This window comes from Asparagus officinalis, chromosome 4, assembly GCF_001876935.1.
Source record: "Asparagus officinalis chromosome 4, Aspof.V1, whole genome shotgun sequence".
Lineage (NCBI taxonomy): Eukaryota > Viridiplantae > Streptophyta > Magnoliopsida > Asparagales > Asparagaceae > Asparagus > Asparagus officinalis.
Window position 1 is genome coordinate 87,096,832 of NC_033797.1, and position 70,502 is coordinate 87,167,333.

Consider the following 70,502-nt stretch of genomic DNA (forward strand, 5'->3'; position numbering starts at 1 on the left):
TGATGGTATATTTCTTGAAGTTTCCATTATCCATCTTGTTGCCATTCTTCACCTCCTCCACTAAAAGCCGTAGTAGTTCTCTATTCTCTTGCTCTGACCATACTACATAGTCACACCTAGCCTTTTTTGCCCTCTCACCATCTTGAGAGTACTCTTCCCCATTTTGAGTTTCCGAAGCAAAAATCATCCTACAACGCAATTATCAATAATGAGTTTCCATATATATATCTTGAACAATGTCACTTTAGTTTTGTAACCAGTTTTCCCATTATATATATCTTGAACAAATGAGAAACTGAAGATGTCATCAAAGATTTTCTACCTATAGATTTGCTATAATTCATGTAACTGCTACAAAACATGAAACAAGAGGGAGTCTTTCTATATTCAGTTTTTCCTGTCACGCTAAGAATAAATTAATCATGCAATAGAAACCTAAGTCGTAGTAACTAGTTTCACATGAATGTCATACTTATATGTGTGTTTTAGATCTAACAGTATTAGGGGGGGTTATCCTCACATGAATGAAATCTTTCTAGCTCTACTGCAGGAAGTGATATAGAAGCTACCGTGTTGTACTTGAGAACATAATTTGAAGTATGGTTGTGCTCAAAGCAAAATATAACAAGTAGGTGCAGCCTCTTATAGAGCCTCCCTCATTCCTCTCCAGTCTCCAATGAATTGAGTGCATCCTCCTCGAATGCCTTCACACAGCTATCTGACTCCTTCCATGTGTAATTGTTTGTATGATTATTGCAATATGGAAATCCAAATCCTATAATTTTTGAATTGAGTGTCATTCTCTTGAGTATCAAAATAGTACCTCAAGAATAAAACAACCACCATTTTCCATTGCGTAAAAGATAATACAACACAAAACTAATCACCTTGGAAATTTATGAAAATAGTACCTCAAGAACAAAACAACCACCAAGTATATTTCTAAACAGAATGATCATTCTCAACGATTGTCAAAGTACTAACTTGTGGGGTACAAATTCATGTGTCATCACCTCATATCCAAGAAATGCTTAAATAGGTGAAAGGGATTCACCAAAACTCTACAGAACCTAATGCAATGTCACTCAACTCTTGTTAGCATTGATGAGGATATTAGTAGCTGGTGAGTTTTCCAGCAGCAAATTTGACTTGCTAGCATTGATGAGGAGATTAGTAGAAAAAAATAAAATGTCACTCAATACCTATAGACCAAATGCAATGTCAATCAACTCTTGTTCGTAATACATCAGTTCAGTAAAAACCTTTCAATTTGTTTTCCTAATCTGTTAAAACATTCATTTTGTTTCCATAGGCATGCTATTCAATTTGTTCACTATAAAATTCAGTTTTGACATCGGTGCCTTATGGAACCAGAGATTGTACCTGGGTTGGGAGGCGGTGCCGCGGAGGAGGCCGCGGAGGTGATGGTGGCGGCGACCGAGCCCGAGAACGGCGGCGGCGAAGCGGGCGTTCGAGCTCGAGAACGACGTACGAGCTCGAGGCGGCGAACGACGTACGACCTCGAGGCGGAGAGAGGAGGCGAAGGAGGCGGACGTCGACCTAGAGACCGCGCCGCTCGAACTCGAGGCGGAGAGACGAGGTTGGATCTGGGGGCGTCGGGTCTCCAGCTGGGTTTTTTGGCTCCAGCGAAAGAATTGGGGCAAAGTTTGGGGGTTGGACTGAACTTTGCTTTTATAGGTGGGATAAATTGGGGGAAAGTGGGGAAGTTGTCCCAGAATTACCCCAACAAACCAATAACACCATAAAGATTACCCCAGTTCCAATTACCCCAATGAATAACACCAAACATTGTTGTTCCAAAAATTATCCCATTATCCCCAAAATTACACCAATGAATAACCCCCCTAAGTTAAGAAATCAGGCAAACTTGGAAGTTCAGGCGAAGCTCGAAGCTGAGTTTAGGCAAACCTACAGTTCAGACGAGCTTTGAAAGTTCAGGCGAACTTGGAAGATCAGGCGAGCTTTGGAGGTTCAGGCGAACTCCAAGTGCAGGCGAGCTCCGAGTGTAGGCGAAGCAGTTCAGGCGAGCTCCAAGTGCAGGTGAGCTCCAAGTGTAGGCGAAGTAGTTCAAGCAAGCTTGATTATGTTCAGGCGAACATAAGTCATACTAGTAAGCTTCATAATCAGGCGAGCCTTCGCAGCCAGGTGAACTCGTAGAAAAAGACATATTGGAATCTGCCTTTTTTGACTTAGGGTTTCTCTATAAATAGGGAACCCTGGTCGCGATCTTCAGCGGAGAATTTTTCTGGCGACTCCTGTAGCGAGTTTTTTCCAGAGAGAATTCTCCTAAGCATTTTTGAAGGCATTTTCAGAACGCGTTTTTGAGAGCTCGTTCCTATAGCAAATTTGAGCAGTGATTTTTCACAAGAAAAATCCAGCGTCTTTGAAAAGACAGATTGCTCTTCTTTGTAAGCTTTGTAATCTTCTTTAATATTCAAAAGAAATTTTTTGTGTGGCTCTCAAGAACGTAGACAAGTTGCCGAACCTCGTTAAAATTTTGGTGTTCTCTCTTCTATTTTTTTCTTGCAAAATTTTCTTTTATTTGCTATGATTTCTTCTTGCCTTCTTTCAACACAAGATCCGGAGGGCACATTCCGCAAGAGGGTTCATTTGACAGGTTATCAATAGGACGAATCCTTCCCAACAACTAGTATCAGAGCTTCGTTCGGATTATATCTGTGTGAGAGCTATGGCAAAAGAAGGCAAATTAAAGATTGAGAAGTTTGACGGATCAGACTTCGCCTACTGAAAGTCGCAGATGGAGGACTATCTGTACCAGAAGGATCTTTACCATCCATTGATGGGTAAAGCAAAAGGAAAGAAGGATGAGACCGATGAGAACTGGGCAATATTGGATTGGAAGGCTCTAGGGCAGATCCGATTGTCGCTCGCAAAAACAGTCATTCATAATATATTAAAGGAGAAGACGACGGTGGGGCTTATGGAAGCACACGCAAAGATGTAGGAGAAACCGTCAGCTGCAAACAAGGTGCATCTCGTCAAAACGTTCTTCAACCTCAAGATGGCAGAAGCATGTTCCTTCATGATGCATCTCAGCGGATTCAACATGATTGTTGATTAACTTATCTTCGTCGACATCACGTTTAATGACGAAGTGCAAGCCCTATTGATATTATCGTAGTTGCCGGATAGTTAGGCAGGTTACGTGACCACAATCAGTAACTCGGTAGGGAAGGAGAAGTTAAAGCTGAACGAGATTGTCAGCATAATTCTATCCGATGAGGTTAGAAGAAAATTACATAAATCAGAAGGTTAAGGTTCAGCCCTAACTCGAGCAGAGAGGCCGAAGCCGTAATAAGGGTAACTAGAATAGGAATCGATCAAAGTCAAAGAAGAAGAGGTCAAACTCGAAGGTGAGGCCTATCAGAGGGAAGTGTTGGAACTGTGGCCAGGAGGGCCATATGTCTTCAGTCTGTGAAGTACCAAAGAATGATGCAAGTGAGCAGGAGGCTCATCTTGTGCAAGATGTCTTGATCCTTGCTATGGATAGTGATTCCAATTAATGGGTTATTGATTCAGGTGCCTCATTCCACGCCACTGCTAATAGGAAGCTTCTTCATAACTATGTAGTAGAGGACTTTGGGAAAGTATACTTGGGGGACAACGACCCTTGTAGTATTGTTAGAAGAGGTGACGTGCAGATACAGATGAAGGGCTCCAAGTGGAATCTAAAGAATGTCAGACATGTACCGAAGCTGAAGAGGAATCTTGTTTCAGTTGGTCAGCTTGGAGAAGAAGGCTATGTTATGATATTTACCGAGGATTCGTGAAAAATCTCTAACAATAGTATAGTGGTTGCCCATGGCAATAAGACCGGAACACTCTACCCAACTTCACATGCGAGTGACACCCTCGCAATTGCAGCTAGCAAGGAGAGTGCAGATCTATAGCACAATAGATTGGGATAGATGAGAGAGAAGGGTATGAAGATCCTACACTCTCAAGGAAAGGTAATCGGCATCAATTCAATTGAAGTTGGTGTTTGCGAAGACTGCATCTACGGGAAGAAGAAGAGGGTCATCTTTCAGAAGAGTGAAAGACCACCTAAAGCTCACAAGCTAGAGCTTGTTCATACAAATGTATGGGGTCCAGCTAGAGTGTCTTCTTTTGGTGGTTCGATGTACTATGTCATATTTATTGACGATCACTCGAGGAAGGTGAGGGTATACTTCATGAAGCACAAGTCAGAGGTGTTTGGAATCTTCAAGAAGTGGAAAGCCATGGTGGAGAACGAGCTGGAGGAGTTCAAGAAGTTCTGTGCTCTGAATGTGATTCGTTTTGAGATCTAAAGTGAAGTATCTGAGATCAGATAATGGTGGAGAATACGACCTGAAGGAGTTCAAGAAGTTCTGTGCTCTGAATGTGATTCGTTTTGAGAGGACTACTTCAGGAACACCATAACAGAATGGCGTTACAGAGAGAATGAACAGAACATTAATATATCATGCGAGGAGCATGTGTCTACATGCAGGTCTATCAAAAATATTTTAGGCGGACGCGGTGCATACAACATATTAATTAATCATGGGCCTTCAGTCCCACTAGACTTTGGGATTCCAGAAGAGGTTTGGAGTAGAAAGAAAGTTAATCTCTCATACTTGAGAGTCTTTGGTTGCGTGACATATGTTCATATCAGTGATCATGTCAGAGAAAAGCTAGAAGCTAAGTCACAGAAGTGTACATTCATCGGATACGACATTGATAAGTTCGGATATCGTCTTTGGGATGAGAAGAACAGGAAAATCATCAGGAGCTGAGACGTCATGTTCTATGAAGAGGTAATGTACAAGGACAGGAACAATGCAAAGGATAACAAAGCAGTGAAGCAGCACTAAGGATGCAGGTGCATCCGAGTATATAGATTTAGAGGAACTTCCAGATGGGTGAGACAATGTTAATTCTGACTGAAGAACGAAAGAGACTCTAGGTGCAGAGATGACTATCCAGGGCGAGGAGATTAGGAGGTCATCCAGAGTACCCAAACCGAATCCCAAATATCTCTCATCACTAGATTATTTACTTTTGATGGATAGTAGAGAACCGAAGTGCTATGAGGAGGCTATGCAAGTGAGTGAATCTTAGTAGTGGGAGCATGTGATGCAAAAAAAGATGGATTCTCTCCACTCGAATGAGATATGGGAGTTAGCCCAGCTACCTGCACAGAAGAAAGCTTTACATAACAAGTGGGTTTACCGGGTCAAGCAGGAGAGTGATGGAAACAAGAGATACAAGGTTAGATTAGTTTTAAAAGAGTTCCAACAGAGAGAATGAGTGGATTATATAGATATATTTTCCCCTGTAGTGAAGCTCGCAAGTATTAGGGTGGTGTTAAGCTTAGTAGCTACTAAAAATCTCTACCTTGAGCAGTTGGATATGAAGACTGTCTTTCTTCATAGTGACTTGGATGAAAAAATCTACATGAAGCAACATCTTAGCTTCATTGAGGATAGAAAGGAAGAAATGGTGTGTATGCTTAAGAAAAGCTTATACGGTTTGAAACAGGCTCCAAGACAATGGTACAAGAAGTTCGATAACTTCAGCAAAACAATGGTTATGGGAGATGCAATTCAGATCATTGCTGCTACTTCAAGAGATTCTAGTCCAGCTATATCGTGTTACTATTATATGTTGATGACATGTTAGTTACAGGACCGTGTTTAGAGGAGATGAACAAATTGAAGAAGCAATTGGCAAAGGAGTTTGCTATGAAGGATATGTGTGCAATGAAGTAAATTCTTGGGATGCGAATCAGTCGGGATGTGACTGAAGGGACGTTGTGGTTGAGTCAGGCTGAATACATCGAGAATGCACTTCAGAGATTCAACATGGAGAATGCTAAGCCCGTTGACACGCCCCTTGGAAGTCAGTTCAGGTTATCTGAGAAGCAATCACCCAAGACAGATGTAGAAAAGGAGCACATGTGAAGAGTGTTATATTCATTAGCCATTGGTAGTCTAATGTACGTGATGGTTTGCACGATGCCGCATATCGCCTATGCAGTAAAAGTTGTGAGCAGGTTTACAAGCAATCCAGGGAAGCAGTATTAGGAGGTCGTGAAGTGGATATTGCACTATTTGAGAGAGACTATGGATATACCATTGTGTTTTGAGAGAAAGTAGTTGGTACTGCAGGGATACGTGGATGAAAATTTCGTCAGTGATCATGATACGAGCGAAGCACCACGGGATATGTTTATAACTTAGGGTCGACAGCAGTGAGCTGGGTCTTACGTTTGCAGAAGATAGTGACTTTGTCCACGACTGAGGTAGAGTATGTCGCAATGACTGAAGCTAGTAAAGAGATGATTTGGTTAACCGGGGTGTCTAGAAGAGTTGGGTTTGAAGCGGGGGAACATAGTTCTTTATTGTGATAGCAAGAGGGCTATATACCTTACCAAGAACCTAGTATATCATGCCAGAACGAAGCACATCGACGTACATTACCATTTCATATGCTCGCTGATAGAGGATGGGAAGTTACTATTAGAGAAGATTTTGATGAGCCAAAATCCTACAGATATGTTGACTAAGGCAGTGACCATTGAGAAACTAGAGTTGTGTATAACTTCAGTTGGCCTTCATGCACAGAAGATGAGGGCGGAGCCAAACTATGATAAAGATATTAAATTGAAGAAAGAGATTCTCCGGGTAGGAGAAGGTGCTTGCCAAGTTGAAGAGAGCTTGTTGACGGAGGTTTGGTCTCCAAGTGGGAGATTGTTAGTTTCGGGTGTAGACCCAAACCTTAAAACAAGCATGCAAAGCAAAGATTTCTCTAAGTTAAGAAATCAGGCGAACTTGATAGTTCAGGCGAACTTGGAAGTTCAGGCAAAGCTCGAAGCTGAGTTCAACCAAACCTGCAGTTCAGGCGAGCTTTGGAAGTTCAAGCAAACTTGGAAGATCAAGCGAGCTTTGGAGGTTCAACCGAGCTCCAAGTGCAGGTGAGCTCCAAGTGCAAGCAAAGCAGTTCAGGCAAGCTCCAAGTGCAAGCGAAGCAGTTCAAGCGAGCTTGACTATGTTCAGGCGAACATAAGTCATACTGGCGAGCTTCGCAGTCAGGCAAGCCTTCGTAGTGAGGCGACATTCATAGTCAGACGAACTCGCAGAAAAAGATAGATTGGAATCTGCCTTTTTTGACCTAGGGTTTCCCTATAAATAGGGAACCCTGGTCGCGATCTTCAGTAGAGAATTTTTTCCGCCGACTCCTGTAGTGAGTTTTTTCCAAAGAGAATTCTCCCGAGTGTTTTTAAAGCATTTTCAGAACGCGTTTTTGAGAGCTCGTTCCTGTAGCGAATTTGAGCAGTAATTTTTTTGTGTGGCTTCTACGGATGTAAATATATGAGCAATTTGAAGATTTTTTTTAACAGTTAGGGGGTATTAAACAACTGGATTTTTGTCCAAATGATAAAAAATTAACATCGTTACAAGGATTCTAATAGTGGATATCTTGTGGTACTTTTTTGCCACAAAATAAAAAATTATGGTATTTAAGTGCTAGGTCAGGCAAACGTTATGATATTTAAGTGCCATTTATCCTTTTTTATTAGGAAAAATGTGTCAATGCCCCAAAAAAATAAAGGGGATGTGATCAGGGCCCTCTTTTTTTTTTGTGAGCCAAATCCCCAACCCAAGAAGTAGTTATGTTTCAGCTCCTTTTTACATTTTCAAGACAGCACATGGAGAAAGTATATGCCAAATCCCTAAAATGCCCTTAACCATTTTCCCCCCAAAACTTATCTGCCCTCTCTCTCTCTCTCTCTTCTCTCTTCTCACGCTCAAAGCAGATCGCCATAGAGACGCGTTCCTACCCTCATAGACGAGAGCGGCGGCGAAGCTCTTGGCATGCTGCAACTGGGGGAAGGAGGGGGGCTTCGAGTCAACCTCGAGGAGGAGGACGTTGCAGCTGGGGTGGACGAGGGCGACGGAGCTAGGGTGGAGGGAGTCCTCCCCGTCGGTGCGGCCGTAGAGGAAAAAACAGATGCGGGAGCCGTGGCGAAGCTCTTGGCGTGCTGCAGCTGGGGGGAGGAGGAGAAGGAGGAGGAGGAGGGGGATGGGGGCTTCGAGTCGAGTTTTGTTCATGAGGTTTAGAGTGTGAGTATTACACTTTTATAACTAATGAAAATCCTCATGTAAGCAATCTTGGATTTATTATTATTATTTGCTCAAGTGGCTGTGATTTATGGTTCATGATTTAACTTGTTTTTGTTTTTGTTTTTGTGCATAATTTCAGAATGATGGTTGTAGATTTCAGGAGTGGTTTGACAACCCCGTATATAGTGTGGGAACTCAGTTATTTCCACTTATGAGAGAAGAACTCACTAACTTTAGGAGAAGCTTGAATTTGAAGGATAAATTGATTGAAAAGTACTATGAGACTGAGATGTCATGAGGTAATTTCCAAACTCAAACAAGAGTTTAAGTTGTACTATGAGACTGAGATGTCATGAGGTAATTTCCAAACTCAAACAAGAGTTTAAGTTGAATAAACAAGAACATGAAGCTTGGTAATTTCCAAACTCAAACAAGAGTTTAAGTTGAATAAACAAGAACATGAAGCTTGTTATTGCTTGGATCAAAATTTAATAAAATATATTGTGACTGTCATGTGAATATGTACAAGTTCATTCAAATAAAACTTGATGTGCATATGAAACTGAAAATTATATATAAATTATGTGTATCAAAACCTGAATATTATGATACATAATATGTACATAATCTTGAGGTTATTGTGTACATAATATATACAGATTATGTATATAATCTTCAAGTTACGCTACCCTATTAAATCTCATACACTTATACATAATCTGTACATATCCTTCAAGCAATATCAACTGTCAAATCCCATGATCAGTAAGAACATGACATGTTTCATATGTTAACTTTAACTATTACATGTTAACTTTCATCATTATATGTTTAACTCTCCTCATAACATGTTAACTTTTTAGCTAAATATGTTAACATTCATCATAATATGTTAACTTTCATTGTTACATGTTAACTTTCATAATAACATGTTAACTTTCAACTGAATATGTTAACGTTCACCATAATAAAATTCTTACATTCTTACAACTAATATTGTTTGAATATACGATATGATTAGACTTATAATCTAGGATAAGATAAAAGAATTGGTCATAGTTTTTTTAAAACGCTTCTACGAAATAAAGCAGTGAAAGTTAACAGGTTTGGATGAAAGTTAACATGAAGCGGCGAAAGTTAACATTCGGCATGAAAAGTTAACAGACTAAGAGGAAAGTTAACACGTTCAGTTAAAAGTCAACATATAACTATTATAGTTAACATGTTCTCGTAAAAGTTAACATATAGCTATGATACTTAACACTATTTCGATTATACCCTACTGTGCACTTCAAATCATCTTCACTATCAACAGAAATACTCAGATTCGGGTCTCTCAAATTTATATATCAATGATAAATCATATTGAGAGACTTTCAGTCTTTCAAACACATCAAATTTTAGTTCAAAAATTTACGTACATTGTCAAAGATCTACGTATCAATTAAATTCTTTCTCAACAAAGAATCACAAAAACACCAGTATTAAGGAGCCGTCGCCGCAGGAATCCCCCACTCCTCCCTCATCCTCATGCTCTCTCCGTCGTCAATATCGAAGCTCGACCAGATCGGCGTCGCCTCTACCGCCGCCTTCTTCCTCATCGCGATGATCCGCCGCCTCCGCCTCTTCATGTGCGCTTGCTGACAGATCGCCACCGGCAGCTTCACCACCGAGTAGATGACAAGGTTGATGATGTCGCAGGGGACGCAGCTGCCACGGTGCCCCTAGCGATCTCTCTGATTCGCGCGTTGGAACGCGTCGAGGCGGTTAGGGTCACGGACCGCCGACGGTAATGGGCGATCGAGACAATTCTACTCGTCGATCTTGAGACCGCCGTCAACGGCGATGCAAAGAGGAGAGAAGAGCAGGATAAATGAACAGTTAGGGGAGAGGAGGAGAAAAAAACAAAGAAGAAGAAGAAGAGAAGGGGAAGGGGTATTTTCGGAACAATTTTGGATTGATTTATGGGAGAGTGTGAAAAAGGGTCAGATCACATTTTTTTGGGTTTTTAGGATTAAAGAACATGGGGAAAACATTGAGGGGCTGGGTCACATCCCCTTTATTTTTTGGGGGCCTAGACACATTTTTCCCTTTTTCATTTGAGGGTAGAAGGGAACTGTAAATTATTTTTATTCTGATAATTATGAACATGGACAATTGTCACATAATATACAATTTGCACTAATTAAATCTATTATTTGCCCCTCCGCTTTAATCGGGAAGTTACAACAAGCAGTGACAATAATTTTAAAAAAAAAATCATTTCATCACTTATTTATTCTATAGCAGCGCGTATATATGTTCTATATGAATACATAAACACAGTTTCCTGTGATCAGAATGCTGCAGCTCAGCTTTGCAACATGCACTTTGAAGTTACTCTATCAGGCCAGCCAATGTACAAATCCGTCTCAACGTCCGTGTGCTCGTTAGTGTCGTCACTAGAACCTGCTTCCTTCGAAGCAGATGCATTTAAAAGAGGCTCTCCCAGCTATTCCAAACAAATATATGTAATTAGTCGCATAATTTAGTATTTATTGTTTTCGCTAATGGAGGACAATAATTATTTTTTAGAGAAAAAGGATAGGGCTCCAAACTATGAAACCCCAGCCACTGCCACTACCACTACCAGATGACAGTAGAGTTTGTTTAAGGGTTGATTTTAGAAAATCCCCTCTATCATGGGGCTTATCTTAGAAAACCCCCATCAACTATTTTATCTTCGGAAATACACCCTCAAATTTGATGGTATTGTAGATGACCACCCTCAACTTTCATAATATGACTAAACCCCCTTAAATATGGGCGTATCACAAAACCCCCTTTATCTTTCTAATTTTTTTCAAATAAACCCCCTAATATTATTAATTTGAAATATGCATGACTAAAATACTCTTGGTTGAAAAAAACTCATGTGAATTTAAAAATCCAAGCCAATCAAAATATTAGACTTTGGTTTGGTGGGTTTTGATGAGGAAACTAAACTTCAAAAGATATTTAAAATTTTTAATTGTTTCAAACATTACAAGCATGGATAAGCAGAAAACTAAAAAATTTAACGTTTTAAAAGAGAAGGAGAAAATTAAATTTGCACGTAAACTCAGCAATGAAGATGGAGGAATAAGATGAGGGGGTAAATAAAATGAAAGTTTTTTTAATTAAAAAAAGTTAAGAAGGAACAATATGGTCAAAAAAACTAATGTCTTAGGGATAGTATGGTCATTTTAAATCATTTACTCATTTAGATTTAAATTATATTAGTTTAGGGGGTTAATTGAGAAAAGTTGAGAGGCAATAAATAATATTTTGAACATTGAGGGGGATTATCTACAACAACTTCATAATTGAAGGGGGTTTTCTAGAGTTAAAATAGCTGAGGGGGGTTTTCTAAAACAACCCTTTGTTAAAGGCTTAATTTTAAAAACTAACATTATAAACTTATTTATTAGAGAAAACTATCATGAACGCTCAAAACAACAGAAATTACCAGCCGTTGAAAAGTGTGACTAATAGCAGTAATGGTTTGAATAAAAAGTCCAAAGTACAGCTAAAGACAAAACTGTTCAGAGGGAAAGCACATAACAATCTACCATGTCGTCAAACAGATCAAGTAGTTTAGTGGGGAAAAAATTCATGGTAAAAGAATGTATGGCAGTTTTGTACAAAAACTCCTAAAAATCATGGAAAATTTACCCTTGAATAATAATGATAGTGTACATCCCAAAAATCACGGAAAATTTACCCTTGAATAATAATAATGATAGTGTACCTGTTGGCGCAATGCAGCGTTCTCCTCTAATAAAATTCTTTCCTGGATTGAGTTAACAAATTATAATATACAACAATTATTAGTAGCACATGCAAATCTATGTATCTCTACCGAACTGTTTAAGTCTCTTACCTGTTCTTTAAGTTTCGAAATATGCTCCTCTAGCAGGTAATTCTTGACAAAGATAAATGAGAAAGCAGTGTCAGGATGTTAATATCACGTTGCTTCCGATTCAATTTGCTACTTTTATGTACCTTCCTTCCTCTGATGTTCCTAATACTTCTCTCTAGCTGATTCTCTAACTCATGTAGTTCCTCAATTGAACATGATGGCAGGTTTTCCCCCATGAGCTTCCTGTAGCATTAACGCAGTAATCAAAAACATGTAGATTGATGCTAACTGAAGTAGAAACCTTTGCATGTACTGCATGGGGAAAAAAAAGGAGCAGAAGAAAAGTTACCACCTTTTTGAAGACTCAAGAAGTTCAATCTTCTTTGCCATGCTAGTAGCTTCTTGCTTCCTTTGCTGTGCTTTGTAAATTGTTTTCACAACATTAGAAAGCACTAGAGAGAAATTGAGATGTATTACAATATCTAGATTTTATTACTCCAGCAAATGTATTGTTTTTCACTGGAATAAGATGAATAAAAGTAAGTATAGTGTAGCTACTGTTAAACTTACTAAAGGTGCTATGATATCAGTATGTGAATGCATCAAATGTTGGAACGCAAAATGAATGGATAAAATATTTGTCAGGTGAGGACTTCATAGCTTGATCTGTTTTATCCAAGCGATTTTGGGTCTATATATGTTTGAAGTCTGTGTTGCTCCACACTGAAGCACTATTTCTTGCCATCAATAGGTTTTCCTCAAAAAGTTTAATATGTGAGCAGCCAGTACATATCCTTTACAAGAATGATGCTATCAACTCATGTTGATCGTGCTAGATTTATTGAAGATGCTATGGGTAGCACAGTCGTAATTATAGCCTGCATCCAAGACAATAGATACTGCTTTGGGTAACTAAACAAAATATTGTTTCTTATCAACCTCTTTAACGTCTAAAGAATTCAATAATCAAAGTGCCAAACCAGGAAAAATGAACAGCGCTGGTACTGTGCAGATCTATAAAGGTTTACAGCGCTGGTACTGTGCAGATCTATAAAGGTTTACATCCTGGAAGAGGCATGAAAGTGCACCTATTTTAGAGAAAAATATAGTCAAATTTTCTTAAACAATGGTATATCGAAAATGATTGTAATTACATCTTTCCTACCATTGAGTATGTTTCCAAGAATTTTGTATTTCTGCTTCGTGTTAGTATCAGTACACAAATAAGCGGAAGTAGCCAAAAACAGCATATCTCAATAACCAAGACTACAATATAGTATCAGTTCTACTACAAGGATAGATAGCAACTGTAAGCACTCCACCTGAATGTCATGTTCTGCGGCTGCGGTGTTGTTGCTATTGTCTTCAACATGCAGCTTGTAACGTTCAATTGTCTTTTGCATGCTGAAGGATTTCAGAGGAAAAGAAATATATATCAGATGATAAAGACGACATCAGAATCTGAATATTAAAGTAAAATCAGGCAATAGTAGAAGACTACATTTCGAAGAAACAGAAAAATACTTCCGTTAGAAATTAATGCCAGTAAACCTCTTCTCAATTTCCTGATTTAAGATGTTAATAAACTCAAGAAATCTGAGTCAATGGAATCTCACTTTCACATCAAATAGAAAAACTTGGTTGACTGCCTGTTATGAAGGAGAAACAATAAATCCCCCAGCCCAATTATTCAGCTGAGTTACGTTATTTGTTTTGCGTGTCAACTACTAAAAAACTCATTCCTCACTTCATTCAACTTTATTGAGAGCACATCTAGTAAAAAGGCATTTAAACAAAACCTACCAGGAGTTCATGATTTAGCAGCCTGCTGCTTCAAACTTTAGTGCAAAAGAATTGTAAATTTTAGGTTTGCCTCTAACAAGAACTTCGAGATTTAGATCAAGTGGTAGCTTTAAGAAAATAAAAGATAGTAATTAAATAGCATGTTGAACAAATTCATCCCAAAAATAAATTGCAATTCCAATTCTTCTAGAAAATGTAAATGTGTGATCCAAAACTTTTATTGCACAAGCACCTTGTCGACAATTCCTTTGGAAGGGATCACCTCTCCGATTGCAGAAAAGATTCGTCATGCAAAAACACAATTTTTTTTCCTTTCTGTTTTTTCCCCAACTAAAACTTCTATACAGCCATGGTCACCCCTTTAAATATAAGATACTTAAAAAGATTATAAACCTTGAAGAGGATATAGGGTTCGTCATTACCACATACCAAAGAGGGACGACTTCCTTGTCTTTATAAGCATTGGAAAAGATAAGGCGGAGTTCCTTAAAAGCCAAATTCCTAATCCAAGTAAAGAACCCCTACACGTTGTACTCAATTTTTAACTCTGATTCCTCGAAGGGATGATAGAAAATCACTACAAGTACTCTTAATTTAAACCTAACTTAAAAATTATTATTGGAATAATTATCTTCAATCACGTCAAATCACTACGAGGATAGAAAATCACTACAAGTACTCTTAACTTAAACCTAACTTAAAATTATTATTTGAGTAATTGCCTTCAATCACATCAAAATTACCGTGTTTAAGCTAGAAAAATGCAAAATTTTCTTACACCAACTATGCACTACATGCTTATCTGGCCCACATCTTCACTCATCGAGTGGGCGCTATGCCCATTAATTTTCTGCTACATCACTAATACCAGCTTTATAACATCATTGTAGCTCTTGGGTATCTTAATGCCAATAATGAAATAAATCACCATTTGTTCATGATCGTCTATATGTTTAACCACTATTTTAACACCCCTCAATTGCCTAGTCCCACATCGAGGGAATAATAGGGCTTGAATGGGGTCGTGTTGAGAATCTCAGGAATCAAGTGCAACTAGTGCTAACATATTCGGTGAAGGATTGAGCCAAACAACGTGTTGCACTCAGTGGGTCTTAGGACTTACACTGCATTGACAGGCTCATAACTCCGAGATATGTCCTATGGTATCAAAGTAGCTAGCTAGCTGGAAGTGTGGATACTATATGGCAAAAAGTGTTATTGTGCATGAGAAAGGGAAAAGCCCCCTCTAGATCCCATAGGAGCCAACTCTCCACATACATGAGAACCACTTCTAAAACCCATAAGATTCATATCTAGAATCACACACACACAAGAGCCACCTCCAGAATTCATGAGAGTCGCATCTAGAATCACATCACATAATGGTGATATTAGGATGATATAAGCATATTTGAAGTGAAGTGATTGCAATACCCCTCACTTACTTAGTCCCATATAACGGAGATAATAAAGTTAGTATGAATTTATATCGAGAGTCTTGAGAGTCAAGTACAATTAATGTTAGCATGCTTGGTGATGGATCAAGCCAAACTATGGTCTTACACCAGACCAACAGGCTCACGCCTCCGATCTATTCTTCTATGTGAGATGATCTAACCTTAATTTTTATCACCTACACATGACCACGGATGGTTCAGCCAATGTACAAAATTCTCTCTAAAGTAACAATAACCTATTCCAAGCTTACAATGTGATAGTAAATCTGTTGATATGCATTCTTCATTACAAGAATAGATATTGCTTGACAGGTGTCCTTGCTGGAAATGGAATAGATCAGGAAAAGGGCTTAAACAACATAAATCTTACAAGAAGTGAAAATATGATGGAAAGGACATATCACATTGTTTGTAAAGATAACATGAACTCTGACAACTAATCCATTTGCTAAATATCTTATTTACAAACATTGTTTGTATAAACTGTGGCATTTAATCCATTTGTCAAATATCTTATTTACAGATAACCTAGAATGTATCTAATTGGATGTGAGGAAAAATAAGCGACTGTTAGAAGTTCTCTTAGTATCTTTACACGCAAATTTTTTTCTATATTAGCGGATATTAAAGTGATTTTCACATTATTAGACTATGCAATTAAAATCAGAGACATTGTTTGTAAAGATAACATAAACTCTGACATTTAATCCATTTGCTAAATATCTTATCTACAAAGAATATAGAATGTATCTAATTGGATGTGAGGGAAATGAGATACTGTTAGAAGTTCTCTGAGTATCTTTACACGCAAAATATTTTTCTATACTAGCGGATATTAAAGTGATTTTCATATTATTAGACTGTGCAATTAAAATTGGATATGCGCATGATAGTAGATGTAATATAATCTTGAAAACCAAGTATTAAGCTACACAATTGTTTAGATCACGTACAGAAAATGAGATTTAGAACACAAATATGATCATGTACTACACACGTCTATAGGCTAAATTACCACTTTGGTATATTTTGTTGACCCTAAGTATCAACTTAGTATATTTTTTTCCTCCAACAACGATAGGATATATAAAATGGGGCCACAGTGACGAGACCTATTTTTTAGCAAGAGCACAAATTTTAACGATTAAATATCATGTGATATGCTAATGTGGCCTCTTATGTGACAAGTAGTTGGGCTCATTCATTTGAGCTGAAATGAGTTTTTTATTTCATATTAGAATTCAAAAGGATGGGGATTAAATTGGGTATTCTTCTTCCTCCAAGGGTTAAAATTGGGTTCGGGAAAATTAGAATTAGGCTAGTGAATCTCTGCAATTTAGGGAGGCTCTCTTCCTTATGTGAATAGAAATAGAAGGAAATGAGAGAAGGGGGAATGTTTGAGGAGCTTTTAATAACGATTACTTAAAAATTCTACTTAACCCTTGCCACATAAACCTAATTAAGCTACGTAAGACGCATATGACAAGTTACGTGAGGTGGTCTTGTCAGAAATTTTACTTTGGCCAAAAAAATCTTGTTGTCATCGTGTCGCACTTTATTGATCTTATCGTCACCGGAGTAAACTAAATATCAAGTTGGTACTTAAAAGTCAACAAAATTTATTAATATGATATTTTAGCCGATATCTATATATGTGCTCATGACTTAATATATATGGGAATATATGTCCTCGTGATTAAGGCATATCAAAACAATTTATATGTCAGTGTAATACATGATGTGTTTGTTTGGGTATGAGGTTGCGACTCATTTAGAAAATGAGCAAATGAAGTGGTGGTGAGGCTCTTACCATTTGATGTGACAAATAAGGTAGGCCTCACCACATGTACATCTCTTAATAGCTCTTTTTACAAATTAAGCCATCACTTCATCTTTATTTTTTTCCATACATGATAATATATTACAACTCAGTATCCTAGCTAGGTTCAAGTGAATCACCAACTTAAGAATTCCATGCAGTATGTCATAATAAAAGGATTCGATGAGCAACACGGGCTGCTATTTAGATCTGAGTAAGAGAAAGAATGGAGAAAATCAGAAGAAAGACTGTGTCATATATCCCCCAAGCCCCAACTAATGAACTGATGAATACATCACCATTACATATCAATAACTCATGTCTAACCCAATAAAGCAATAGAAAAGTTAAAATTATAACTCGATTTGATTCAATTCATAAACAAGCAATTAACTCTAGTTCCAACTACTAAGTATTAAATAACAAAACAAATAATAGTTTTGACTTGCTAAAGCACGCTTGTGTGCTCCCTCCAATCTTGGAAAATTTTTAATTCGTGTCAATCAAAACTTCTTGCATCTTTCTTTCCTTCTTTCTTACTGAGAACATCAAAATTTTGATTACACTCGAACAAGTTGATCAACATATATAGTAACACATTGTATGTTGAATAGGTTGCTAGGAAGAAAGGTCAAATTTACATGCTCAAGAAAAATTGGCTTGAGCAAGTAAATCAATATCACTTTTGGTTTCACTCACTGGCTCGAGTATTTGCTTAAGCAGTAAGATACGATAATGAGTCTTTTCTCCCATTCTTGACTGCCAATCAATTTTCTTGCCCTTGGCATCATGTTGTGATGATCATTTCATGACAAACTCTACTATGTGAAGTCATGATGTCACATAGATTTTACTCCTTGATCCCAACTTATAAGAAAAGGGCACTTTTAATACTCTTTTATCATTGTCTAATATATTTTAGGCACCCAACATTCAATGGACAAGCAACAAACACTGTGTCAAATATATCTGATTGTGTACAACCAAAACATTTTCTTTTTGGGGTTTAAAACGTAGGAAGATACTTTGTCTAACTGGGTTATAAAATCAAAACTAGTTTAAATTAATTGTAACCTATTTATTTAATACAATACGTTTCAAACTCAAGGAGAGATGACTTAACTATCACTGCAACTGATCGGACAAAACAACTTCAGTATAAGTATATTTAAATAATTAGATGTTCTTTCCTATTCAAATTATATCACCAATTATCATATTCATTTCTGTGCATGTCTCAGTCTAGCGACAGTAGAGAAATAGAAAAGGAAAAGTTCTTATTTCATATAACTAGGCCTGTCCATCCGGGCCAGCCTGGCCCGGCCCGGTCCGGAAAACCGGGCAAGGACCGGGCAAAACTGGAGCCCGGACCCGGTTGTCCCGGGCCGAGCCCGGGCCCGGGCCTGAGCGGGCCAGGCTCCAGGCCGGCCTGGGTTTTTTTTATTTTTAACTTTTTTAAATTTTTCAAGAAAACAAAGCAAAAATAAACACATTTTTGATAAAAAAAAATTATATTATTAATCATTTGTAATTATGTCATTTACAAATATAAAAAATTATAGAAATTAAAATGATAAAATGATAAAAAATAATTATTGATTTTATAGAAACAAACAAAATTAAAAATACTTATAGAAATTACATAAACAAATTGTATTATACATAAACATATATATATATATATATATATATATATATATATATATATATATATATATATATATATATATATATATATATATATATATATATATATATATATATATATATTACATAATAAAAAATATAAAAAAAAAAAAACAAAAAAATTTACTATTCCGGACGGAGCCGAGCTCCGGGCCCGGGCCGGTCGACGTACGGCTGGTCCCGGACCCGTTCGCCTGGGTTCCGGCCCAGCCGCCCCCCGGCCAGGCCGGGGGCTTTTTGGACAGCCTACATCTTAACCGCTCATAACTCTAAAAAAGGAAGAAAGTATCGGTGCAAACGTTTTTCCAGCATAGGCATGCCTACATGGGCATCCACCTATCCTGACCGCCACATGATTCACTAAATCATGAAGGCTACCATACTCATTAAAACAAAATCATGCTTACTCTGAAATAACAGAAATCAAAGTAAATTAATAAAATCTAAAAATTAATCAATTGACTAATCTCTTTCACCTTTTCTTATCATCTCGTTCTTTCTGTCTTTGCCTTTTTTCTTCCTTTCGCTGTTTGAGCATCATTGAACTCTAAAAAAACAAAAAAAAAAAGAAAATTGGATTATATCTTCTTCAGGTTTGCTATCTCTTTTGTATATTCTCTCTTCATATTATTATATTTCAGTCTTTTATTTGCTTAAGCTTTTATTGATACTCTTTCCATTCAACAAAAAAGAGACATAATAATTTAATATAGAAGAATCACATTAACGCTAATGATAGTAAAAGTATTGCATCTAGGGAAAAACTGCAGATGCACATAAAAAATGCAAGTAGGTTTCGGGAAAGAGGAGCAACTGGCTTAATGTTAATTTTCGAGGACATTCGAGAGTGCAATGTGGTAAAATTAATCTATCAAGGAAATTAACATTAGAGAAAGCAACTATATGAAATTCTTCTCTAACATATTTGTTTTGTGTATTTATTTCTAGATAAATTTAGTAAATGGAGAATTCAGAAGACAACCAACAAAATCATGATATGAGTGGTAAGGGGAAAATTTTTCATGTGGTTCCTCGTGTAGAAATTGAAGATGATGGTATTCCAAGAATTGGAAGGAAGGTTCATATCGAGGAAGAAGCTTAGAGCCTCTACAATAGTTATGCCACTGGAATTGGTTTTAGTATTCGTAAAGCAAATCTATGAAAAACTACAAATGGATTTATACGACAACATGCTTATGTATGTTCAAATGTAGGTTGAAAATTAGATGATGAACCATATAGAGTGAGAAAAGTTCATATATTAGAAGACAAGAACCAATTGTAAAGCAAGCATCTATTTCACAGTGACTGATAGCATATGGGAAATCACGAATTTCAATCTACATCATAACCATGATCTTGCTGAAGCTGAATAGAGGAAGTTCTTGAGATCAAATAGGAAAATACCAAAAATAATAATGCAAATATCACCTCTATGGTTAACACAGGGATAAAGCCCATGAAAGCATATACTTTTGTAGCAAGAGGACTTGGTGGCCTTGATAATTCTAAGATGATACCACGAGATTGTCACAATTTACTTTGTATAGAGATGCAAAACATGATCCAAGTAGGTGATGCTCAAACTGTCATCAACAATTTTAAGCACAAAAAGGCATCTGATCCTATGTTCTTGTACCCGGTGCAAATAGACGATAAAGATCGGATGACAATTTTTTTTTGGAGAGATGGCAAGTCCAGAATAGACTATGTTTCTTTTGGAGATGTGGTAATATTTGATACTACTTTTAGAGCTAACAAATATAATTTGGTATGTGTTCCATTCATTGGAATCAGTCATCATCAAAAAAATGTATTGTTTGCTTGAGCATTTTGATCAGATGAAACTATACTTCATTTATTTGGTTATTTGAGACATTTCCAGAAGCAATGGGACATCGACAACCAACAACTATTTTCACCGATCACTGTCCTGCAATGGCCAATGCTATTAAGGAGATGTTTTCCACTACATGCCATCGTTTGTGCACATGGCACCACTGTTTTAAAAAACCTTCGCCTAGTCTGCTTAGGCGTACGCTTAGGCCTAGACGGTACCTAGGCCGCCTAACTAGCGCCTAGCGTCTAGGCGGTATTTAGGCTGCCCACCTAGATTTTACGTGCGTTTAGGGGAGCATTGTCTGTTTACGTGGATTACACCCTGTAGGTCTTTATTGTGATTTTATGTGTCGTAGCCTACACGTCCTCCAAACTCCATTAACCTCCAAATATGAACACCTCCACTACCCCCTCCGACCTTCAGCAAAACCTCATCGACCACCACTTAAATGAAGAAAGAAAAAAAACACCTAGAAACCGCTTAGACGTCCGCCTAAGCGACTAAGCGCTGTGCGCCAAGTCCGACGCCTAGAAGCGCCTAGCGTGTAATATAACATTGCATGGCACATCTCTATTAATGCTACTAAAACATATCTTTTCTCTGTGCCAATTCGGTTTTCAAGTCATTGTTTAATAAATGTTAGTATAACTGCCAATCAGAAGCAGAATTTGAAACTACCTGGGATAAAATGATTAAAGACTTCAACCTTGAGAATAATCAATGGCTAGATAGGCTATATCTACTTCGAGAAAAATGGTGTCAACTGTTTAGTATGGATACATTCACCGCCGATGTGAGATCTACTCAAAGGAGCGAGTCCACAAATAACGTGTTTCGCCTAATGACATCCAAAACAATAAACCTCACTCGATTTGTTCATCAATTTGAAGATCCAGCCGAAAGGTCACGACTAACTGAGTAATACAAGAGCTTTCGTTGTGTAAAACCCCGTAATTTTGGATATATTATGATAAATATTAATAAATGAGTAATATTGTGATAAATATTATTTTTTTGATGATTGAATATGCTAGGAATCGACTTGAGATCGATTAAATACATATAACTGTGTATATAAGAGTACAGGAGCGAATCATGCACAAACGTGCACAGGTTCAGTCGGCTGGGAACAGTCTCTGGAGGTCGACAGATGCTTAGGCATCAGTCGATCGATGACTGTTGGCTGGTCGACCGATGACTAAGCATCAGTCGACCGACGGGTTCAAGCTGCGTGTACAGGTTTGTTTTTGGGTCAATTTTCGTTTGGCTTCGGCCTAATTTTATACGAGAGTATATATACTCGTTTTAAACCCCTTTTCCCCATCTTTTCACGTGTTTTATCAGTAGCAACCTTCCCTCTCTAACTCTAACCCTAATCTGTGAGTTTTTGGGAGATTTCTTAAGACGGTTATCGAGAGGAAGGCGGGATTTACGAGCTTGGTGAAGAAGAATCTTGCACACACATCTTCAAGAGTTCATGTAAAACCCCGTAGAATTTGATTAATGAGTTTTTTTTATTATGAAATATATGTTCATATCATAGATGAGTATGATAACAAATGTTTGGGGATCAAACAAGTATATTTATGTGAGAGGAATCGAGTGTCAAGACCAGCACACACACAACATGCACAAACAGGAGAAAACCTACACGATCGACCGTGGCGGTCGACCGCAGCGCGCAGTTGTGGCAGGAGGCCTCTGCATCTTGCGCGGTCGACCGTGACGGTCGACCGCTGGGAGTTTTGCCAGTTTTCCTGTTTTGGGTTAGTTCATCACCTCTCAGACGGGTTTCATCTTGCCCAACCCTATACCCATATTTTTTTAGATGTTTTAATAATGTTTTTCATGTGTTTTGTGAGCCTAACATGCTAGATTTTGTATAAAATAGATCAATATGTTGTATTTTGCAAAGAGAACGAGTTTTTCAGTTAATAAAGCTCACCCACGAAATTCTTAATACAGATCTAGATCTGAGTTTATGTCTAACAAGAGTTTTGCAAGAAAGATTTTTGTTTTCGAAGTTTTCGATACGAAATTTACATGTTTAAAATTTGATTCGTTCTATCGATAATGATAAGACTGAAATTTTCACATGTTCTGGTTATGCTAAATCACTTATGAAGGATTAATAATGTATATAATCATCGCACGAAAGATTTTGGATCAAACCACGTAGAACAGAAACCTAAACTAGGGTTTCTGCTTTTACGCGGTCAACCGTGTGTCGTGCACAGAAGCAGTAAGCTTCTGCTCCAGTCGCGGTCGACCACTAGGGATTTTTCTGCTTTTGTCCTGTTGTGCTTAGAGCTATGTGACTGGCATAATGTCTATGTTATATGGGTTTGATATACCCTAAGAATCATGTACATGAGTTGACTACAGACATGGGTCTTAGATTTATTCACCGGGGTATGAGGGTGAACAGTATATATGTTGGTTTGACATCATTCACATACTACAGTCCTCATGTTGGACTATAAGTTATGAGAGTCCTTGTGTCGGACTATAAGCTATTGAAATCCTTGTGAGGGACTATGAGCTACTGAAGTCCTCGTGTTGGACTGTGAGCTATTGAAGTCCTTGTGAGGGACTATAAACTATTTAAGTCCTCGTGTTGGACTATAATCCACTATAGTCCTCGTGTTGGACTATAATCTACTACAGTCCTCGTGTTGGACCTTAAGCTATTTTAGGATTTTATATTTGACGTATAACAGATTATTTATGGTATGGTTAGAGATGGAGTCATTACTCTACGTTGTAGTTTGGATTTGATAGTTAGCTATTTATAATATGAGCTTAAGGGATTGTGAGTTACCCACGCACATGTTGTAAATTCCTAAATATCAAACTTCTATTTTATTTTAGAGTTTATGATTGACTATTTATATGTATTAACAGTTATTTTCTATCCAACTAGCACTTCCCCTTAGGGTTGGTTGAGATGTTACTCGCTATAGCGCTTTGACGCTCGTTGTTTCCCTACTTTCAGGTAACGAGCCAGGTACACGGAGAGCCATAGCTTGATGGACTTATTTTAGCAACTTTTTATAGATATTATTAGCACTTTATTGTTAGGACTTCACGATGATTTTGTTTTTGAACATTAAGAAGTTATTTTTAGTTTTGTAAAGGCGCGGTGCCTAAATGTCATTTTATTTGTTTTTTATGTCGAGACATTTGTATTCAGTTCAGATATTACCTTTTTAGAGGCTTATCCATTTATATTAGTGGTAGTGATTATTCTTCTGAGTATCTGTCGTTTAGTTTCCATTCTGTATACCCTCTTTTGCTTGTTTTGTACCTACACCTGTTGTTGATTTCACTAGATAGATATTTATTGTGATGGTGAAACATGTTATTGTACGGTGTAGTGCATGACAGGTTTGACATTCTTGGTTTTACCTCGGAGTGCAGCCTTGTTGAAACCAGGGACGTCACAGTTGGTATCAGAGCTCTAGTTCCAGTATCATTAGGATCATCTTATGTCGAGTCGTGAAGTTAGAATAGAGTTTTATAGGATTCATGTATAGAGTCTGCTAAGAATTTCTAGTACGAGTGAGGACGTTATATACGCATATTCAAAAATTACGAATATTTTTTTTCTGATATTAAAAGTATTTGTGTGAATAATATATGACGTGAAATCGTTATATGTTTTGTTTGAGGGCTCATAAACCTTCTTCTATATGCTCAGATGGCAGGACGCGGTAGACCTCGTCACCTCGCACTCGGAGAGCTGGTCAGGCAGAACCACAGCAGGCTCCACCAGCACAGCAACAGACTTCACCAGAACCGCAGCAGGCTCCCTAATACCTGATAGATCTGATGGCTCTCATAGCTGCTAGGATGGCAGCTTTTGAGGAGCTTGTGACGAGTCACATCACCCCACCACCACCAGTAGTTCCACCACCAGTTGTATCAGCTTTTCCAGTTGCGGAGGGTTTACAGGGGAACACACCAGCACCTACCCCGCAGGTAGTTATGGATAGAGCAGCAAAGCAGGAGACTTTGCTTCGTCTGGTGGAGAGATACCAGAAGATGAGAGCACCGGAGTTTCAGGGATCATCAGATTCACTGGCAGCGCATAAGTGGAAGAAGGATGTGAGCAACATTCTTGAGATACTGAATGTGACATCGGTTCAGAAGCAGAGGCTGGCATCTTACAGTCTCAAGGGAGATGCAGGGAGATGGTATCGGTTGCAGTTCACTCCAGATCAGAGGATGACACTCACCTGGGAGGACTTCACTTATTTCTTTGATGAGCAGTTTATCTGGATGACACTCACCTGGGAGGACTTCACTTATTTCTTTGATGAGCAGTTTATCTCTTCCGCGACACGGGTCGAGAAAGAGCTTGAGTTATCCAGATTGACTCAATTAGACATCAGTAGCGGATTTTGAAAGCAGATTTATAAGTCTACTTCATTTCACGGGCATGTGGCAGACCGGAAAGCGTCAGGCTCAGATGTTTCTAGCAGGACTTCGCCCCAGCCTTCATCGATACCTCGCTTCTGGGAGGTTTTATTCAGTTCGAGAGGTAGCGAATGTTGCCATCTCTCAGGAGAACGAGTCAGCCATGTTCCAGAAGGACAAGAAGGGGAACAACAAGGAAAAGGGCAAGAATAAGAGGCCTTTTTCAGGACCCCAGCAAGCAGCAGCAAGGCTCTCATAGGAGACGATCCCAGAATGAGCAGAGAACGCCTCAGCAGCGTAAGTTCCAGGGCATTTGTTTTAAGTGTCACAAGATTGGCCACAAAGCATCAGAGTGTCGCAGTGCACCAGCAGGAGCCCAGCAAGGGAGAGGGCAGAATCAGCAGGAGTGCAGATTCCAGTGCCGAGGTCAGGATCAGCAGGCGAGACTTGAGGCACAGTCAGTAGTTCCTATGATTGAGGGGTAGGTTCGTGCAGTTCAGAAGGTCCTTCAGGGGCAGGTAGTCTAGTATACCCCACCTCTAGCAGCAGAGCAGCTTCCAGCCACAGGCAGAGTGTATGCAGTAGTTCCTCGTGATCATGGTGCGAGCGGGGCTGTAGTGGAGAGTACGTTCTCAGTGAACTCCTTTCCAGCCCGTATTCTTTTCGATTCGGGAGCTTCTTGTTAGATATAGGTGCCCTGCAGGTAATTATTGTATATTGTAATAGGACCTATATGTATATAACATCCTTGTTCAAAATGATAGTATGCTATTTTGGTCAGATTTATCTGATGTTCTAAAAATACAGATAATGTCCTTAGAATAAATACTAGACTATCAGACATTTCGGATAGTGATCGTAATGAAGAGATCTGATTAGTCGGTAACGTATATTCTAAAATGTTCCTAGTTGATGAAGTGTTGAGATAGGACATCATCACTTTGGTTTAGACTAGTGTATGCTTTATTTCTCCTTTTGAAGGAGATGATCAATCTCTTAGATCATTGATGTGAGACATCAAGATACAGTATACAGGTGACTCATTAGTGAATGAGTTGACTGAACGACTCGCCGAGAACATCTAGTTGGTAATATACTTAACTGTCAAATAGAAGTTCTCAAGTGATATAGTACATAGTAGTCTCTTGACCTGAGGCATGAGTGCAATATCTTATATGTCAGTAAAGATGTATTTAGACTTTTACCTAACCACAGTTCTTATTGAATTGTGCATAACGGTTCTTGTTGGGTACATCCCGAGACATAAGTAGATATTGAGATGCCAAGAAGGGATTCGTCTCTCCCAGTATAGGGGTTGATGTCATAAGATTGTTTGATATAACTATAGCCTGGAAATCCTTGGCCAAGGTGAATAAGATAAACTGAGTGTCAGTTTGATCTTATAGGTTATGAGTTTAATATCAATAAACACTAATCAAGCTATTAGGGTTTGACAGTTTGCCATACCCTAGGCTCAATAGTTTGACATGGTTTGACGAAGAGACCGGACTGTACGGTATTATCATTGAGTGGTCCTGATAAAATTGGATAAGCATCTTGCAGACCTTTATCACAACTTATACCCGGGTGGTCTTCATGTGTAGCTAGCACCTCTGTTGTACTTATGGATATGATCCACTACCGAGTTTTTTAAGTTGGGCCCTAGAGTCACACCAAGCGCGTACTTGAATCCTATGAAACACAATTTATGGAGTGATGCGTATGATTGATACACATATATGATTTCTTCCGGATACACATAAACGGTTATGTATATCGGTAAAATCGGAATGCTATGTGCTTAGGAAATGAATTCCAGTATTTTTCCCATAAAGTTAACTTTTAGTCAACTAGTTGACTTTTTGGTCAACAGTTGACTTTTGGTCAACTCTTGATTTATTTGGTCATATAATGACTAATTAGTTAAAGATTGGAATAATATTATATACCGTATTTATGAATTACTGTATTAGTGATAATAATTTGGTATTCTTATTTATGAAATACACATACCATGTATAATGAGTCATGAGATGAGTCACTTAGTGGTATGGTTTGAGCACATGGTTTATTAGCACATGGTTTTGAAATGTAATGAATAAAATGATTCATTGCATGACTCACTTGATTAATCATTAATTTTTGATGATTCATTGCATGACTCATAGGATGAGTCATTCATATCATGAACACATTTCACTCTATAAATATGAGCTCTTTTTCTTATGGAAAGGTTAATGAAAAATTGGCTAAGTGTTTTTTTCCATAAGAGAATAAAAGAGAGCTCTCCTCTTACTAAACTTTAGCAATCTTTGAGCAAGAGGAAGTAGTAGGATTTTAAGAACCCCGGGGTGGATATCTTGCCTTGTGTCTTAAGAAGACTCTCATTTTATCAAGCCCACTTGAAGACTTGGAGATCCACTACGAGGAGATTTTCTGCTACAAGGAGCAAGAGCTATGGGTTATTCGATCTTCCATCGAATCACGCTACAAAAGTATGACTTTATAACTCTTGTATGCTCACTTAATAATAAGGATCATGTTAGATTTAATTAGACGATCCATATGAATATTTTATGCTCTCTACATGCTTAGTATTTTTGTACATACATGTCTTCCGCTGTGTATTATGCATGTAGACATAGCACGATTTCCTTCATGGTATCAGAGCTATGGTTCCATCTAATTGAATCTTAACATGTACATCTAACTCATAGAGGACCTTGTTCTTGCTTCTAATTTCTAGTTTAGATGAAACTAGTTAATTAATTCAAGTTATTTTTGTAAAATAATTAATTACAACTAGTGTAGTTGTTTGTTAGAAGCTTGTTAGTCTTTTTTGAGTTTGGATAATCCTTATGCTATCTAGTTTCCAATATGTTGCATAACTAGATAGATGCATATTTCTTAATGTTGATTAAGTTATATGATTTATCATCTTGCATGGATGTTATGTTTATGGATGGTAGTGGACAACTATTCTCTTGCATGTTTTGTATTGATGTAATAAAGTTAAAAATGTAATAATTATTTACGACCTCTTCCCTCCCCGAGCATGGGCTACGCCTACGAGTTTAGGCACTTGCTCACCGATCATGGGCTACGCCTACGGGTATAGGCCCTTGTTCGGGTGTGGGGGGGTATGGTTGCTTAGTTTAGTTATTTTATTTATAGCTTTTGCTTTACATTTAATGCAATATTATTACCCATCCTACGAGATGGTTTTTCCATTATAAATGGGGCTTGCACGTCCTATGTTTATATGATTGTAATAATACAGAGTTTGCAAGGGAACAAGCACCGCAAGGAGTTGCATATGGCTTGCTAAAATGTAATTAGTGTAGTTGCATTTTATTTTCTTTAGTTGTCCACTACCATTCTATATAAATTTTACATTACATATGTTGATATGTTGGTTGTGCCCCAAATTGTAGATGTCAATACAATTGGGTGCTTTTTTTTTGCAAAGTTTATATCTCTATCTCACTAGAGAATAATTTTTATTATAAAAACTTATTTTTTAAACTTTGTGAGACATGGCAATAAGAGTTTATTGACCATAGAGTGGTGAGGTCGACATTTACATCGCGTTAGTGTGAAAAATAAATAAATCTCAAAAAGTTAAAAGAGATGTATTTAGAACCAACTTTTAGCTAGTGTCTAAGGAAAGTGATTATGAGGTATAGCTAATGGGGTGATACCCAACTTAAGATTAGGGGTGATGCCCAATCTTTTGCGCTATAATATTAAAGAGAAGTGGTTACTTAATTAAGGTCCGATAAATATTCCCGGTGAATAGCTCGGAACCCTCCCACCAATCTTGCGCTTTTCTGGCTAGTTTAATTGTTGCAAGTATAAATATAGAGCATCTTTAAATTATATCAAGTTCGATTACGGTAAAAGATTTGAGAAATCGTCCGTAGCCCTCCATTATTTTAGTTAAATACTATTAAGCTTATAAATACTATGTTTGTTGGCATACGTCAAGGCATAACTATTCATGGCTAAATAGTATTCATCTGTATATAAGATATAAGGATAGCTTAAGTTGGTTATGCAACTTTGTTGGCATACGTCAAGAGTTTGCATAAGTTAAATTTAAGCCAGTCAAGAAATGATGGGTACAAACTTGACTAGCATTTTATGATTTGTTGGCATACGTCAAGGTCATAAAAGACTAGGAGTAAAATCATATCAAGAATTACAAGAGTGTAAAAGACAAAAGTTATCTACCAATTATTGAATGTGTCAATTTGTTGACATACGCCAAGGTTGATGCATTCAATGATAATTACATCTTGATCCCACTTGAAAACAATGAGTTGTTTTCTGATCACCTCTTATAAGGTTTTGAGGGACTCGAAAAATAGTGGGAGGCATAACTTAGATAAAAATAAACCAAATCTATTTTATGTATTGAACATCTGCTAAAATACTTTTTCTCTCTCTTTCAGGCCATTATGTTTGGTTTAAAACTCATATTGGAACAGAACAAGTTAACCGGTCCTAATTACAAAGACAGGTTGAGGAATGTTAAAATTGCCCTAACTTATGACAAAGTAGCATATGTCCTCACTGCGCCCGAACCTGTTCTAGGCCTAGAACCCACTATAGCGGAAACTGAAATCCGTAATACATGGGATAAAGATTGTTCACTTGCTCAATGCCTCACCATTGCCTCTATGGATTTGGTCCATCAGAGACAACATGAGAATATGGATATCAGATCCATATTTCGTAATACAGAAGAACTGTATGGCGAGCAACCGCGACAAATGAAGTACGCGGCGTCTAGGAATCTGTTCCAGACGAAAATGACTGTGGGATCTTCTGTTGGGGATCATGTCCTCAAAATGATCGCCTATGTCAATGAGCTTGAACTTTTGAACGTAGGCCTAGATGCAGATAGATATACAGATATCATTCTGCAGTCCTTGACACCAGCATACTCCCGATTCATATCACAGTTTTTGATGATGGATCTGGAGCCCACTCTTCCTGCCTTGCTTAATTTGTTAAGACAGGAAGAAAGTTCTTTGAAAAAGGGACAAACACCAGTCTTGGCTATAGGGAAATCTTCTTCCTCTTCTGGCAAATTGGCTGCTAAGAAAAAAGGAATGAAGAAAACTACTAAACCAAGGAAATGTGTTAAGAAGGCTATCAAGAAGGATAAAGGAAAGGCAAAAATGATGACAGCAGAATGCTTCCATTGTCATAAGTCAGGACATTGGAAAAGGAACTGCCCAGAATACCTAGCCTCACTCACCAAGAATAAGCAAGTTGTTGCTTCATCTACAGGTGTGTTTGTTACTCAGAATTGTTTTTCTATAAATCATACATCCTGGGTATTAGATACCGGATCAGGATCTCACATCTGTAATTTGTTACAGGGACTTAAAAGTTATAGAAAACTTGGAGCTGAAGAGATGACCATGCAAGTTGGTAATGGTGCAATAGTTGCAGCACTTGCATTAGGGGATTTTCATCTAGCTTTACCAAATGGAAAAGTTTTGATTTTAAATAGCTGTTATTTTGTACCAACTATGATGTGTAATATAATATCCATATCTTTATTAGATAAAGATGGATATGTATTTAAATTGGAGAACAATGTTATGAATATCATATTTAATCAAAAGTTAATTGCTTATGGAACATTGTGCAATGGCATCTATATTCTTAATCAAAACACAATTCTGAACACTCATCACACTAATAAAAGAAAGCACTCAGTTATGAATGATGCTTTCTTATGGCATTGCAGACTTGGTCACATTAATAAAGAAAGACTTGGCGAGCTTCATAAGCATGGATATTTAGATCCATTTGACTTTGAGTCTTATGAGACTTGCAAGTCTTGTCTTAAAGGTAAAATGACCAAGACTCCATTTACAGGAACTGGAGTAAGAGTTACAGAACTCTTAGGACTGATACATAGTGATGTATGTGGTCCTATGTCTACAATGACCAGAGGTGGCTACTCCTACTTTATTACTTTTACTGATGAATTTTCAAGATTTGGACATGTGTTTTTGATGAAACACAAATCTGAAGCACTTGAGAAATTTATCGAGTACAAAAATGAAGTAGAGAACCAAACGGGCAAGAAAGTTAAAATTCTTCGATCGGATCGAGGAGGTGAATACTTGAGCTCGGAATTCTTAGGTATTTTAAAAGAGAATGGGATTCTCTCTCAGGTTACTCCACCCTTTACACCACAGCTTAACGGCGTGTCAGAAAGAAGGAATTGTACCCTATTAGATATGGTACGTTCCATGATGAGTAACATTGAGTTACCTTTTTCATTCTGGGGTATGCATTAGAAACAGCAACACACTTACTGAATAGGGTTCCAACTAAAGCAGTGCCTAAACCTCCATATGAGATATGGAGTGGGAAGAAACCACATCTTAATTATATTAAGATTTGGGGATGTCATGTTTATGTAAAGAAGCAAGATCCCAAAAAGTTAGAGGCACGCTCAGTATTATGCAAATTTGTAGGATATCCAAGGAATTCCATTGGATATCAATTCTACCACATCGATGAACAAAAGATAATTGTTTCTCGGCATGCCACCTTCTTAGAGAAGGAATTTCTTAAAAAAAAAAAATTAGTGGGAGCATGGTAGAACTGGAAGAAATTTTAGAGATACAAAATATTACTGATAAATTAGTGGAACAAGCCAATTCAGTTATACCAGAAGAACCTCAACCACTCCACAGATATCCAAGGCGATCTCATGCACCTAAAACACAACATAATTTTTTAGTTGAAGGTGGCATGTTAGATCACGTCATAGATGATGACGAACCTTTAAATTATCAGCAAGCCTCTGAGAGTAGGGACTCTGTTGCTTGGCATGATGCAATGAAATCTGAAATAGACTCTATGTACACCAACAAAGTATGGATATTAGACAATGCTCCTAAATGGGTGATACCCATAGGTTATAAATGGTTGTTTAAGAAAAAGTTGGGTGTAGATGGAAAAGTAGAGACTTTTAAAGCTAGACTGGTAGCTAAAGGTTTTCATCAAAGACCTGGTTTGGACTACGATGAAACTTTTTCTCCAGTGGCTATGCTCAAGTCTATTCGGATCCTACTTGCTATAGCTGCTCACTATGACTATGAGATCTGGCAAATGGACGTTAAAACTGCATTTCTAAATGGTGATTTAGAAGAGTGCATATATATGACGCAACCAGAGGGTTTTGTAGTCAGTGGGAGCAGTGAAAAAGCATGTAGATTGCTTAAATCTATTTATGGACTGAAGCAAGCATCGCGGAGATGGAATATCTGTTTTGATGATGCTATCAAAGAGTTTGGTTTCATCAAAAATCCAGATGAACCATGTGTGTATAAAAGGATAATTGGGAGTATTATATCGTTTCTTATTTTATATGTAGACGATATACTCTTAATCGGTAATGACATACCGTCATTACAAGCGGTTAAAATTTGGCTATCAAAAATATTTTTCATGAAAGATTTAGGTGAAGCATCCTGTGTACTGGGTATTCAGATCTATAGAGATAGATCTAAAAGGATGTTAGGATTATCGCAATCTAGATACATTAGCAAAGTGCTAAAACAGTTTAGCATGGAAAATTCCAAGAAATGTTTTGTACATGCATCTTCTGGAATCTCCCTCTCTAAAAAGATGTATCCCCGGACTGATAAAGAGAGGAAACGCATGAGTCTAATTCCTTATGCCTCGGCAGTAGGATCGATCATGTATGCCATGTTATGTACTAGACCAGATATCGCTTATTCACTCAGTTTGGTAAGTAGATACCAATCTGATCATGGAGAAGAGCACTGGAAAGCGGTCAAGAATATACTTAAGTACCTTAAAAGGACTAAAGAGTTATTTTTGATATACGGTAAAAGTGACCTCCGAATGGAGGCTTTTTCCGACTCAAGCTTTCAGAGCGATATCGATGATAGTAAGTCTGTATCAGGATATGTTTTCACCCTCAATAGAGGAGCTGTCAGCTGGAAAAGTTCCAAGCAGGATACAGTAGCAGACTCGACTATGGAAGCTGAATACATTGCAGCTAATGATGCAGCTAAAGAAGCTGTCTGGATGAGGAAGTTCCTTTTAGAGCTGAAAGTTGTTCCCACCATTAAAGATCCAGTACCTTTATACTGTGATAATAATGCTGTAATAGCTCTGACAAAGGAACCCCGATCTCACCATAAGTCCAGACACATTCTGAGAAAGTATCACTTGATCAGGGAGATAGTTGATCGCTGGGAGATCAAGATTGAAAGAGTAGACACAAAAGATAATATAGCAGATCCATTTACAAAGGTAATTGCTCGTTCACAATTTGAGAAACTTGTTGAGCTATTGGGTATTAGATACTATAATAATTGGCCTTAGTGCAAGTAAGAGTTTGTTAGATATAGGTGCCCTACAGGCAATTATTGTATATTGTAACAGGACCTATATGTATATAACATCCTTGTTCAAAATGATAGTATGCTATTTTGGTCAGATTTATCTAATGTTCTAAAAATATAGATAATGTCCTTAGAATAAATACTAGACTATTAGACATTTCGGATAGTGATCGTAATGAAGAGATCTGATTAGTCGGTAACGTATATTCTAAAATGTTCCTAGTTGATGAAGTGTTGAGATAGGACATCATCACTTTGGTTTAGACTAGTGTATGCTTTATTTCTCCTTTTGAAGGAGATGATCAATCTCTTAGATCATTGATGTGAGACATCAAGATACAGTATACAGGTGACTCATTAGTGAATGAGTTGACTGAACGACTCGCCGAGAACATCTAGTTGGTAATATACTTAACTGTCAAATAGAAGTTCTCAAGTGATATAGTACATAGTAGTCTCTTGACCTGAGGCATGAGTGCAATATCTTATATGTCAGTAAAGATGTATTTAGACTTTTACCTAACCACAGTTCTTATTGAATTGTGCATAACGGTTCTTGTTGGGTACATCCCGAGACATAAGTAGATATTGAGATGCCAAGAAGGGATTCGTCTCTCCCAGTATAGGGGTTGATGTCATAAGATTGTTTGATATAACTATAGCCTGGAAATCCTTGGCCAAGGTGAATAAGATAAACTGAGTGTCAGTTTGATCTTATAGGTTATGAGTTTAATATCAATAAACACTAATCAAGCTATTAGGGTTTGACAGTTTGTCATACCCTAGGCTCAACAGTTTGACATGGTTTGACGAAGAGACCGGACTGTACGGTATTATCATTGAGTGGTCCTGATAAAAATTGGATAAGCATCTGGCAGACCTTTATCACAACTTATACCCGGGTGGTCTTCATGTGTAGCTAGCACCTCTGTTGTACTTATGGATATGATCCACTACCGAGTTTTTTAAGTTGGGTCCTAGAGTCACACCAAGTGCGTACTTGAATCCTATGAAACACAATTTATGGAGTGATGCGTATGATTGATACGCATATATGATTTCTTCCGGATACACATAAACGGTTATGTATATCGGTAAAATCGGAATGCTATGTGCTTAGAAAATAAATTCCAGTATTTTTCCCATAAAGTTAACTTTTAGTCAACTAGCTGACTTTTTGGTCAACAGTTGACTTTTGGTCAACTCTTGATTTATTTGGTCATATAGTGACTAATTAGTTAAAGATTAAAATAATACTATATACCGTATTTATGAAATACTGTATTAGTGATAATAATTTGGTATTCTCATTTATGAAATACACATACCATGTATAATGAGTCATGAGATGAGTCACTTAGTGGTATGGTTTGAGCACATGGTTTATTAGCACATGGTTTTGAAATGTAATGATTTATTATTTGATTCATTGCATGACTCACTTGATTAATCATTAATTTTTGATGATTCATTACATGACTCATAGGATGAGTCATTCATATCATGAACTCATCACTCTATAAATATGAGCTCTTTTACTTATGGAAAGGTTAATGAAAAATTAGCTAAGTGTTTTTTTCATAAGAGAATAAAAGAGAGCTCTCCTCTTACTAAACTTTAATAATCTTTGAGCAAGAGGAAGTAGTAGGATTTTAAGAACCCCGGGGTGGATATCTTGCCTTGTGTCTTAAGAAGACTCCCATTTTATCAAGCCCACTTGAAGACTTGGAGATCCACTACGAGAAGATTTTCTACTACAAGGAGTAAGAGCTAGGGGTTATTCGATCTTCCATCGAATCACGCTACGAAAGTATGACTTTCTAACTCTTGTATGTTCACTTAATAATAAGGATCATGTTAGATTTAATTAGACGATCCATATGAATATTTCATGCTCTTTACATGCTTAGTATTTTTGTACATACATGTCTTCCGCTGTGTATTATGCATGTAGACATAGCACGATTTCCTTCACTTCTCACTCTTTCGTATCTTATGCTTTTATGAGTAGGCTTCAGCTCGTAGCTCAGCCTCTAGATTTTCCTTTATCAATTTCTACCCCTCTAGGTGAGATGTCGCTCTTGGAGAGCATTTGTAGGAAGTGTATCATCAGTTTAGATGTCTGGGTTTGTTGTCAACCTGATAGTGTTAAGCATGACAGAGTTTGATGTTATTCTTGGTATGAATTGGCTATCTTCCTATCACGTCAGTATCGACTGTTTTGCGAAAACAGTCAAGTTACGAGCGTCCGATGGGTCCGAGTTAGTTGTGGCAACCTCTCAGGGGAACCAGTTTGCGGAGTCATTACTGGCGTACATCGAGGAGGTGATGCTTCGGATTTTTAGGATGTCTTTCAGGACATACCTGGGTTACCTCATGTGATAGAGGTTGAGTTCTGTACTGAGTTGCAGCCGGACACAACCTCGATATCCCGAGCATCCTATCGCATGGCACCTGCTGAGATGAGGGAGCTACAGACCCAGTTAGATGAGTTGTTAGTTCAGGGCTTTATTCGTCGGAGTCATTCTCCGTAGGGAGCGTCGGTCCTCTTCGTGAAGAAGAAGGATGGTAGTATGCGATTGTGTATCGACTACCGTGAGTTAAACAAGGTCACTATCCGGAATAGATATCATTTACCTCGGATTGATGACTTGTTCGATCAGCTGCAGAGAGCGCAGTATTTCTCGAAGATTGATCTTCGTTTTGGTTATCATCAGTTACGGGTCTGGGAGATGGATATTCCCAAGAACGCCTTTCTGATTCGATATGGGTCCTTTGAGTTTTTGGTTATGCCATTTAGGTTGACCAATGCACCCGTGGTATTCATAGATTTGATGAACCGGGTCTTCCGTCCATTTTTGGACCAGTTCGTGATTGTGTTCATTGATAATATTCTTATCTATTCGAGATTGGAGTCGGAACACGAGCAGCATCTACGTTTGGCTTTGCAGACCTTGCGTGAACATCAGCTATATGCTAAGTTCAGCAAGTGTGAGTTTTGGATTTCTGAGGTCAGGTTTCTTGGCCATCTTGTCAGCAGAGAGGGCATAGCGGTAGACCCAGCTAAGGTTTCAGCAGTACTTGATTGGGAACCGCCAAAAACAGTTACCAAGATTCGTAACTTTTTAGGATTGACCTTACAGGAAATTCATTCAGGACTTCTCGAAAATTGCGATGCCCCTTACACGCCTTACCAAGAAGGGTGTACAGTTTACTTGGAGCATGAAGTGCCAGAAGGCTTTTAATACCTTGAAGGCTAAGTTAACTACGACGCCAATTCTTACTATTCCGAGCAGTGACAGGATATTTGTTGTGTACACAGACGCGTCGTTAACAGGTTTGGGAGGTGTTCTGATGCAGACTCAGAAGGTAGTAGCATACATCTCACGGCAGTTGAGAGTTCATGAGCAGAACTACCCCACTCATAATTTAGAGTTAGCAGCGGTTGTATTCGCGTTGAAGGCGTGGAGACACTACTTATATGGAGTTAAGTTCGAGCTTTTCACAGACCATCAGAGTTTGAAGTACATTTTCTCCCAGAAGGAACTTAATCAGAGACAGCGGCGATGGATTGAGTTCATCAAGGACTACGAGTTTGCGATTCAGTATCATCCGGGGAAGACGAACGTCATAGCAGATGCTTTGAGTAGGAAGCGTCGGCATCAGGTTGCGACTTTGAGGTGCTCATTGTATAGAGATCTTTTCACTCTTAGCCAATTCGACTTTAGGCCAGAGTTTGACGGGACTAACGCATATTTGGGAGTTATATTAGTGCAGCCATCTTGGAGGGACAGAGTAGTCAGAGCTCAGTTAGAGGACTCTTGGATTCAAATCCGAAAGTTGGAGGGACAGAGTAGTCAGAGCTCAGTTAGAGGACTCTTGGATTCAAATCCGAAAGGAGGAGATTTCCAAAGAGGTCAGAGCTCAGTTAGAGGACTCTTGGATTCAAATCCGAAAGGAGGAGATTTCCAAAGAGCCCAAGGATTATTGGACCAATGGAGCAGATGGAGACCTTCGAATGAAGGGTCGATTAGTTATGCCGGCTAGTGTGGAGCTGAAGGAGTTGTTTGATGAAGCACATCGTACCCGATATACAATGCATCCAGGAACCACCAAGATGTATAAAGACTTAAGGAGACATTTCTGGTGGAGTGGTATGCGTAGAGACATTACAGATTATGTGGCTAAGTATTTTACCTGTCAATAAGTGAAGGCAGAACACCGGAGACCAGCAGGGACACTTCAGCCTTTACCCATTCCAGAGTGAAAGTGGACGGACATTTCTATGGACTTCATTGTGGGGTTGCCGGAGTCGAAGAAGGGGAACAATTCAGTTTGGGTGATATAGTGGATCGGTTGACGAAGTCGGCACATTTTATTCCAGTGAAGACCACTTATACAGCCGAGGTATATTTAGTTTTTATTTTTATAGAAACTCCTTACTGTGGGTAGCCTATGTATCTTGCAGGCACTAGTTTGTTATAGACTATACCAAGTTTTTCAAGCACGTAGTCACACAATTCAAGTGATTCAGGAGTTATGGAGTTTAATTGTGAAGAGCTTAAAGCATGATTAGAATGAACAATCACTGATTTCGTTTTTCTTTAACATTTTGGAAAATAGATTTATGGTTCTATTTTGATGTATTTTTTTAAGCTAAAGATTGGATTTGATGTATTCACCTATTTAATGATGGCTTATGTGTTCAATTATGGTAAAATCACAATTTGTTTAGATATTTTCAGTCCCTCTCGGTTACGGATGGTTCATATTACTCATTAAGCAAAGTACGAAGGTTACAATATTTATCACATCTGTTGTGAAGTTTGCATCAGTTATAAACGTGATCATTTTTTGGTCATTTTCAGAGCGGAACGCAAAGCATACTACAAAGATATAAATGAAACTCACTGTTTTACTAGCAGTGGCGTAGCCAGGAATTTTTTTTGCCCTGGGCAAAAAATCGCTGGGCTACGCCACTGTCAGACTGCCTCCATCACCAGCGTCCTCCTTAGTTTTCACGCGAAGGCGAGCAACATGAGGACGGTGATCCAGGTCACCACCGTGGCCAGAACAGCGACGGAGAGGGCGGCGCCCATGGAGAGGAGGCCGAAGACGCCGCCATAGAGGACGGAGGTGTAGAGGGCCGGCCAACCGGCAGAGAAGTAGGAGCTGGGACGTAGAGGGTCGGTCACTTTCTTGCCTTGGGCAGCTACCCAGGGCAAGAGTACCCTGGCTACACCCCTGTTTACTAGATCAAAGACTTTTACCTCCAGTTAAAGTTCACATAGTCTACTTCTAACATGATATTAACTGATACGTGTAAGTATTGGTTGATATTTGAACCTATGCTCAGTTCATATTTCACTAATCTATTCATATTTGAAAACATTTTAAAAATGTCACTACTATACAACCAATACTCAGTTCACATTTTAAAACTTTAATATTTTTCTCAAAGTTATGTGTGTTTATGATTTTTCCAGATAGCTATTAGTGATATAATCACATCATGTCGATGCACAAAAATTATCTTTACCATTATTCACAAATTTATAGCTCTACTATTTGTCATTTAGATTCCCACTCCCCCAAATTTATAGCATTATTCAAAAATTATCTTTAGCATTATCTTTAGCATTATTCAGAGACAAAGCATCAGCTGTATTTTATTTATTTATTTATTTATTCTGAAATAGTGAAGAGACTTGGTATTACTCGAACAACCTTTACAAAATATACCTAGGCATCCCTAGAATTGTTGGAATATTAAATTAAAATGTTAGAATAAATGAGGTTAATAGCATGAGTTTTAGAAGTGCAAGGGTCATAAGTTTAGAAGGGGAAAAGACATAGGTTATGGAAGAATAAGAATAACTTACTCATTTATGATATTTATCTTTATGACATTAAAATAGGAGTTTAATTTGTGACTATTGGTATGTCTAGACGTTTTTGTTTTGAAGCCTATATAAAAGGCTATTGTAGTCCTTGTTTGATATAAAGAATAAAAATTAAAGAAATTTAAGTGAGTTCTTTGTCTTCATTTGAGAGAGCTCTAAGTTCGTAAACTTAAGAGTCATCAGTGGTATCAGAGCCACTTGATCCAATTTTCCCATTCTCTCTTCTTCTCATGGCTACCACAAATAATCTTGTCAATCCTCAAGTGCCCAAATTATTGAAAGATAACTATGAGAGTTGGTCAATCCAAATGAGAGCCTTATTTGGTTCTCAAGAGTTGTGGGAGTTGATCATTGATGGGTTCACGGAACCTACACCAGAAGTAGAAGCCACATATACCGCCGAAGAGAAGAAGGCTCTCAGAGAGCAAAGAAAGAATGATAGCAAGGCTCGTTTTCTACTCTATCAAGGGTTGGATGAGTCTACCTTTGAGAGAGTTATCGAAGCAACAACGAGCAAGGAAGCATGGGAAATCTTTGCTACCATCTACAAAGGTGTCGAGCGGGTGAAGCGAATTCGTCTCCAAACTTTGAGGGGTGATCTTGAAGCTGCTCAAATGAAAGATGAAGAAAAAATCTCCGATTATTATTCACGATTACTTCTAATTGTGAATAAAATAAGAAGAAATAGAGAGAAGATGGAGGACATCCGAGTGATGAAGAAGTTGCTCCAATCCCTCACATCAAAATTCGAGCACGTGGTGGCGGCAATTGAGGAGTCAAAGAATTTGAAGATCTCAATAGAGGAGCTCTTGGGATCTCTCCAAGTTCATGAACAACGAATGCAAAAGAAGGCTAGTTCCATAGTTTTGGAGCAAGTACTAGAGTCAACATTGACTCTAAGTAATCAAGGCTCATAAGGAAGAGGTCGTGGTCGTGGTCGTGGTAGAGACAGGGGACGTGGTCCCCAACAGCAAACCACTTAAAATCAAGTGGAGACCCAAAGCTTTAGAGGACGAGGACGAAGCAATCGTGGAAGATCCACACCTGGGCGTGGAAGCAATAAGAATGTTCAGTGCTATAACTGTCACAAGTTTGGGCACTATGCTTCAAATTATTGGCACAAAACTAAAGACCAAACCAATCTTGCCGAAGCAACAAATGATGTGGGTAACAACTCTACGCTTCTTCTTGCTAAAGATGATTCAAGTATTGAGAATGATGCTTGGTACCTTGACTCGGGTGCTAGCAACCACATGTGCGGGAAGAAAGAACTTTTCATGGAACTCACAGAAGGAGTTCATGGAAGTGTGAACCTCGGAGATTCTTCAAAACTCTCGGTTGAAGGCAAAGGGAAGATTAAAATCTACCAAAAGGATGGTAAGCCCAAGTATATTTCCGATATTTACTATATTCCTAACATGAAAAGTAATATTCTAGCATCGGTCAATTACTCAGAAAGGGATACAAAGTATATATGGAAAACAACCATCTTTGGTTGAAAAATGCAAATGGAGGCCTCATAGCTTGTGTTAAGGTGACAAGGAACCGCATGTTTCCCTTGCATCTAAACACGAAAGTCGACAAGTGTTTTCAAGGACTCTTGGAGAATGAGTCATGGAGGTGGCATCTTCGCTTCGGCCATCTAAACTTTAGCGATTTGAAGTTACTGTCTATAGCTGGCATGGTACAAGGTCTACCAACAATTGATCCACCGAATCATATTTGTGAAGGTTATGTAATTGGCAAGCAACCACAACTTCCTTTTCCCAGTGGAAAATCATGGAGAGCAAAGGCACCATTACAACTTGTTCACACCGACATCTATGGACCGATCGATCCCATCTCTTTGGGAGATAATAGATATTTTATAACCTTCATTGATGACTTCAGGAGAAAGTTGTTGGTATACACTCTTAAAGAAAAATCTGTTGTCTTTACTACATTCAAGCATTTTAAAGTTTTAGTTGAAGCAGAGAGCGGCCACAAGCTAAAAATTTATTTTAAAGTTTTAGTTGAAGCAGAGAGCGGCCACAAGCTAAAAATTCTTCGATCTGACCGAGGTGGTGAGTACACCTCAAATCTGTTTCAAGAATATTACAGGGAGCAAGGTATAAAGAGATAGTTTACTACTGCCTACACACCATTGTAAAATAGCATTGCAGAAAGAAAGAACCGGACCATCCTCGACATGACAAGAACTATGCTCAAAGAAAAGGGATTGCCAAAGCAGTTCTGGGCAGAAGCCGTAGCGTGCTCAGCTTATTTGCTTAACCGATGCCCCACAAAGATAGTAAAGAACAAGACACCTCGAGAGGCATGGAGCGGTTACACGCCTAGTGTGGCACACCTACGAATTTTTGGTTGTGTTGCATATGCTCAAGTACCTGAAGTCAAAAGGAAGAAGCTTGACAATCGTAGTGAAAAATGTATTCTCATCGGATATAGCGAGGAGTCGAAAGCATACAAGCTCTACAATCCACTAACCAAGAAACTAGTTGTTAGTAGAGATGTTGTCTTTAATGAAGAAGCATGGAACTGGAGCAATAAAGATCAACCCGTGGTGAATGAACCTGATGAGTCTCTACATGAGGAACCATCACTAGCTACACCACCATCTCCTCCGCACTCTATACCCTCTCCTGCAAGAGGTTCTCCATCTTCTGGGGAAGGTAGTAGTAGCGGATCTACCGTGCAACAAGGTCCCATCAAAATAAGAAGCCTCAGGGAGATCTATAAGCAAATAGAAAAAGACGGAGAGTCAAATCTCTTCTGCTTATATGCTGATCATGAACCTCTCACCTTTCAAGAAGCCGTAAAAGAAGATTGTTGGTGAACAGCAATGGAGGAGGAGATCCACGCCATGCAAAAGAATGATACTTGGGGGTTGACAACTCTTTCACAAAATCACAAGACAATAGGGGTCAAGTGGGTGTACAAGATCAAGCGCACAACAAATAGTGAAGTTGATTGGTACAAGGTGAGGCTTGTAGCGAAAGGTTACAAACAAAAGTACGGCATCGACTATGAAGAAGTCTTTGCTCCGGTTGCTCGACTGGATATGGTGAGACTATTAATTTCACTTGCAGCTCATCACAGGTGAAATATATATCATTTGGATGTCAAGTCAGCATTCCTCAATGGAGTTCTTGAGGAAGAGGTGTACGTGCAACAACCAGAAGGTTTTCTTGTGAAAGGGCAAGAAGACAAAGTGTACCATTTGAAGAAAGCCTTGTATGGCTTAAAGCAGGCACCACGGACGTGGAACGCCCGAATTGATGGCTATCTTCATCAAAACAGCTACATCAAATGTCCCTATGAACACGCCATTTACATGAAGAGGAATCATAAAGGCGAATTTCTAATGATTTGTCTTTATGTTGATGATTTATTGTACACAGGAAGCAGTACCGAGATGCTTGCTGAATTCAAGGCGACAATGTTCAATGAATTTGAGATGACGGACAATGAATTGATGTCCTATTTTCTTGGCATTGAAGTAAAGCAACAACAAGAGGGGATTTTTATATCCCAGAAGAAGTACATGAAGGAGATCTTAGAGAAGTTCAAGATAAATGAATGCAACCCTGTGAACACCCTAGTAGCCATCGGAATGAAGCTATCAAGAGAAGGAGACAGACGTTTCGTGGATTCAACTCTTTTCAAAAGTCTAGTTGGCAGCCTGAGATACTTGACGATCACAAGGCCCGATATTACTTATAGAGTCGGACTTGTGAGTCGTTATATGGAGACACCGAATGAGTCTCACTGGCTAGCTGCGAAGAGGATACTAAGGTATATCAAAGGCACACTCAACCTAGGTCTCTTCTATGCATATGACTGGGGAGGTGATCAAGATGAGAGAAAAAGCACCACAGGCTATATCTTCTATCTTAGGTCAACTGTATTTTCATGGACCTCAAAGAAGCAAGGAGTTGTAGCTTTATCTTCATGTGAAGCAGAGTATGTGACGGCTGCATCTACAGTATGTGAAGCAATTTGGTTGCGAAACATATTAAAGGAGTTGGATCATCCACAAGAAGACTCGACCGTAATTTTTGTGGACAACAAATCAGCCATCCAGCTTGCAAAGAACCCAGTACATCATGGGAGGAGCAAACATATAGATACACGGTTTTATTTTCTCAAAGACCATGTAAAACATAAAACTGTTGAACTAAAGCATTGTCACACCACTGAACAAGTAGCAGACATATTCACCAAGCCATTATCAGGTAAAACTTTCATGAGGCTAAGAGACATGAACAAGTAGCAGACATATTCACCAAGCCATTATCAGGTAAAACTTTCATGAGGCTAAGAGACATGCTTGACATAAAGACATTTTGATTTGAAGGGGCGTGTTGGAATATCAAATTAAAATGTTAGAATAAATGAGGTTAATAGCATGAGTTTTAGAAGTACAATGGTCATAAGTTTAGAAGAAGAAGAGACATAGGTTATGAAAGAATAAGAGTAACTTACTCATTTATGATATTATTATCTTTATGGCATTAAAATAGGAGTTTAATTTGTGGCTATTGGTATGCCTAGACGTTTTTGTTTTGAAGCCTATATAAAGAGCTATTGTAATCCTTGTTTGATATAAAGAAAGAAAATTAAAGAAATTTAAGTGAGTTCTTTGTCTTCATTTGAGAGAGTTCTAAGTTCGTAAACTTAAGAGTCATCAAGAATTACAAGACTTACAAAACTTTGTATTGCTCCAATCTTCTACTTGTTGTGTTTTTTTGTTTCAGTTAGCTTCTCACAAGCTCTAGTTCGATGAAGCTCAAACAACAGAAGGGGAAAAAAAGGTAAAAGGCAGAGAGAACATGATGATAAGAAAAAAGGAAAGAGAATAGTAACTTGATTAATTTTTGGATTTTTTGATTTACTTTGATTTTTTGTTATTTTCAGATAAAGATGATTTTGATTCAATGAGTATAGTTAGGCATCACATATTAGTGGTCCACGTGGCAGTCTAGGATAGGTTGGATGCACCATGTAGGTGTGCCTATGTGGAAAAAACATTACACCAAATACTTTCTCCTCAAAATAAAGACTAAGAATATATTACAAAATAAGGTATGAGTTAAAACTATAACTAAACACACCTCACAATATCTCATAATACCTACTAAATTCTCCTCAAGCTGGAGCATATATACTACATATTCCTAGCTTGTTACTAATGGAAATAAGACTAATTTCAAGATTTGGGTAGCATCATCTTTAAAAAGTGCAACCACGTCTAGAAGAAACCCTAAACGGGCCAACTAGAAGAAATACTAGCCAGGTTAGCTAGTAGAAATTCTAGACGGGAAAGTCAATAGAAACCATAGGTGGGTAAACTAGCAGAAACCCTAGACGAATAAACCAGATGAAACCCTAGGCGTACTGTAGAATTGGTGACACAGCGACGAACTTCGGATTTTTTGAAGCATTTTGGATGTTGCACGGTCGACCGCGAATGGCACTGCGGTCAACCGCGAACGTGCACAGCACAAGAAAAGTCTCTGGACTTTTTGCGGTCGACCGCAAGTGGCGCGACGGTCGACCGGCAAAACTGTGTAGTGTTTTTTGGTTTCGGTCATTGGATCCGGTCGACCGTAATAGGTTCGGCGGTCGATCGTGAGTCGGGTCTGGGCCTGCTTCAGTTTCCTGCACTGTTTGAGTTTCCTGTTTTATATAAATAGGAACACGATTTGTTTAGGATTTATTGGATTATATTGATCACTTTTGGGGTAGCTTGAAAGAGAGTTTTGAGCACAGAAAAGAGAGTTCTTTTCTGAGCAAATTGTTTGTGGGTTTTGTGAGAGATTTGAGGGTTTTCTTTGAGAGGTTAGTTTGAGTGATCTTGTAATCTCTATTTTGTACTCTCTTTCTCTATAGTAAAAACCCCTCTTCTTTTTGTCCCGTGGACGTAGACAATTTACTGAACCATGTTAAACTTTATGTTTGAGTTTGTGTCATTATTGTTTGATTTGAGTTGTCTTCTCTCTCGGTGTTTGGTTTAGTTCTTCGGTGCACAAGTGGCTTCCGCGTACAAGTGGTATCAGAGCTCGGGTATGCTTGAGCTATTTGAAGGAGTAGATCACTTTAGAAGTTCGACTAGGGCTTCGTTTGGAGTTAAAGGTAGGATCTTTTTGGTAAAAATTATATCTTATCTCAGTTTTGTATCTATTCTTCAGTTTGTTCCGCATTGATTGTTGGTGTGTTGAGGAAGATGACTGGGAAAGAAGGTACTTCGGGTGTTAAGGATGGTGCTTCTGGCATGAAGACCATTCAAAATTTGAATATCCACTCTACGAAGATAGATGTGAAGAAGTTTAATGGCACGAACAACCACGAGTCAACCACGAGCATGCACGGTCAACCACGAGTGGTGCTACGGTAGATCGTGAACGTGCACAGCATAGGGAAAGTCTCTGGACTTTTCACGATCGACCGCAAGTGGCGCGACGGTCGACTGGCAAAACCATGTAGTGTTTTTTGGTTTCGGTCGTTGGATCCGATCGACCACGATGGGTTCGACGGTCGACTGCGATGGGTTCGACGGTCGACCGTGAGTCGGGTCTGGGCCTGCTTCGGTTTCCTGCACTGTTTAGGTTTCCTGTTTTATATAAATAGAAACATGATTTGTTTAGGATTTATTGGATCATATTGATCACTTTTGGGGTAGCTTGAATGAGAGTTTTGAGCACAGAAAAGAGAGTTATTTTCTGAGCAAATTGTTTGTGGGTTTTGTAAGAGATTTGAGGGTTTTCTTTGAGAGGTTAGTTTGAGTGATCTTGTAATCTCTATTTTGTACTCTCTTTCTCTATAGTGAAAATCCCTTCCCTTCTTGTCCCGTGAACGTAAGCAATTTACTGAACTATGTTAAACTTTGTGTTTGAGTTTGTGCCATTATTATTTGATTTAAGTTACATTCTCTCTCGATGTTTGGTTTGGTTACTCGGCGCACAACAAGTGGCTTCCGTGCACAACACTTACAGCCAGCAGAAACCATAGAAGGGTAAATAAGTAAAGACAACGTCGAAAGAGGAGCAATGTCATTAAAAATAATCGCCAAACGATGATGGCACGCAAGCAGTAAGGTTGGTAGTGTTTATCACGGTGAACAGTACACAATGTTTTTGATTATCGCGTGAACAGTACCTTAATGAACAATAGACAATATTTTTTAGCCGGGAATTTTTTTGTGGAGGGTTTCTATGAAGATTTAGAAAATTGTGATGCTGAAGATAAAGTTATTGTCAAAACCAAAGAGTCGTCAAAGATGTAGCCACCGAGGGGGGCATGAAGGCCATGCAAAATCATCTCAATGACTTTGAGATCTAGAAAGATGAGAGAAGTTATAATCGAGTCGTCTCTGATACCATTTAGACAAATAGCAAATGCAAAGTTCTTATTCTATCTAACATTCTCCTCTGTTAAATAAAGGTTAGAAAGATATTACAAAATTAGTATGAGATAAAATTATATCTAATCGCATCTCATAATATCTCATAATATCTATTACATCCACAATTACCAATAATATATAACACTAGGTTGCATGGGTAGGAGTAGGGGTACGGGTATGGGTACAGACATGAAAATTTTGTAAAAGGTAGGGTACGAGGGGGACACAGCTATATATATATACATGTTATGTACATTTATATATATTAAAATTAATAATCTATATAAGATTAATATTTTTTATTTACATAAAATCAATATATAAGAAATAGATGTGAAGTGTATAATATACATCCAAAAAGTGTATTGAGGAGTGCTTTAAATTAAAACATATATTATATAATTGAGTATACATCCGAATAAGCAGATGTAGATATTCAAGAAGTGTCCAAGGTACGGCTTCCTAATAGAAGTACCCAGGTAACGTAGATCTAACACCAAACTTTTTTAAAATTGTCATGTTCCATGTTTGTGTCCATATTGTCTCATACAAAATAAGTCCTAACAACAAGAATAACATTCTCAGTAGTCATGGTACTGAAATTAATATTTAGCAAAACAATATGAAATAGATTTGGGTGACCTTTTGTTAGATTAAACTAAGGTTTACAAGCAACTTTGCAAGTGATGTCTAAAAGAAATATTGAATAACTTAGAAGGAAACAAATCATGAAGAATAAAATGGTTCGAAGATTGAAGGATAGGATTGGTCAAGTGAATGAAAATGAGCCGAAGCTCAGTGTAACTTAGAAGAATAGATATTGCAGGGATTATTTGACTGCGGACCTGATAGGTTAGAAAAAGGGATAAAGTTTAAAGATCACTGATATACACTAAAAACAGAAAGACCATAATGCATACTTATTGTTCCGAAATTGAACTGAGAAGAAAATTTGAGAATGAGAAGAAGCCGCAGATGCAGAAGTTATGGCCAAGCAAAGGAAACTGATTCTTTAAACACAAAATCAAACTTTCACAATATAATTACCAATCAAGAAGGAACAGTTGTTTGCAATATTTCTTGTAATTTTCTTCAAAAACAAATATTTCTTGTACTTCAGAATTGTATCGTTTACCATGATCAACCTATTCTTGTAGTTATGTATCTTATTATGAGTACGCCATGAAAACTCAAAGAAGTTTGCAGCTACTTAAATTCACAATGATTAATTGGAAGGGAGAAGATATCATGATCTAGTAGTTAAGAAAAATGACCAGTACAATGGGCTTAAAGATCACTACTCTTAAAGCTCAACAAACCTTGTTCCATTTCAGCGGTTTCGCGTCACAATTCAGCACGAGAATCCTTGATATAGAACAACTTGAAAGGAATAAGTAGTTTTTCATCTTTCTTATGTATGTCAATTCTAGGCTCTAGCAAATGATAATGATTATCTTAAAATATCAAATGAATAAAAATTTAATGGCTTTTTCCTTGAAATATAAGAAGCTAATTTCCTCTTTGTGCTGGTTTTAGACAACCAGTTTGCATGCTAGAAATTCATTCAAGAACATGGTGTTATCAGCTTATCACTCCATAACCGGACCAGAGTAAAAAAACCAAGTAAACTTTTAACATGACAATGTGATATCACAAAGCTATAAACAAGAGCAATTGCAGTAGTCACTTATGGATGATGTGATGTCCATAGCAATGAAGTAGTCCTGAATGAGGGGTTCATCTTTAATTTCATCCCGCACTTGATGTATTCTCTATTCCCCTCATTTCTCATGGTCTAACTCATTGGTTTAGTTTTACGATGTTTTTTTTTTAAATGTTATGCATGGTACTGATAAACTAATGTCGGACACAAAACAGAATATTACCCTTCTAGTGTTTTGAATTAGCATTACTTATTTTGCATTAACATAACTTACATTGGATGAAAACTATCACTAGCATGATTCAAATAAACTTGCAACATGCATCAACAAAATACTGCATAGATTATGAAACACTTCGATTGGGGACTATCAAAATATTCAGGCAGTGCCTGAGAATTGACTAAGACCTAACAGTAACAGCACGTTCGTACAAATGAAGGGTTTCTTCTTTACTAAAATATTTTATGAAAATGAGTATGCTGCGACTGTACATGCAAAATACAACCTTCAGAACCCTATCAGGCAATTTGACTGTTTGGAATACCCATGAAAATTTAAGACCAGATGCTTAGGATATGAACCCAGAAGTAGACCCTATGAATTAGGACAATAGGCTAAGCTGATGTCTCTTTTCCACAAGCAAGTTTGTAGTCTCTCTCAGCTAAGAAAATCAATGACATACGTTAAAGTCAAAAAAAAAAAAAAAAACTAAGAACAGTAATTGGAAATGATTACCAATATGATAATTAAACTGACAAAGTTCCACAGAGCTGATGCTCAAAGCAATGTAGTTACTTTCTTTGTCCAACCCATATTGCATTGGAAAATGATAGTGGTAAGATACACAGTTTAAATTAGTAAAAAAATCTTGAAATAGAATTTTTTTTTTTTTTTGAAATTACTCAATTACTACTTAGGACAGTAAAGATAAAACAGGTTTAGTACAGATTCTACCATATCACATGATACAAAGTACTAGTTGTCTGGAAGTCTGTTGCAGTTAGCCAGCAGTATCATGGCTATATACAATTACATTTAAGATTTTATCTTTGTCATGATATCACTTTGGTTTTTCATTAGACACAGTGTACTTGCTAACTGTCCAGTTATCCTAATAAAGATTTTAAAAAATTCTAACAAATTAAGCGAAATTACATTTGATACATAATTATTCGTTAGCTGTTCACTCTAGTACTATGGTGTGTTTGGTATCTCAATATTGCACCGAACAAGTAAAATCTGTCTCCTCGTCGCCTCACTGACCTCTCTAGGTTCTCAACGTTTCTCGATAAAATACAGTGAATAGAGATTTGTTTCCCCTTTTTTTGAGGCAAAATTTAATTAATATCTCAAAGAACTCATTTATTTTATGTTTTCATTCTTTCTCGCAATAAAAGGAAATGAAGGAGGAAGAAATTGTGAATCACCTGAGGCATGTGGAGCTTGAATAGGGGAATAGAACTAAATAAAAACTTCGCCAGACAAGAAGCTCAAATAAGCGCGGTCGGTAGGGTTTGGAGGTGAGCAAAAAGCTCGCAGAAATTTAGAATTTTTGAATAGCAATGAGGACGAGGAGAGAGAGATAGGGAGAGAGATAACCTGGCGCTGGAGAACTCGTAGAGCTTTCCTCGAGGCGAGAAGACGATTAGTCCGACCTCGGCATCGCAGAGAACGGAGAGCTCGAACGCCTTCTTCAAGAGCCCGCTCCTCCTCTTCGAGAACGTCACTTGCCTGCTCGTCGCGTTCTCTATCCTCCTCATCTCAGTTTTTCCCCTCACCATTTTTTTCTCCTCCTCTAAGAAAAAATTAACCAAAAAAGAAATAACTAATCAAATCGGCCGAGAACAAGAACAAAACAAGCAAATAAAGTAACAGATGATCTAACCAGAAATGGAAACAAGACAAAGAGCCAAAATTGAACAGCTGAGGGTGGGATTTTTGTGGGAAGTTATAATGAGGAACCCCCAAAACCCCAAACCCTCCCTCTTTCCTTATTCGTCTTTTCACCTGAGGAGAGACCTCCAGAGAGAAAATATAACAAAAGCATAAAACAAGGTAAGGAAAGAGGCAAAGTAAAAGGCTGAGGGATCCAGGGCTCTGATTGGCTAGCCTCGTTATGGTTTGATTCTCTTTATAATTATTATATCCAAATATCTCTTTTTTTTTAAATACTAGGAAAAATTTACTGTTATGTCAGAGATACAGCGCAGAAACAAAACCAACAATGCTTTTTTTTTGGGGGGGGGCTGTGGGGCCGCCCTCGTACGAGAAAATGGCAATGGTTTTGGCTCCTTGTGCACGCTACGTCCGTACAGATAGGCCTTGGGATTTCGACACGTCTGTGTGTCTGAGATAATCGGGGATCGCTCCGTCTTTCGAGTGGGGGTGTGGACCACGTCACGTGGGTCTCTCCTTGGCCCGTATCCGCCTGCTGAGTTTTCCCATTTGTTAATTGAACCCGTCACATGTACTCCTTTTCTTTTTTTTTTCTTTTCTTTTTTTTTATAAATGGAGGATAAGATTGATTATCTATAATCTTTATTGGTAATCATCATACTCAATTGTAAAAAATAAAAAAAATAGAGGAGTTGTCAAATTTTTACCAATTCAGAGTGATGAATGTGGTAAAGATATTGATCTTTATTAGTACTTTTATTTTGGGGTTATTTGCACTTAAATACTCCCAAAGTCTACATTATTTAATTTTAATACCCTAAAGTTTTTTGTGACAAAAAATTCCAAAAAGTTAACAAAAATTTACCTTTTTTACCTCCATTGACTCATTTTGTTATTTTAAGTTTTTTTTAACCTTGGGGGTGTTGTTTTAGGGGGGGGATGATATTTAGCCAAACTTTTTTTTTGCATAAACAGAAGTTAAAAATTATGATTTTAATAAATATAGAGTATTTTATCACTTTAAAATAAAAATGGATTAATTATATTCATACATCCTAATGTACGGTGAAATCACAAGGATGGCCCTAGAGTATGGGGCTATTTGCTTCACCCAAAATTAACCTTAGGAATAGGATTCCCACATGACAGATGTATTTTTGTAAATAAATTCTTCTGCTAGTATCCTAAAACTATGTTTGGTTCACACCCCCTATGATTCTTCCCCTTTTATGGATTTCTCCATTGAGAAACCCTAGAATCCTCCTCCCTCCATTAGTATTATTTTAATAGAGTCCTACAAGCCATGAATAGGTTACGTGATCGCCACATGAAGCAAGCTCCTAATGAAATTCCTCCAGAGATTGCAAACAATTCAAACTAGTTTCCTTACTTCAAGGTAAAAAAAATTCTCACCTTAAATTTTCAATTAAATGATTAAATATTTTATTGAATATTTTATAATATATAATTTTTTGTAGGATTGCATTGGTATGATAGATAGTACACACATCGATGCAGTGTTACCCAAAAACCTAGTTGCATGGTTTAGAGGGTACAAAGGTATGACACAAAACGTCTTAGTAGCATGCATCCCTAATAAACTATTCACATATATACTAGCTGGGTGGGAGGGAGCAGCAAATGACTTAGGATATTACAAGATGCTTTGTTGAGACCCCAGTCTTACGGACTGAGAGTTAATGATGGTATTTTTCCATCTATATGTGTTTTGAATAGTAAATTAAATACTTATATATAAATGAGTTCATAAATCACTGTTGTATTTAATGTAGGGTAATATTACATATGTGACGCTGGATACATCATATGCCTAGCTTCATATCCCCGTATCATGATGTATGATGTCATTTAAAAGAACACATCCGTAGGACAACAAATATTTGAAAAGAGTTATTCAATTTAAGGCACTTATCTCTAAGATTAAAAATTGAATGCACATTTAGTATCTTGAAAAACCAGTTTAAGATTCTCTCTGCAAAGCCTAATTATTCCTTTCCCACTTAAGTGGACATTGTGTTAGCGTGTATCATGTTGCATAATTTTATTGTCCTAGAAGATCTAGATGATGATATTTTAAAAGAATGTAGCTATTGATGAAGTGGAACTGACAAATGAAGATAATTCAACTATAGTGGACTATACTCAAATTAGGACACAAAGAGAGGATCGAGATGTAAGAAATGAATGGAAGAAGCTTAGGGACCAAACTGCTTAGGCAATAAGATTGGATTATTGTGCAAAGGGTGGTAATATAATGGAAAATGGCTTAAATTGAGTTGTTGTTTGTTGCTTACTCGATTTTATTATGCTACTTATGTAATGTAATATGACATATTTATAGTTTTGAATTAATTATACTGTATGAGACTTTGCTTGCAACTATCTATGATATTTTACTATGACTTTTAATGTTTGCAACTCTTCACGGTGTTTTTAGATTGTATTAAAAATGCATGACTATCTGCATATATTATTTTTTTAAATTACCCAAAAAATGCACGATTATCATATATTATTTTTTAAATTGTATTAAAAATTCATGACTAACATATATTATTGTTTTATATTCCTTTAAAAATGATATATCCATGGTTTACAATATATATAGCTATGGCTAAGAACGGTGTAGAAAAACAAAATGCTTCATCTCCTTCAAATGCAATACTAAATACTTCAGCTGGCATTAACATGAACTTTATGTCTTATCAACCTCAATCTTTCACTTCATCTCCTCATACTTTCTCACCATTCCCACCACATGATGACAATTATAGTGGAATGACCCAGCAACCAGTTCTATACTTGAGCATGTTAAACAATCCTCAAGGTTTGCTTTTACCTACATATTGAGGTGGTTTTTTGATGGATTTATTGAGTTGTCGCTGGGAGCTTTGAGAGGTTAATAATATATAGGAGGATGGTTGTACAAAAGTTATATGTGATGGGATCTGAAAGGGTGGGTTTAATTTGTTGTTAATATTGGTATTGAGGAGGGTTAATGGGGAGTTATAAAACCGACGAATAATTATGAGAAGCATCTGAAGGGGTGCTTTAATGTATAGATGTTTGCTTTAATGTATGCATTTTATGTATGTATGTAAATTTTTTGCAAAAATAATGTATGCATATGTTTTATGTATGCATGTATGTGTTTTAGAGGGCATTTTGGGAAGAAATGTTTTAACATATCAATCCATTTTTATAATAGTACTAGAATGGTGCATGTGCGTTGCACGTGTATTTATTTTTATGACAGAATTAACATTATATTCTTGTTTATATATTAAGAAAGAAATACCCAAATAATCATTGAACAAATTTTAACCATGTTTTGTTCTTCAAGTATTATTGTTCTCTTTGTATTATACCCAAATAATCATTGAACAAATTTTAACCATGTTTTGTTCTTCAAGTATTATTGTTCTCTTTGTATTATGGTTGTTATTACTATTCCAAGGATATTTTAATTAAATTATTGAAATATCACACGATAAAATCTATATGGTTGAGATAACGTGTTTTAATATTAGCTTTAATACTTTTTTAAGATAAAATAATGTTAAAATTTTAATATCAATGGCTAAAAAAATATTAAAATAACCTGAGAAAATTCGTTTTAATATTGACGTAGATGTCAGACTCACCAACAAATACCATATTTCGCGTGCAACTACACCATATGGATTATTTATCTGGCAATCAATCTCTTTACTGAGCATGAAATCTTTTCCAACTGTTATTTGTTGTTATGCTCAAAACTAATATTTATGAAAAAAAGTTATTTCCGATGGTTCAAGCCTCTATTAGAAATATAATTAAATTTCTAGACGTGGACTTAATTTTTCAATGTCTACAATACAATTCAGCTTCTAGACATGATGTTTTATTTATTAAATAATATATTAACTTTTTAGTAACATCTAATTAATTCAAGAAAATATTCTATCAAGAATTTTTGTTAGTTAAGAAAAGTTGTAAAGGTAAATGATATAACTATTTTTTTTAGGATAGATTTGCAAGAACAATAATGTAGGATGTAATTTTAAAGTTACCTATAATTTGAGGGGTATATATCGAAAAACTCATTATAAAACTTTGAAATAAAAGAGATAAAACTTGCACACCAGTCTATCATTTATCTACATTGTGGAATTTCAGGATTCACAAGCACAATAGTTGATGGCTATGTAGATAATTGAAACTCACCTAAAAATAAAACAAACGTGAAATTAAAAGATTTTCACATCATTTTAAAACCATACTTGTCGTTATTTCTTTTTACATAAATAACGTCTACCAATTACGCTTAGCAATGCAACAACGGGTTTCGCATCTTTCAAATCCTCCAAAGATGATCCTTCAATCTCCGCTAAATTGCCCCATAGTGTCACCGAAAGTTGATAAAACCTAAAATAAATAAAAAATATTAGTTTTTTTTTACCAAAGTCCGTACATAATAATAAGCAATAATATTAAATTCTTACTCTTTATTCATAATTATGACATCCCTTCTTTTGGAAGTGGGGTTGCTAAATATTGGCTTCACAGTTATTACGAATCTAACAACATCTGCAATAAAGAGCTTTTTAGTGATTATTAATATGTAGATATTTTTACATCATAATTTTTTTTAAAATCTTACCAAAAGACATTTTCGCAATATCCAAAGCAGAAGCATCTTTAAATGAAAGGAATGTTGGTTTGATTTTCTCCAACTTATTAAAGTTTTTTGTATCAACATATGTGATGAAGGGTGACATTTTCTGAAATATAGTGAAAAAGTATCCTACTACCTTACAAACAAAAACATGCTTTTACTAATCTCTTTGAATCACATAGTTTCCATTTCCTCCTGTTTTTTAATTTTTTTTGTAGGATTTGGTAAGATTTTGTAAGATGGAAGTTGTGTATAGATTAGATTTATATGAGATTTGACTTAGAACCTATTTTGTTAAAAAATATGACCTAGAAATAAAATTCTAAGAAATTGTAGCAAATTTGTGTATATAAACATTATCTGTTCGTAAAAGTCCTCATTAATATTGAGTATGTATGAATGTGTCAATGTATGTAGACATTTAATAAGTGGTATGATAATTAGCATGCAAATGAATGTGTCAATGTATGTAGACATTTAATAAGTGGTATGATAATTAGCATGCAAATTAAAATTATTTAGGAGTTATGAGTATGCATTTAATTGGTAGTTATTATGTATGTATGGTTGTGGTTTATGTATGGATGCATGTATTTTATGTATGCATGTATATGTTTAAAAGGGTATTTTTGGAGTTATGAGTATGCATTCAATTGGGGGTTATTATGTATGTATGGGTATGGTTTATGTATGGATGCATATATTTTATGTATGTATGTATATGCTTAAAAGGGCATTTTCGGAAGAAATGTTTTAACATGGCAACCCACTTTTATAATAGTATTAGATAAGATGAACCAAACATAGAAGAACCAAAAAATAGGAAATCAAAGAATTTTATGACAACTAAAATTTATCCTTAAAATATTTATAGATTAGGAAGGAATGAAAACAAACACCCTTTTCCTAATCATATTCTTTATGAAAATGGAACCAAGCAACCCCTATTCGCGTGTGTATGAGTAATCTTGAGATTGCTAATTATATCTACAAGAGTAACCCTAAGAAAATAACATACTCTCGGTCATATACGTAATTACAGTGAGTAATTTGAGAATTACCCTGATACAGAGCTCATGGTATGTTGATGTTGTGGAAATAGCTAGTGATGCATATGTCGTGAATTGCAATAATAATTTCATCACCTCAGTCTGACTATATCTAGTCTACAATTTAAAATAACCGCTATTAAATGCATAAATATTATAACAAGTAAATTTTTATGAGTTAAAAATTAGAATAGTCTATAACTCTTGATATCCACGTGATCATTTCACGTGACCAAGCGGGTTAAATGTTATTGCAAAGCAAATTTTAGAAGCTGACGTCATATATCACTTGCTTGCCGAAATTAAAACGAATCAGTTGGCGTCCGAAGTTTGGCACCTACAATAATGTCGGATGTACCAACGTGATGCACCGCCGTGATGCCTCCTTCTCGCTAACCTTATTTTAAACTTGAATTAGAGCATCTCCAACCTAACGCCAAAAAGCCATTTTGACGCAAATCCAACGCCAAAACTTCCTCCAACCGAGCGCCAAACCCCGCGCCATTTTAAAGCATTGCTACAGTGTTGCGCCAGAAATGGCGCAACACTGTAGGAATGGCGCAACCGATTCGTCGCAGAACAGCAAATAAAAAAATCAACCAAAAGTCACCCAAAAAACAGAAAATGCATCAAAAAAATTAAACGAAATTGAGAGATCGGTCAGGTTTATGAGGGGATTACAGAGAGAGAGAGATGAAGTGCGAGGCGGCGGCATTGGTGAGCTTGGCCCTAACTTCTCGTGGCTGATATTTATGTGTAGTCTAGGGTTTTAGTTAGAAATGGACCTTAACTCTCTAGGCCCACCCGGCCCAAAGATGTATGATGGGCTGGTACACTTAAATGTATTATATAATTATACAATTATATAATTTGTTAAATATTTTAAATAGATAAAAATGTTAAAAGATAAGAATAATAAAAGGAATATTCTTTTTGGTGTAAAAATTTAGTGTAATGGGTTGGAGATGGAATAGTGATTTGGTGTAAAAACTACACCAACTTGGTGTAAAAACTACACCAATTTGAGTTTTGTGGTTGGAGATGCTCTTAGCTGTCGATGACGATAACGTAATGTTTATTTCTTCCTCTTCGTTTCCCTCCTTGGCTGGCAGCATTTTACACGTGGATCTTTTTTCCTCCTACTTTTTTGCTATTTTGGTCATGCAACAAAGGTTGATAATTTTGCCTTTGCCAATTGCCACTAATCTTTGGGCACATCACTTGCTTTTGTCCAGACGCCGACGTTTCCACTACTACTGACTTGGGACCTTTAATTAAGTTATTAATTGCATAGGATTATTCTATTAATGGAAATGGAGGCATCCATGATTTGCTTTTGAACGGCGAGAGGGTTATTAAGGGATGGCGAAGGCGTGAATAAGACACTTCAACTAATCATTTTAGAACCTGGTGAATGAATATCGTTTCTTCTTATGGAAAATGATTATTCCAATTATTATCATTTGAAAGGGGTTGGGGGGAGGATTGATTTAGAATATTGAACCATACGCAAAAAATGTTAAGAAAAGTCATCATCAATTGAGCCTCTCAAGTGAAATTAGCAAGGGTTAAGAAAGTAAAAGAAAAATGGAGAACCTAGTCTAAAGAGCCCCTTAAATTTTATCCTTAATTTTTTTTGAAGAGGCACCCAACTTTCTATTTTTAATAATGAAGCATTTAACTTTTACCCCTCTGTTCTAAGAAACCCCTTGATGCACGACATATTTAGATCTAATCTAGTAGAAGATTTGATGATAGTATTAGACATGCGAGATGCTATCATGTGAGCTGCCCAAGTGTGAAGCCCACATTTGTATCTTTTTTATTCTTAAATAAAAATGTAATTTTAATATTTATTATTTTATTTTATTTTATCCAAATAATTAGTCTCAAAGATCTATATGCCTCTGCTCTTCACCAAATTAGTTTCAGAGCTTAGGATAGCTTCTTACCAACCAACTTTAAAATTTTAGTTTTGAAATTTGTAGTAATTCATGCTTTTACAAACTATAGATTACGATACTAAATGATGTTAGGCCTCTTCCACCACCTAGATCTACTTAGTTAGTTATTTAGAACAAAAAAAATTATAGGCTGCAATCTTAGGTTGCCAGTTCATTTATGTTACATAGTGGTAGGACATTTAGGGGTAACATGAATAACATGACACACAAGCACAACTCACTACATTGCATGGTTAGATAAGTTAGATACTTGATTTCAATACCCTCAAGATAAACCCGAAACAAATTGTTAATAGACAACTTATTAGAAAAGACCGACAGGATAGACACCAATTAGGTAGAGGGTATGGTGCACGTGGTAAGCCTATGGAAGATTATATCACTAAGAGTGAAGGTAGAGGCTCCATTCTTTAACAATAAGCATGAACCCTAAGAGTTCAGTTACTAGATGCCAAATATAGATATCTACATTGACTGGTACAACATATCCCAGAGTTGTTAGGATTCAGTTTGCTAGGATGAAATTGATAAGATCAGCCAAGATCTGTTGGATCTCAGTAAAGAGACATCTTGCTAGGACACACTCATAATCTAGTGAGATTGTGAGATTGTGAGAGAGGGATTGTAATCTTTTCATATTCATAATCTAGAAAGGGTATTTTCCTTCGCCACATACTGAATTATTTTTTATGTTTCTGTCATCCTCTTCTCAACCCACCTTTGATAATTCTGTGTTCAAAGATGCTCGCACGGCAACTCATATCAATTTGGTATCAGAGCGATCAGATCCTGTGAAGGGGGCATCCTGTATATAGTCCTGACTCGATCGCAATACAAGAAGTTAGGCGAGATCCTTATTGGAAGGAGTCCAGAAATTAAGGAAGAAGAAGATGACTGAAGGAGATAGTTTACAAAATAGAAACAGATGGAGACAATGAGTTTGATTCTCACACAGCTCGTCAATATCTTCCAATAAAAGGACAAAAAGAAGGAATCTTCTTTGAAAGGTAAGAAGAAACTTATGGAGTCCGATGGAGAAGACGAGGAATCTGATTCTAATAGGGAGGCCAAGATGGTCAAAACTATTCTACATCAAGAGGGTAAGAATTACTACCAGAACTTGAAAAATTTTAAGGTGAAGATTCCTGTTTATGATGGGAGTGTCAATGTAGAGAAGCTCGATGATTGGATCAAGCGTATGTAGATGTATTTTACTCTCTATGGATATTCATCCAAGGAGAAGATTGTGTTCGCGACTTTGAAGCTTTTAGGGCATACGTTGATGTGGTGGAAATCCTACTATAAGCAGGAGAAGAAGGCGGTGTCATAGAACAAGTTTAAGGAGCTACTGAGAAAGCAGTTCTATCCAGTGGGGTTCCTTAAGGAGAGTTGGTACAAGTGGTACGGCTTGCGCCAAAGATTTAATCAGACCGTTCAAGAGTACACGACGGAGTTCTAGCAGCAGGCGATGGTTCTAAATGTCACGACGGACGAATACTCCATCTTCATGAAGTACATGATGGGTCTGAACGAATACATCCAGAAGGAGATGAGGCTATTCATGGTCGAGTCTTTTGCAGAGGTAAGCATGAAAGCTATTGCTATCAAGGGCAAGCAAAAGAAGAGCAATGAGGCAAAAGGAGATGCAAAAAAGACAGGAGGTGAGTCTAGTGGTTCCAAACATAATGAGGAGAAGAAGGGTGATCCAGGTAGAGCAGAACTGATTTGTAGTCACTGTGAGAAGACATGACATATCGCTGATCGATGCTGGGAGAAGTATCCTCATCTGAAGCCAAAGGGGTTGAAGAAGAAAGAGGAGAAAAAGTTATACGTGATAGTACAGGGTCCGAAGGAAGTTCCTGGGATGACAGATCCCAACAATAGTCTCAATCTTATGGCAGGAAAATAGGCCACGGAAGAGGACGGAGACCCCCGAGAGCAGCTCTTTGTGCTGAAGTTGTAAGTGAAGACTAGTTTGGTTGATGCCATTATTGATCTAGGCATCGAAAAAGTTTGATATCTGAGGTCTTGGTTCAGAAACTGGGTCTGAAGACAGTCAAGCATCTGAAACCCTATCCATTGGGGTGGATTTAGAAGGAGACGGGACTAAGTGTAGTTGATCAATGCACTAAGATTTGTACTCCACGAGTCGTATATTGACGATGTCACATGCGACGTCGTTCCATTGGATGTTTGTCAGGTTATACTGGGCAATCCGTACTTGTGGGATAGATATGTGATCTATGAAAAGCAAGCTCAGAAGTATACATTTACCAAGGATGGTGAAACATTCATATTTCGTTCGACGTCTCTTCCGAGGGAGGCAAACTTGGCGACAGTGATGCGAGCGAAGAGGCTAGTGAATACAAGCAAGAAGTTCGTCTCGCTGTGCATTAGACTTCATGACGAGCCATCGAAAAGGAGTTGCATGTTGGAGCGGAAGACGACTACGATGAGGTGAGGATTGAAGGAGTTGTTTCCAGTTATACGTAGATATCAGGTTCCTAGCAAAGCTAGGTAGTACAGAAAGGATGGAGGAGCTCGCGCGTTTCCTCAGCTGAAGTTCTAACTTGAATGGGACTTCAAGTTCCTAAAGGGGGGACCTATGATACATGTGCATCTTCTCTTCGAAACTTAGCGATCCTCATGGGAGCTTGAGGATAGATGATTCTCATGGTAACTTGAGAATAGAGGTGTAAAACAACATAATGGAATGCAGGTTGAAGCATGGAACGAGACGGCGAACCGAAGAATCAAAGTATCCAGTTTTCATCCCATGAGTTGACTCATACATGTACATGAGTCGACTCATCAGGTTGAGTTGACTCATGCCTGTCATGAGTCGAATCACGAAACCCGATCATTTTGTCAAAAGTTTCTGACCAATCGACTCATACCTGTCACGAGTCGACTCACAAAACCCAGCCGTTTTGTCAAAAGTTTATGACCAGTTGACTCATCATTTCATGAGTCGACCCATGTGCCATGAGTCGACTCATATATGCACATGAGTCGACTCATCGAGGGTTTCCTGATTTGTTTGGGTTTCTGTTTACATGTTTTTCTATGGCGTTTAGGTTTGGTTATTTACCACTTTACCACCTGTTAGACCCTAGAGGGGGGGGGGGGGATTAGGGTCTTATGCTAATCTAATCCGATTATATGCCAATAAAAATTAATTAACAAGTTATCCTAGCAAGTATGAAATATAACAACTATATAAGCTAGGATAAGCAATATGAACAATGAGATATATCCTATATGATGAATATATATATGCAAGGATATATAAACTAACACAAGATGATATATCCTATCAAGAGATATACAATATGATATATGTATATGCAAGGATATAAAACTAACACAAGGGTAAACAAAATGAACTAGATAGTGGATCATATAAATAATGAGCTAATGAAAATGGCGATATAAGATATGAACATAAATATAAATGAACGCCAAAGCACACTCAAACACACTATATGATCACGGAGTTCGGACATTCCGTCCTACGTCTCCGCTCCTCACTCCCGGGGAGAAATCCACTATCACAACCGGGTTTTCTACGTTCACCCGAATATCGTTTACAATCACACTATGTCGGTTTTCAACGCTCACTGAACAACGTTCACTCCTCACACTCGGTTTTCTAGTTCACCGAAAACTACACAACACATTCGGTTTCTAGCTCACCGAAAACCTTACAATACTCACAATGTAACAAATATAAATTTGTTCTCTACAATAGATGAGAACACAATTAAGCACAACTCAATGTTACAATCTCTCACAACCCTAATATACTATGTATGCAAATACAATAAGCTCAAGTGGGTGTGTGTAACAATGAGATAAAATTAAATCTAAACTCAATATAAAACTAGCTTTAATAGAAATGATAATTAAACAATACAAAATGTAAAGCTAGAAAGAGTTTAGAAATTCTTCTCTGAAAAACAAGATGGAGAGGAGGATTGAAATGAAGTTCAGACACTGTGAATGATCTTCTCCACTTGTAAAACAATCTTCAAACCAAACAGACTTTGAACCCAACTAAAACTCTTTTCAAAAACTCTTTAAAACTTCTTCAAAACTCTTTAATGGGTTGCTAAAATAGAAGGGGGGTCGAGGGGTTTATATAGGAAGAAAAACCATCAGCCAAAACCACAAACAAAACAACAAAAATCCTAGAAAATCAGGAAACTGATTTCTGTATAATATTACCGTTGGGAGTTCGGCGGTCGACCGACGAAATTTTTGGTCGACCGACGAAATCATTCGGTCGACCGATGAAATTTTTGGTCGACCGACGAAATCATTCGGTCGACCGACGAAATTTTCGGTCGACCGCGATCCAGATCGAAAACGAGAAAAACAAACAGAGACTTCATCGGTCGACCGGTGCGGTCGACCGACAGAAAAATCGAGCTCTCGGTCGACCGCATCGGTCGACCGACAAACTCTCTGCTGCCCACTGACTAAATAACATAGGTCCGGTCGACCGGTGCGGTCGACCGAGAACTGATATATGAAAATCTGATTTTGAAAACTGTTTTTCTGATTTTAAAACCCTGTTTAAAAATATCAAATAAATTCCAAAAAATATAAAACTTTGGGGAATGATTGTAGACATGATAATAAACATGCTACAATGACCGGTTTCCAAAAAGGACTTCCCAAATGAAAAATATCATCATTTTACAAAATAGTCCAAAACCAAAAACACAATAGTAAATATGAAATATCTGATTTCATATTTATAAACATGAAAACCCAAAACCATGCATGTATATAAATGTATATAACTATATATATGCATAGAAACCAAAACTTATATATATATATATAACTATATATATATATAAGAAGAAACCAATAAATGTGTGTGTATAGATATTGAGCTTAACGTACTTAACACACATAATATAAATCCTAAACTAAATTACCCAAGCTTGATCTTGATCTTCATTGAGCTCAACTTGGTACATGTTGCGGATGAAGCTAAACTTGGATCTTGAACTTGAATTGTACGATGCTTCACTCCACAATTCCGCCAACCTCCTCTTGATATGATCGTGTAGGCTCAATCCATCCAACCTCCAACTACGTTGTTTGTCTATAATAAATAAGAAAACATAAATACTAGACAAACAACATTAGTGGTAAATTGTTTGTTAAACATCATCAAAACAAGAAGGCCAACAATCTCCCCATTTTTGATGATGACAAATAATTTACAAAAAGAGATATATGCTAAACAAGAAAGAATATACTCACAATATTTCTTCCCATTTGACAACATCAAAAAGGGGAAAACCATATAGATGAAAGAGAGCGAAAGCTCCCCCTATCAAAAAGCATGTGTGAGTACAAAGCAAATATAGGGAATAACTCCCTCTATCAAAAAGCCATATGAAATATAAGCAATAAAAGATCATGGCAAACATGTGAACAAGCATAAATAATATACCAAAAATCACTCACATTCAAGAGATAAAGAGAACACATATGAATATATCAATATGAAAAATAGTGTCTCATATCAAAGAACATAAAAACCATGTGTAAAGATAGATTTATGAAATCAAGAGAAAAGGAGCATGGGAATCATGCAAAATGTTTTCAAATGAAAACAAATCAATCAAATAAAATCATAAATCAAAATTTAAATCATAAAACCAAATCATCATTGATTTTCAAAAATCAAGAGAGGTAATTATATCTAGCTATTGAGCTAGTATCAACCCATGTAAACATTTAAGCATCCGGCAAACAAGATTTGGGAATAAACACCCAATAAATCCAGAGGGTTATATAAATACAAACCTCTCATCAAAATCAAAACTAGGAATTATGAAAACAAAAGAATTTGACCAATAAAAGGAATTGTTTTCATGAAAGTTTAAAATACATTTTTCAAAACCAAGAAAAAGGAAAATAAAAACTTTAAAATTCTTGGTTTAAAAATTAAATTTGTTTTGGTACCCAAGAACTCTTGGTACCAAAAGATTTAGGGACATGACCCCTATCATTCAAGCTTAAAGCCCTAGGGTTATGAACCCTCTTGGGCACATATGGTGCACTAACATGGTCAAAACAATATTCATTCAAATGACCCTTCCGATTGCAATTCGTGCAATGAAAGAGATCCATTTGTTTTTGTGGACCATTAGCTCGTGCACGGGAATCATTTGCAAATAAAGATTTTCTTTTAAAATTATTTTGCAAATGAGAAACATTCTTAAACAATGGTCTATTTGGAACATATTGCAATTTAGAAGCTTTTTGTATATCAAAACAAAATTTAGCAAGATGTCCAAACCTACCACAAACATCACATTTAAAAGCATGTGGTCTACTAGAAGCATTTGGCAAATGAGATTTCTTTTTCAAATCAAAACAATATTCGGCCAAATGACCAAAACGACCACAATGATCACACTTGAACACACTAGCATGCTTATAATGAACTTTGTGAGAATGAGCATGTGAATGTGTAAGTGTACAAGATGAAGAAGCTATATGAGATGCACAAGGAACATTAGAATTCTTATGTTTGTGTGCATCATAACAAAACTTAGCTAAATGACCTTGACGGCCGCAAATAGAACACTTATAAGTTTTGCTATACATGTGTGCATAATGAGTGGATGATTTTGACTTAGCACACATATCCATAAGCCTCTTATGATTATCAAAGCATACTTTCAAAGTTGAATCTAAAGATGAAATACTATTTTTCATAAGATTCAAATCTTCATTTTTAGGCACATATGCATTTTTAGAAGTAGAACATAAATAGTCATTTATAAATGAAGCAGTGTTATTTTTTATGTTCTCTACTTCTAACATGGCATCAATCTTAGCATGAGATAGGCTAGCAATAGATGAAATCAAATTTCCATTTTCCAAATTTAATAAGTCATTGCTTTCTTTAAGCATAGTATTTTCATTTTCAATGACATCAAATTTGGACACTAGCTTCTCATGATCGGATTTTAAAACATCATGCTTGCTTTTTAAATCATTAAAATCATTTTGCAATTTGTTATAGGCATGCAATAATTTTTCACTAGCACAAGCAAGTTCATCACTAGATAAATCATTATCGGGTTCGAACTCGCAAACCTCACTAGGGCTATCGCCTAGTGGCCGTGTGCATGAAGCTCCGAGCAATACTTTCTTGAGAAATGATATCAAATTTAGAAGCTAACTTCTCATGATCGGATTTTAAATCTTCATGCTTGCTTTTTAAATCAATAAAATCATTTTGCAATTTGTTAAAGGCATGCAATAATTTTTTACTAGCACAAGCAAGTTCATCATTAGGTAAATCATTAATAGATTCGAACTAGCAAACCTCACTAGGGTTATCGCCTAGTGCTCGTGTGTATGAAGCTCCTTTTGAACTTGAAGCGGGATCCTCCAAAGCTTGTCGGATCGCCTCCAGTCCCCTTGATGTGCTTCAATAAATGTCCATAAGGTGTAAGCACTATCAAAAGAATCAAGCTTGTTAGACATAAATGAATCAAATGCATTTAATAAAAATTCTAACATAAGCTTGTTCATAATAAACATCTTTTTATCATGTTTGCTCCACTTGGATTTCTCCAACGTGGGCACAATATAAGCACAATCAATGATTTCCCATAAATCGATATTTTTAGATTGAACTTTCCCGACGCAAAATGCAACGTCGCTAACGCGTCACCAAAAGTGCGTCAAGGAAAATTTTTGGCGACGCAAACACACTGCGTCGGGAAAAGTACAACTTTTAGCGACACAAACCACTGAGCGTCGGCAAAAGCATGCGGTATTTTTTCCATATGCTGGACAACGTCGGGAAAGCTTGCACTTTTGGCGACGTACTTAACGTCGGCAAAGGGCAATGCGTCGGCAAAAGTATACTTTTGCCGACGCATTACCCTTTGCCGACGTTACCTACGTCGCCAAAAGTGTAAGATTTCCCGACGCAACCATTTGCGTCGGCAAAAGTGTAGCTTTTAGCGACGCATAATAGAGCGTCGCTAAAAACTACATCTTTGGCGACGCAAGATTGCGTCGCTAAAAGATATTACTTTTGGTGACAAAATATCTCGTCGGCAAAAGTGTTACATTTAGCGACGAAATATAGCGTCGACAAAAGTGTTACTTTTACTGACGCTTATCGACACTAATTTGCATCGCCAAAAGTAATATATTTTCTATCAAATTCAAGCCTACACTGAATCTGAACATCCACAAAAAATTTGCTCCCATTCAAATCAACATAAAAGTCTATTTTTCCATTTCCCCTTGAGCGCTAAAAGCGTTAATTTACAAACTTCCTCTTGCATACCCAAGTACATAAAGTCTCAAAAACAGATTACATCAAGAAAACTAGAAACAACAATCTCAAATTTGTATCATTAATTACAAATAGTTGATGACAGAAGGTACCAATGGCGTCAAAGATTGACAAGCCTCCCGAATCCTTGAGCAATAGGACTTGCAGAGTGCTTGTCCATGAAGAGGAGGAATATCTTCATTAAGTGCCTGAAGAGACTTTGTTTTCTACATATGAACAGCAACACCTGCATTAAGAGCATCATGTTTGGATAGGACATGCTGCAAATCATCATTTAATGCAAGTCCATGGCAAAGAAGATCTTCATCCCTATAAGAATTTCAAAAGAGAGTAAAAAGTTTAAGTTATGCAAATGAGGCAGGAGTAGATCATGCATGAAATAAATTGATACATCAAATCCCATCAAAGTAGAATCAACTATGATTGTTTGGATGAGAAAATTAATTAGTCCAATTGAAAACTCAAAAATTTCATGACTCAATCTTCCTTCTCATGAGACTGATCTCTTTGGCTTCAGACAGTACACATCTTAAATCCTTGTAATTGACTAGATTTCCGTTATTCATCCTAAATTTTTAGACTGTAATCAGTGGATTTGAGATAGAGAGATGCATGACTCTATTTAATAGCAAACCTTAGCGTGCAGTGTTCTGAACCTTAGCGTGCAGTGTTCTGAAACTCTTGAATATTATACTCCTCCGAGTCCTCCAATGCTCCGTACATGCTGTAAATTTAATTTACAACCCTACCCGACAATTATGGTTGATAAAGGGGTTAATTGGAAAATAAGTTAAGGATCAGGTGTTGAGGAATCCCAACACAGCATCCAGTCAGAAAATTAAATAAAAACTTCACTTTTGAACTGTCAAGGTTTCTTCAAACTGACACCAATGATCCCATCCCCACATGACCCCCCTCATTAAACAACCTGTCAAGGTTTCCAGTAATGATTTTCTTTGTAATTTATCTCTCAACTTTCATTATCAATATAGTGTCTGATATGTGAATAATTCCACTAAATAGCATTTTCGTCGCTCGCTGGAAACAATATTTTCGTATATTTTGAACACATGGTAAATATAAGGCTGGAGAAATAAGCTTCACTGAAATTTGAAGTTTTGCGTATCAGAACGTCGATTATTTGATTTATCTCATGGAAGCATTTATTGATCACCATGTTCATGGAAAAAGAATTATTGTTGTGTACTGATTCGTATCAATGGAAGTTTGAAGCTGGTAGGGTATTATTTGAAGGCCAAATGCATTTGCTAAGAAAATTAAAGGTTCGGTGTGTCTCTTATCTATCTACATTGTTGTCACAGTCCAAATCAAGTCATATGCATTCAATATGTTCAGAATATTCCTAATAATTGATTACGTCCAAAGAACTTATTCCTAATAATTGATTACGTCTTGAAAATCAGAAAGATTCTTAACAAGTTCAGAATATCCTCATTAACAAAAAAAAAAGATAAATAAATAAATAATGAGAAAAGGATTAGTAATCAACCCGACATTGCTCCATTAATCAACAAATGCACTACCCTTAATCAGAAGAAGACAACTAAAGAAACTTGACTAGCTAAAAAACAATATTTCAAGAATCGTTCCACATGATCCCCTTAATCACAATAATTTAATCTACAATTATGCTAAGTTAATGATACTTAGGTCCTTTGTATGTTAGGAAGCCATGCCCTAAGGAAGGTCAGTCACTTTTTTCATGAACATATGGGAAATTAATGCATACATTGGTGTTCTAAATATATAAAAGGTGAATTTACTTTTTATTATTTTAGCAAGAAGGTTTCACTCTATACTTTTGTATCTGTTTAAGCTGATTGAGTTTTGATGGAAGATCTAGATACATGGTATCAACCATCTCTATAATCGAAATGAATTGGTTGATATTTTGTCCCTCGAATTTCTCCATCTTACTTGATCGATTTGCTTTTTGGTTAATGAAATGAACAAGGCAACTTGCTCTGTTTTTCTTTTCAAAAAATAATAGGCTCCTGCTAATGGGGAAAAAAAATATCATAGGGGATCATGTGTAGAATATTATACACATGATATATTTTAAGTTTTCGTCGGAACGATTTACCAATCCAGAATTGATCCTGAGCCAGTTTTGTTCCCAAAGAACATGTTTATCTCAAGTTGCCAAACAGGCACCTAGTTAAGAATCTGGATAACGAGCGGAATTGTTGAAGAGGATGTAGTTTAACGGACAATAAATTTCTGTTCCTAACTCCGTGTCATTGGATTCCATCTGAGCTTTCTATTAATCATCGAACTCCTGCAATTGAGCATGCCCCTCAATGTATCAATTATCGAAAGCAATCGATTTCAACTTTTGCAGACTATGATTACAAGCGTCAAGTTACCACCCAGAAAACCACCGTATGAAAACAACTGTTTACATCGCTCGGTAAATTATTACAAACAGACTATCACATTAACAAAAATCGGGAAGATGGAAATATTGCCCATGATGTGATAATATATCTCATCTTACCTAGAGAGGAAACATTATGTTCCAGAGGCATTGTTTTCGTCAAAAGTTGGTTCTGCTGTGGAATTCATTATATCTTCAGTCGATTACAATAAATTCAAAAGAAAATTGTTTTCCTCCTTCTTGCCTCATATATTTCTGCCATTTTCCGTGTGGACCCCGGTTTGACCCATAATTTTTTACCACTGTGCATATTTGATAACTATGAAAAAAATTACATGTTAGAACATATAAATTATGCCAGGTTGTAACATTAAACTTTTATACAAAATGATAGAATGTAATTATGTTGCTTTCAAACAATATTATTTCTTGATATTTGTTCATTTACGAAACAAAAACATATACTACACATCATAATCAATATCAGGGTCTATATCTAAGTCAGCCTGATTATGCAGATTATCTTCTTCATCATCGCCATACTCTTCCATTGTCTGATCATTGTCAACTTCATACTCCGTATTTAGGTCAGCACTGGGAATGATATTGGGACCAATATCATCCCTATAATAAGGATAATTTGTAGTAGGCTCGACGAGAATTGGAACAGCGACAGTGGTTTCAACTTGTTGAAATGCATCATTAAGCATATCATCATGGACTTGTTCCGGTACATCCCACACACTCCTGTGTTGGACCCGTTCTACGACTTTCCAATGAGCACCCAATTTGGTATCATCAATGTAAAATACTTGCTTCACATGCTCTGGTAGCACAAATGGATCGTTTTGATACCAACGACCCCTAACATCAATACTTGTGATATGTGTATCTTTATGTATTCTATTTTTACCGCCAGTGTTGAACCACTCACATTGGAACAGAACAACCTTAACCCCATGCAAATATTTCAGCTCCCAGACTTTGCATAAGTAACCGTAAAAGTCAATTGTTTTTCCATCGTGATCCCCTTCCACAACCAAACCACTATTTTGACTCTTACGACGGTTGTCGCGATCTTTAGTGTGGAACCGAACGCCATTACAAATGCATCCTTCATAGAGATGAACTAATATATCTGGACCATTTGCTAATGACCACAATTCATCAGTTGCCATTGGTGACCCGATAGTTCGCAAATGATTTATCTACATAAACATATTACAAGTGCATTAGGTATTCAATAATGTTAATTTATTTTTAATTTATAAAATGACTTGTGCGTATTTCAGATAACTTACATGTTGTTTGAACCATTTTGAAAATTCTTTTCGTTGTATCTGAGTAATGTCATGTCCTCTAGAATTTTGGATCGTAGCCTTGTGTTCCCTACATCCAGAGGTGTCAATCAATTGGTTAGTAAAACTATACAACTGATTCAAACTTAAAAAACTTAATACATACTCTAGAAACGGCTCCAATTCAGGGCTATTATACAACACAAACCACTGAGCCATATCCAGATCTTTCTGAGACACATTTGGAGCTCTTGTGATTGGTCCGAAGGGACGAGCACTTTGTGTGAAAACCGACAATCCAGGACCAAGTATACCACAATCAACATTTCGTTCTTCTCGAACAACTCCTTTAAGATACAATGAACAAAAAGTAAGTCACTCTTTAGCAACGTAAGCCTCTGCAATTGAACCTTCTGGCCTAGCTCGATTGGTAACGTACCCCTTTAGTGTTCCAAGAAA

The 70,502-nt window shown here is 37.1% G+C and overlaps 1 protein-coding gene and 1 long non-coding RNA gene across 2 annotated transcripts; both read right to left on the reverse strand.

Moving 5' to 3' along the window:
* On the reverse strand, nucleotides 10,249-50,473 carry LOC109837816 (MADS-box transcription factor 50-like). The gene is made up of 8 exons (XM_020406181.1): nucleotides 50,296-50,473; nucleotides 50,010-50,205; nucleotides 13,332-13,413; nucleotides 12,362-12,423; nucleotides 12,153-12,252; nucleotides 12,031-12,072; nucleotides 11,899-11,940; nucleotides 10,249-10,620 (listed from the first exon to the last, which is right to left on the reverse strand). The coding sequence occupies exons 2-8, from the start codon at nucleotides 50,189-50,191 to the stop codon at nucleotides 10,480-10,482; spliced, it is 651 nt and encodes a 216-aa protein (XP_020261770.1). The 5' UTR covers nucleotides 50,192-50,205; nucleotides 50,296-50,473; the 3' UTR covers nucleotides 10,249-10,479.
* LOC109836045 lies at nucleotides 66,265-67,082 on the reverse strand. The gene is made up of 2 exons (XR_002245801.1): nucleotides 66,982-67,082; nucleotides 66,265-66,656 (listed from the first exon to the last, which is right to left on the reverse strand). It is a non-coding gene; the product is annotated as an uncharacterized LOC109836045 (long non-coding RNA).

Coding starts and splice junctions, on each gene's coding strand:
- LOC109837816 (XM_020406181.1), bottom strand. CDS start 50,191: ATGGTGAGGGGAAAAACTGAGATGAGGAGGATAGAGAACGCGACGAGC. Junction 13,414..50,009: donor TACGAGTTCTCCAGCGCCAG/GTTATCTCTCTC, acceptor GAAATCCTTCAG/CATGCAAAAGACAATTGAAC. Junction 11,941..12,030: donor TTTCGAAACTTAAAGAACAG/GTAAGAGACTTA, acceptor AACTCAATCCAG/GAAAGAATTTTATTAGAGGA.